Source organism: Gasterosteus aculeatus, chromosome 12 (genome assembly GCF_964276395.1).
Source record: "Gasterosteus aculeatus chromosome 12, fGasAcu3.hap1.1, whole genome shotgun sequence".
Classification (NCBI taxonomy): Eukaryota; Metazoa; Chordata; class Actinopteri; order Perciformes; family Gasterosteidae; genus Gasterosteus; species Gasterosteus aculeatus.
The window spans coordinates 19,427,094-19,488,804 of NC_135700.1; the positions used below are offsets into that span (position 1 = coordinate 19,427,094).

Below are 61,711 nucleotides of genomic sequence, written 5' to 3' on the forward strand. Positions count from 1 at the left end.
GTGTTTAATGACAGCGGACCGGCTGGTTCCGGAGCCGTGTTAAGAGTTTCTAATCAAGCGTTCTGCTCCATCAATAATGCAACGCCTTGGATCCCACGGAGGGCTTAATTGTGGGTGTTGGGCTGATAGGGAGAGCCTTGGCCAGGGGTGTCTCGTTGCACTCTTTAATTAGAGACCCCCGTCATGTCCAGAGCAGGAGTCCTGGGTGTTTACTAGGCACTAACCCGGGCCCAGCGATACTTTGGCGAGATCCCCGAGCCTGCCATCATCTGCAGCTCATGGCCGGCTCTGCTCGGTGGAAAGGACGAGTGGGCGGGTAGTAGAAAGACGGGAGAGGATGAAGGGAGGCGACACATTTCTTCTTGTTCGAGCTAGTTGGGGGATTTTTTATTGGTGAGGCGGTGGAGTTTGTACTAAAATGTAGTTTATAATGAAGCTGTGCATTTGTATCGCGTTAATGGTATAAAATGTAGCCGCACAAAATCAAGTGGGTTTTTGTTGGGTAAAAAACTGAAACTTAACACAGGAAGCAGCAAGTATTACAGTGGTTATAGGATTTACCAAATAGTCATCAGGACATTTAGTTTCACTAAGTCAAAGTTATTTACTGTCAAACTAGCACTGAGAATAAAATCATGAAAGTAATCTGTTCAATTCTTATTTCTCTTATTTGTCCGATCCTCGACAAAGGGAAATATTGTAAAAACCTTCATAAAACCAGGAAAATATTCTCACTTCTCACTTCTTGTTTAATGCACAATAATGACCCATACACATACAATTTGAGCGATATTATTAGTTAAGATACTTGTATGACTATTATAATGTTTATATTGGTAAAAGTATACGTTGTATAATGTCCTTAAAAGTAAAACAGTTCATTAATTCAAATGTTTAGTGTTTTTATTAATATTATTTGGAAGCAAATTCCAAATCTGAAAGTCGAAGCTGCATTAATAGAATTTGAGAAGTGTGGTTAAAAATAGCAAAAATTAAAATGATGTTTCCAGTGAAAAGTGACTATCGTGGTTGTTCATAACGTATTCTTGCTCAGTGTCTTTGAACAGTCGGCAATTAATACACATTGGTAAACCGAAAAAAATAGGTGTGAAAACAAATTCTGGGTGTAGATAACAATATGAAAACCAAAATGTTCCACAACGTAATTTGGGTTTGGATATCTCTCCCTCTGAGGGTGTCAGTCCCTGCTGTGTTTCTTTTATCCTGTCAGTCATGGTTATTAGAGCAATTATCGATAAGAGGCAAATATTCCACTTCTGGAGTCTCAGCTTCATGTTTCTATAAAATCAATATGCCCCTTGGCCCCTGTCTTCCATCCAAAATAAAAATGACGGAACACATTTGGTGTATAATGGATGATGGTGCCTTTATGTGCCTCATGTAATGGAGCTGATGATAAGGAGTTGAGAGGACTTGCAATTAGGAAGCTTCTCCTATAGCGGCTATGGATTAGTGTGTTGTTTGAAATGGTGACCATGGGGGGGCAGCGGGTTCAGTCCGTCTTTTTTTAAATATGTCCGACACTCGAATGTGACCTGACTTAACTATGAAGTTAAGTTTACCTTAAGTGCCGGTCAAACGCAGGGACGTACGCCTGAGAAAAATAATCATTCATCAAATCCTCTCACAACGTGCCCGTTGGCTTCAGACGCCGCGATCCGTCTTAATGTTTGCGAGCTGTTAAAGTGGTCAGGATGGAGAGCCGCAGAAGAAGATATCTTTCAGTGTCCAATCATTCTATCAAACCACCACGTGCATTGTGTTTGTGGGGTGTCGGAGGTGGAGGGAGACCCCGGACCGACCGTCAGGTGTCACGCTCGCCGCCAATGAATGGACAATGGCCATCCATCAATCTTCCATGCCAGCTTGTCTCGCGGCCTGAAACCAACTACAATGTCCGTCTCGGAGCAATTGTACGCCTCCAGTTGACTCATTCATCAGCCCGACCTCATTTGCAATCCAGACTGGTGACCTGAAGAGAGGGGAGTCGGATTCAAAAGAGAGGATAGCTTCAAAATATGGAATTTAAAGTTGTCTAAAATGTAGCTCGGAGCGCGGCGGGTGAGCAATGGTCTTTATCTCAGTACCGCGGTGGCTCATTTATTTTCCTCGATGGATTGTTTATCAGTCAGCCCAAAACAGACACGTATTTGAGTAGCCGGAGGGGAGTTTAAAGGTTTTTTTATTTTTTTATTCAGCGGCGCTTTATAGCACCACCATGTACATCGCCTTCAGCCAGCTGACCTCGTCGGGTCATCAGGACTTAAGTAAGAGTGAAAGTCGCTTTAAATGGAGCGAGGCTCCCAGGGACCCGGCCTCAGCTGAGCAGCTGCTGCCGGCCGTTGACTATTACTTTTCCAGGGGCTGACTTTGATGTTTTAACAATCCATACATATTGATTCAGACTGATAATAAACAATTTGATTAGCCTCTTTCTATAGGCTGTCATTTCAATCACTTTCAGAGCTCCGGCGGAGTGGAAGTGAGGGACTGCGGACGGAGGGAGGGATGAGGGGTGGGTTCAACATGGGGATGGAGGGACGGAGACAGAAGCCAAAGCTGAAAGAGAAGGGGCGAGGGCTGCAGCCCCCTCCTCAGACAGAAAGAGGAATCCAGCCCTGATTAGGCCTCTGCCTTTGGTGAATTGGACAAGACAGCTGAGCTGCCAGGTTATTAACTCCCTCAGAAAATTCTCAGCCCTCTCTCAGGCCGGCCTGAATACCGCGATCTGGATCGATAAGCAATCTCCGGTGTGTACCAAATGCCTGCTGGATTCATTTGTCTCCCAGCACCCTCTCCCTCCGCTGGACAATACACCTGCACAACTGAGCCCCCTCCCCTCCTCCCCTCCCGACTCTCCTCTTCCCTCCCTTCTTTCCTGAGTGCTGTTCTCCCTCTCTCTGCTCTCCCTCTTTTGTCCCCCCCCCCCCCCCCCCCCCACCTCCCTCCCTCCTTCCTCACCTCTCTTTCCTGTTCGTTCGCTCACTGGAGTCTCTGTCACTTTTTAAATAATGACCGTGGGGCTGAAGGAACAACTGCCCACCTCTATTTCATCATGGTGAGACCCTCTCCTGCAGGCCTTGGTGACCAAGCTGTCTGGGGGGGGGGGGAGAGAAAGTGTGTGGGGTGGGAGGAGGTTGGGGACAGATAGACTGAAAGAGAGAGAGAGACGAAGGGATGGGGGGGGGAGGGGGTTGCCCACAGCAATGGGGAAGGTGGGGGCCACAGCAGCAGCATCATGACTGACAGCACAGATGTCCCCATCAGAGCACAATCTAAGCATATAAATGACCAGCCCGTGGCAACTTTATGGTGGACATGAAGACATACAAAGAAGCTGCTGTGGTGGTTGGTATCATACAGACGGGATAAACATCTGGCAGGTGCTGGTTGTGTGAGGCCGTGCACCGACAATCGGCCCAGCTTCCTGTCCATTTGTCTTATTATTGAGCTGTTTCGTGCCGCCATTGTGGGAGTTTGTTGATTCCGGTGAGAACACGTCGCTCCTCTGAGGGAACTGTTACGCGTTAACGCGCTGAGGTTCCGTGTTGCCGATGTCGTCCATTTCTATCGCGCATTTGGTTCTCGGAGAAAGGAGGCCTGAGACTGAGCTCATCGCAGAGCTCTCCTACACTCCAAGCAAGCCGGACTTTGCGGAGGGGGAAAAGATGGATTTACATAGTGATTGTGTTTGCTGATTTGGCAAGGCTTCAGCTGATAACTTTTAGTGATTAGCTGCGGCATTGATCCCCCACATGGATTTATTGATGGGGGTGGGTGTCTGAAGGTGGGGGTTGAGCTGGTGGGAGAGGTGATGTGAGGAGAAAACAGTAGTAAGTCCAAAAGCGAGGTGGACGGCGGATGCCTTCACTTGCTGGCCGATGTCCACCCCCCCCCCCCCCCCCCCCCCCAAAGGAGTTGAAAAGCCGTACTGTTATTTCTCATAGCTCATTTCTGCAGTTTGGCTTTCTATTGTTCCTGTGTGGCGGCAGAGTTGCAACCCTAGAGGGGATTGTCTGTCAGCATACAATAAAAGCAAAGCCTGCGACCGAGGACTCCATTCCTCATGGCTAATAATCAGAGACAATGCGAGCCACTAAAAAAAAAAAAAAAAAAAAAAAACGCAGCCTGTGAAGGATAAACCTGGCGGATGTTTAGATTTTCTTATCACTGTAATCTCTCAGCAAAATCAAACTGGAGCTGCAGAGATGCTCGTAGGCAGAGCGACAGAAAAAACAGCGGGGAAATGCACTTATTAAAAGGAGCTCTGTAAATATTTGAGAAGACTTTACTGTGGCAGAGGGAGAAAAACACTCATCACACAGCGTGCTGTGAGTAAGCAGGGATGTGAGATAGACCAAACAGGAAGGCCCACAAAAAAATTGGGAGATTTTAATTAGTCAAAGATGGCTCACTCACCGGGGGTTGGTTGTAATGGAACCGTTTTTGTTTCATAATGGGGGTTTTTCTCCCCCCCTTGGAAAGATCACAGGCTGTGAGATCATCAAAGAAAATTAGCAGTTAAGAAATTCTTTTGACAACGTGATCTCTTGATTGTTATGATTACAGTCGCACAGCATTCTCCCTGCCATGTGACGAGTGGGATTCCCAAGTAAGCGCCGTCACCTAATATCGTTCTGAAATGTAAGCCGGGTGCTGTGAGTGAATACAACCAGCTTTGTACCTTTATCGGACATTTTAGACTATCTTAACCTCCTCTGTGACGCCGTCCCAGCAAGCAAGCTTTTTTTCATTAGCGTCCGCCCCCCCCCCCCTCCTTTCTTTTCAAGGTCGTGTGTAATGTGGAATCTATAAAATTCTCAATGAAGAAAGTTATTTGAATTCTTAGATTTTAATGGCTGGGCTTAAAAATTCCCATTCGAGACCTGCAGTTTTAAAATGGTCCTACAATGTGTATGTCAGCAGATGGAATTACTGGAGGTAATGGCTTTCACGCCATGCACCTCTCCCTCCGCCCGTCCCCGCCTCACACGCGCTGGCAGCATGCACGCACGCTTCACACGCTCTCTCGGCCACATTTTCCGGAAAATGTATTTATTGCCAATGATCATCATCATCATCATCTTCTCGGTGCTTCTTTGAAAGTTTGTTGTTTGATTCTTTGGAGCAGTTGGAATTGATCATGTTTCTCATTCTGTATCTAAAAAAAGGCGGTGAAACGTGTTCCAATGAGGGAATTATTGACAAAAATTAAATGGATATTATCGTAAAAATGTATTAGAGCCAAAACGTATAAGCAAACGCCGCAATTCCCTTTCATTTCTTGTGCTCTCCTGATCCTTTGCGGCTGCGTCGGATGAGGAGAACTCCCGCATTGTCCCCTCCTGACAGTGACGGTAATGTGTGAGAAGGTGAGCCGCCCCCCCGGGGGGGCCCCGCGCATCCACGTCCACCTCAATATAAATCAGCACTTGTCATCGCAGGCTCATATCACACGCACTGATCCCACGTCCCCTCCACCAAGCGCGCACAACCCTCCTTGTCGTTCGATACCATCCGAGACGCCAGTGGCCAAAGCGTCAAACCTGTCCTGTCTCACCGGCAGTGTCTCCCTCTCTGCGTCGCCTTGTTTTCCTCCCTCCTAGACCTGTAGGTGCTCCGGCACGGTGAAGTTAAACAGATGTGACTGCGTTAGATTCAGGCCGGACAGCAGCACACCTCTGCTGCCCCGAATGCATTCTATAATTATCCGCCACACCTTGTAGCAGGAAGTCAGCTCATGTCAAAAGTGCAAGCGAGAGCTCGGGTCACTGTCAGGAAAATGAGTCTGATGGTGACAAGAGCCAAAGCAGCAGCGGAGGAGTGAGATAGGATTCAAATAGCGCTGCTGGAAGTATGCAGTGTGACTGCAGCAGTAGCTTCATTTCAGCCACCAAATGAAGCTTTTTTTTTTACTGTAAATGTCTGGATTTCACTAGATCAGATCGGTACGAGTGATTCGTGGCGTTGTTATCATTCATCACTGTTTATTTACCCGGGTCAGGAACGGGAAATCAATCAATAATGTGAACATTAAGATCCTGTTCTTTGGGATATGATTCAATGACTGTTTCAGTACACGCTAGAGCGTTGGACAACCATTGATAATAATGATATTCCCTTATTGATTGCCATCCCTTCCAGATTGCGTTTAAACCATATCTAACAAAGTCTGTTCATCATGGTTGATCGGTCAGATTCCCTCGGACTGAAAACCAAACGTCCTCCGGTGAGAAGCACAGAGCTGCGCTCTATGGGTTAAGTTGATTTGAAGAAAGTTTATTTCAGAATAAAAACCCCACACATAAAATAAATTCTAGCCGGTTGTATGGAACACAAGTGCTGTATTTACTATTATATCACCAAGAATTAGAATTCAATTGATGCCTCAGAGATTATTCGATGGAGAAGGAGCAGCTGCCTTGGCCTGCATTCATCCTGAATCCTCTGATTGTGGCCACTGATTGGTTTTTAAGTTAGAAAGAGACAATCAGTAAATACCATCCAATCGGGCCAAGAACTAAAACCAGATTAAACAATTTGAAGTAATCAATGAAAATATTCTCTGATTTGTAGGCATTCAATTACGAGCCTATATCAGGCATCATGATACGCAAGTTACTCCACAAAAAAAACAAGGGACCAGCGACAGGCAAACTATGAGCGCTGAATTAAGGTCCACGGGAGGAAGTGCCCACTGGCGTGGTAATGAAAGACTTGCAGGCCTTAGATTCCGGTCTGCTTCCCTTGCAGGAGCTGTCAACAACTAATGGGCTGCGGCGAGAGCTGCTATCCGTCATCCTGCTTCCTGTCCACATATTTACTCTCTAATTTATCGCCTTGATGCTTTACAATGATTTTTAATGTGAGATGCCCCTCCGGTCCCAACACACACACACGCACACTCCGGACAGGATATGGGTAAAGCCTGGACCTTTGTTTGCATTGCAAAAGCCAATCTCAGATTCTGGAACTTTGTCTTGATGAACATCTGTAACAAATTGGGTGACTTCTATTTTGGTTTCGGGCAAGGTGAAAGTTTTTTTTAAGAGAGTTGCGTCCGGCATTGAGACGTAAGCGAGCTGTGTGGGTCTGTGGCTACTTCATGGAGGACGTTCCCACTGGATCTTGGCAGGGAGTCGACGTCCCCGTGCTCACCCTTAATGAACTGACTAGACAGATGATCGCGGCGGCGACCCGTGCGAGTGCTTTTGATTCCATGTCCGCCGCGAGGTCGGGCTGCTTTATCAGAGGAATTACCTAAAGTGCCTCTTATTTCATCATCCACAATGTCAACGAGACGGCATTCTTTTAATTTACACACAACCCCAAAAGAACCACAGCTTCATACGTCACACGAGTGCCTCTGAGAAATCACCGTCGGGAGCCCAGGCCAGGTGCAGAGTCATTAACCTGCGCCTTGGTTTGAGAGCGAGGTCAGCCGGGAAAGCTGCGGCCACGTTTGTCTGAGAGCGGCTTTTGTTACTTTGCCGTCTTCTTTATAACAACATTAGCATTATCTGCAAAGACAGAACCATGCATCAATAAGCTCATTTCCTCCTCCGCTGCGCAGATACAAAGAGCCAGAGGAATGTCTTTTTCAAACTATAACCCACCGCTGTTCAGTAACACACCTCTTAATAGTTAACTAAATTATAAACTAAATCATCTCATGGTGATCATGCCAAAGCCATTTCCACATTCCACATGTTGAGGGTTTCTTCCTTGAGAGGCTGCGGTATGAGACAGGAACTATATTATCTTCAAATAAGTACTTTCTGTTGTCTGTGGTAATTGTGGTAATTGTTGTCTGTGATAATATCCCCGTCTAGCTTTAATATTCAGGCTTAAAATAATCGTAAAATTAATTTATAAAATTGATCTTGCAGAACAAAAAGTGTAAGAATAATGGACTTAATCAAATCCCACGTGAGACCCTCAGTGTTTTTTTGTCGAGGGAAGCAGCGCGACGCTACCACGACCTACAAAACACACTGAACATGTCATCCCTTCAGCACTCGATGCTCCTGCAGCTTGCGATTACAACCCTTCCCACACTTTATCCCGGCTCCACCCGATTTTAGCCCCCGAAGACTTTTTCCCAGACTGAGTCTTGATCCAATGAGCGTATCCGCTGCTTCGCTCGAGTGACAAGTTAACGTTACACGGCAATTGTGCTTTACAAAGTCAGCAAAGCGATTTCGAGTGGGCTTTACCTCAGCACAGTGATGGGCAAAGGGGGAGCAGAATGTCTACGTGGGCTCTTTTGTAAAACTACATTTACATCTGAGGTGGAGAATTGCTTCTCATCTGAGTTGAATTACTTAAAAAAATAAATAAAAAAAAAAATAGAATGAGTTTGCTTATGACTTAATACATGTTGTTTTCAAGGATGACATTGAAAAGCTATACTGACAGATATACTAAAGACAAAGACCTCACATGTAGTCCAGACGCAGAGTGCAAAAAACCCTGTGACATGTGAATTAATCGTGTGTGGGGGGGGGGGGGAACTGCTTGTTACAGTACTGACTCCTCTGACTTTGCTTACCCTTGGAAAGCTTTCGGCGCCCTATGATCCAACATCTGAGGAGCTGATAAAAACCCTTCAGTTGCCTCAAAGCAGCTGCGAGGCTTAACATTGTCAAAAAGGGGTTTTTATTTCCCTACCGTTTCGACCTCCTGTGTATATTTTATTGAGCTGTTCTCATCCCACGGCGGCGCGTCGGCAGCCGAGCTGCCGCAAAATGTATTTGGAAGCTCATTAACACAGGATGTGCATGCTTGGAACATGTAGCATCTCTTTTTTTTTCTTTTCAGAGACACTTGTGAAAGAGTGCGAAGGCGATGGCGAGGAGCTCAGGAATCCTTGTTTTTGATATTCAGTGAGCTTTTCATCTTTCTTTTTTTTGCTGCTGCAACACCACATGAGAGGATTAGGGAAGTTAATGAATTACCCTCACAGGGGCCTAAGACAGTATGTGCGAGCTATCACTATCCCACGTCTCATAACATCGGGGCCGTTTGAATTTATTGAACTGAGGGCTGAGGTTTCCCACACTGATCTGACCCAGTTCCAGTTTACACCCAGTCCCTTTTCTAACGTCTTTGGGATCTTTGTAAGTCAAAAAAACATCATTGAACTTCTCTGAAAGTGAACGTCGCCGGCGTCCACAGTGGCCTCGCAACTTACTCTACAATTTGCTAGATGGAGCAGGTTCTGTGATCAAATCAGGGCCTGAAAGTGTGCGTCCTTGTGTGTGCGTCGGTTGCGGACGGGCAGCTAACGCCGGAGGTGGTAAGCTCCTGAACTTCTGTTAAGTGAAAACAGTCCACAAAAGTGGAATACCACTTTAAGACGTCGCCTCCCGCCGGCGGCGTCTGTTTGCTCTGCTCCCAGAGGCGTTGCGGTATCAAATGCACCAGCACAAATGATAATAACACAGCAGGACCTTTCTATTTTTCCAAATTAAGGTTGCGGCTCAGATCAGCGCCCCCGAGGCCGGCGCGAAGGGCTCTGATTCCTCCCTGAAGATTTTTCCCTTCAGCTTTCTATCATATAAAGCAAATATCAAAAATGTGATTTGAATCCGGGGAAAAATTAACGCTGAAGGACGCCAGAAGGAGGAACGCTCGCGGGCGAGAACACACAAGCTCGCTCGGCTTTCTTTCACGTGCAACAACCGAGTGTGTTTAACCGTCGGATGGCTTCACCGCGGGGCGAACCCCGGAGAGGCCCGCGGGCCAGCGGGCAGCGCGCTGCCCCGCGGGTTAATTGAGGTTCCTCAAGTGACTCAAGTGCCGCCTCTTATTAATGCCTCAACCCATAAAATGTGGGATTTCAGAGCAGAATCTGAGAAAAATGTTTCCTCTTATGGGCCTTTTCTTGTCGTCGTTCCTGTGCTTGAGAGGAGGGCTCGGATGTGGCCCGGACTTGAAAAACACTTGAATCCCAACTTGAATGGAAGGAAAAACTCTTGAGCGGGGTTAGCCTAATAATAATAATATGTCAGTGTTGTGTTTCCTGGGGTTTCTTTTTGTTTCCACAAGTGGATGGTGCTCACTTAAAGGTTGGAGCCGAGTATTTTCACCATTTAGTTATTTCTTTGTTCGCGCTCTTAAATTAGTCGGCACGTGATTAGTGTGAAAGACTGAAGCTCTTCTAATGTTGCTAAGCTAGAAAAACTACCCTGCCTCTGTCCGAAGTTTAAAAGTAGTTTACCAGCATCTCTAAAGCTTCCAAATTGAATCGAACTCGATTCGTTCGTTCACAAACACAAATGTAAAAACACCAGCAGGTTTTAAGAATAATGTTGTGCTCTTAGTGTTTCTTTACCCACAATGAGGGCCTTCTTGTGTCTGGGATCCCAATGCGGTTGCCAAACAATTACTAATATCGACTTCATGGAGGTGGCGCTTTCTTTTGTTTGCTCCATTTCTGGTTTTGGTGCTTTTGACATGTTATCAGGTTTTTAAAAAAGGATCATCTTTTAGTTAACGGCGTTTACCAGCTCAACTAAGTTAGCTTTGTTGATCCTTGATGCTTTTATAAAGAAGTATTTCTCGGGCACCGATGTAACTCATCAATACTCTGATATCAAGTTATTAACATAATACAAACAAAAAAATACTGAAAAATGAATTTTAGTTTTCCTAAATATAGATGAATCTTAATCAACTTTCACCCAAATATGTAATTTTTACATTTTCTCATATGTCTCACATGTATATCATAATAATTCATGTATTTATCTCATGACAGAACATCAAGTCTTTGATCCTGATGTTAATTCAGCCTTCTGTTATTACACATAAAGAAGCATCAATGCAAACTGACCAGTCACAATGAATATTACAATACAACTGTAACATGAGCAGCTGATCCTCTTTTCCTCTTTTATTGCACTGCTATATAAATAGCAGCGTATGTTTGTAAAACTGCTGCAGAAGAATGTTTAGTAATTTCTTCCAGCTCTGCCGGGGCTTCGTGCTGCACCTTACGTTGTAAACTGTAACTTCCGACCACCAGCTGTGTTTTCCCTTGCATCCATTTTCTTCTTTTTTTTTAATAGCCAACTGAACTAATCACCTCTTCACTCGATCTCTATGAAGGGATGAACACACGGACACAAAAATGGTACCAGTATTCTCATCTGACATCGAGAAAGGAAGGAAAAGATTATGATTCCACGAGCCGGGAAAGTACGCACAGATCAATTATTGTGAAGAAAGTGTTACAAAAAAACCCATCACATAACTAAGGTTAAAAAACATACAGCAGGAAAAGAAATGCGAGGTAGATTCTGTTCAATAACGAAGCCTAGCTTTGCACCGTCGACACATTTTAGCGAGCTCCACCATCTATCACTTTCAATCAACGGTGATTCCCCTTGCTACATTGAATCAGAGGTATCTTCAAATGAAATCTTTAAACATCTTAAATCTTTAAAAACTAATTTGCTTAATGTCTTACCATTCCAGATTAAAAGCTCTGTCTGCAATTATATTAGGCCACTGATTACCAAGTTCCATGATTTACTCTGTAGTGAGAGTGTGCGTCTGTTTGTGTTTATGTGTATCTATTATGGGCCGTTTCACGCGAGTTATGCATTAAAGGGAAAGTCTGCGTGTGTGCGTGTTTGGGAAGGTTTTAGTGGGAAAAAATAAGATGGTCAGAGGTGATTTTATTGGTCGTGCATTCAGAATGCTTTCCTTGCATCCCTGTCATTTGTCGAAAGATAATGTTGCCATCGATCCGTAAAAAATGCTTGAAAATGAAATGAGAGTCTCTCTTCCCACTTAATCAAGAGAGCATATTGATCAGGTTCCTAATGAAGGATCATGCAGATAGGCTGGAGATGAATAGGCCCGCGTATCATATCATGTCAAGGAGTAATAGGATGTCTTTATCTGAAGATTCCCGGATATCAGTAGAAGCGAACCTTCTATATCTTCATAATGGAAACCTGCTCCGCTGTCTCATTCGCTAATGTTCTCTGCTGAAAGGGATATTCCAAATATAATACACAATCCACAACCTCTGTATACTTTTGATAAATTACAGTTCCTATTTCGATCTTGAAATCGATAGCGGTGGTTTTAGCATTTTTTTTATATCATGTTAAAACATCCGAAATCAGTAAGATGGAAAGTATATGTTACCTTTCTACTATTCCCTGTAAGAATACAGCTCAGAAACAGGACTTTTGTACCACTCTTCTTGTCTTCTTCATTTATCGGGGTCAAAAGCCAGCAGTCATGAACCCTGAGCAGAAAAGTTTACCTCAACAAGAGCAAAACAACATATCTTCATCCTCAAGTACAAAGCCTTCAGCGGCGATGGGATGACACACAGGAAAGGGACAACTCAGGTGAGATTGAAGACCATTAGGATGAGGTGTGATGAATGGATGAACGAAGCTTTAACCCCCAGCACGGACAATGCACTATTTTCACTGTTTTTAAACATCATCCTACCGTCATCCTGAAGAGACACGAGCACTGAGGGAAGTGAGTGACGCTCGTCTGACTAAAGACTGTTTTCTAAAAGCCTCTCACGTGTCCTTGCATCCTCGCAGTTAGCACTCTCACGCAAAGTTTAAATCCCACTGCACTTCCCGCAAAGGCCGAAAGAGTCATTCACACCTAATGGCGGCGTGTTAAAACCCGGTGAGCGCGGCCTCCAGGGGTCCATATATCCTACACAGAGTGCATTGAGCCCTGTGACTGCATCCAGAAGGGCACTGTGTTGAGATCAAAAGACAGGCAGCGGGGATGGGAGACCAGTATCAGCTCTCATTATGGCTGCGAGACATCCATTTGAGCATTTTTAATATGAGGTGTCCTATTAGGCAGTTTAAGTGCTTTTTGATAATTGTGCTTTGTACTTTTACGGCACTTCGGTCTATTCCCAGTTCAATTTGCTCTTTTATCGGACGTTTGAAATATTGATCTTTGACAGATAAAAGCAAACAGCATAATCTCACTGGGGTGAGCTGGTGAGCGAGTGAGAGCGCAGCGCGAGGGGAATGCACCAGGGGGGGAGAGGGGGGGGCGGGGGGGGGGGGCAGCTCGCCCCGCCTACCCCACTCTCTGTTTTATTACCTTTATTCGTCAACGGAATTTGCTTACCGCTGTGGGATGTTTATGTAAAGCGCCTGCACACTGATGGGCGGTTGATATGACCACCTCTCCCAGTGCCTCCCCCGGCCCACCCGTCCCCTTCCCCTTTCATCCAACCCCGCATGGCATTTTGCAAAAAACGCAGCGCAGGGGCTCCCGAGGTGCTTCTGATGATTGCCGCCGCTTAAACTGCTGTCAGTGCTGTCGGGATAACAGTGATTTATCTCCATAGCACTTTATGGAAGTTAGTGTTTTCTGTTAACCTGAGCACTGAAATGCAGCTTGGTGCAGGCCTGCAGTCACATTAACCTGAATCAATCACGTCTTGATTTTTCCATAAAAGAAACCACCCCCCCCCCCCCCCCCCCCCTCTGTAAATAACACTTGAGCGATCGGCGCGTTGAATACACTAAGCCCAATAGCGGCCCTGCAGAGCTCTGTTTGATGCGCGGATATCATTGTTACCTGTTTCCAATATCCTCACGCCGACGTGGGGATCTGGTGCTTTGAAATTGTGCCCATACATTTTTTTTCCCAACGAGGCAGCTCTTAATATTGTCAAGAGAAAACACACTGAACCCACGCTGTGAGGTAACCACAAGGAAAGAAAGTTTGGAATCACAGCCCTGCCGAGGTGAAACAATAATGCGCTCTGATTGTGTATGAAGCAGTGTATTCTTTGGTCTGAATCTGCTCAGTTCTAGATGGCAGGTGCCTCTTGAGATAATAGAGAGGGCTGTTTTGATGTTTAAAGCATTGCTAATCTCCCAAAGCCTCGGGGTACTCATCCTGCTGCATATTTGCAGGCATGTCAGTTTGAGTGGGGAGATGCGAGAGGATGGTCCTCCCAGCAAATGCATTTCTTTACTTTGGCCTGTTTTTTTTTTTGTTTGTTTTTTAGCTTTGCAGACACTATTTGAGATTTACTGCAAACATTTGACCACCGGCCTGGTGTATTGACTGCGTTTGACAAGCGTAATCCTTTTCTTCTTTCCAGTCACTTCCATTCTGCGATCAATCAGAGCATCAATGCCCCGCAGACTGCTATGAAGTGCAGACGCAGTGTTCGATCATGAGCCAGGCACCTTGTGGACTTTCACTATAATATAGTGATTGATTCATCTTCAAAGATATCTTAAGTGGTTGGCTGGGCACGGTATATAATGCCTTTTGTTGACTGCAGCCTTTCCCTTTACCCAGCTTGCAATCCTTTAAAACAGCAACACAAGCACACACATCAAAACTTAACGCAAAGACAAATACACAGCGTTTTGATGTGAGCCATTGCGGCTCAACCCTTGAATTTGTCTTGTGGAGCAGAACTTTGTTTTGAAAAATGATGAATTCTGAAGTAGGTTATAAAAAGATGTTCTTTGAATCTCTTTGTATTTTACCATTACTTTCCTGAGAAAATGGAAAATTTGAAACTGAATTGCCATTGAAAATTGTTCCAGATTAACCTGGCAGTAGCCCTGTATTTTAAGGGAAAGTTTCTGAGACCTATACTTTGGAAAAACACAGAATAATGTCAAATAATAGACATTGAAGTTTCGCTGCTGACCAGGCCAAACCCATAGGTCTGCAATAGCTTTTATTTTCATTTGAGGTACAGGGTGTGTTCAGGTTGGTTTACCTATTTCAGCTGATACTCCTAATCAGCACCATAAACTGAGGTGTAATGCCACATGCATTTCACCCGAAAAAGCAAACTGGTGCTTTCATCATGTACCCTTTACAGTTAAAGTCAGCCGAGTGAGAAATTAAGAATATTCTTTCGAGCATCATCCAGTGGGTGAAGGTTCACAAACCTTCCCTTTTGTCGTCTAATATCAACACGATCATTACATTGAAAAGCTCAGGCGAGTGGACACAGCGGTGAGCTCGCACAATGCAGCTGTAACAGTCAACACTTGTTCTCTTGCTGATACGTTCGTGTTCGTCTGGAAGCCGGTGCGTCGGGGCGGCGATGTGGGTGGGAGGACCGTTGCAGAAGTATTAAAGGAAGTGTAGTAATTACAGCAGAGGCAGTGTCAGTGACCTCTAGATTGCACTATCTTGTCTCCTTTGTGCCTGCCTTTGCAGCCCGCCTCATTGAGTGAAATTGTATCTTTTCACTTTGGCTCCCTTAAAAAATGTGCATGGTATTGGGAATCAGTGAGGCGTGATTTTGTTTTTTTTTTTTTCCTCCCTCCAGTCTCCCCCAGCTGCCCCTCGCCTCCATCCCCACTGTGTTACTGGGAGGTATTTCATGAACAGCTGGGTCCCGGGAGAGGAGAGGTTAGTGACAGAGGCGCGCTGTGTATAATTCAATGATTATCAGGTGTGTGTGTGTGTGTGTGTGTGTGTGTGGCCCTCCCCCTCTATTGGCAGGTGTCAGGTGACGGGAAGGCCATGTCACTGGCTGTCAGCTGGCTTTCTATTGGAGCAGTCACACTGTTCACAACATTACCATAAGCTGATGAGGAACGCTCAAGCCCGTCTCGGCACACACACTCGGATCTGGAGCTCACCAGACCTCGTCCATGTCACCCAATTTAGCAGATATTGCCATCGTATTGCGGCATGAAAACATACAAATGCTATCGGGGCAGCTGCAAAACTACACAATATTTTGCCAACGCAGCTGCACATTTTCAGCTTTGTTTTGCGACAAATATGCCTACTTTTACTTTCATGGCGGAGAGCACAAAGGTGCCAAAGCCGTGAGTGCAGTTGTCTTATTTGGGCCTCAGAATAAACCTGGGAGAACAATTAGTTGATTAATTGACATGAAACCACACATTATCATCAAGGGGTTATTGTCGAGTGATTTTAGAATGATTAAAACATACTTCTTTAAGAGAATATTCCATTTTGGCCAATAGATCCCCCTGCAATCTTCTTTGAATGAATAGTAAATAGATTAAAGACAAACATTTATTTTGAAAATGTTGTTAATGAAATAAAAAGTTCAAACTGTCTCCAATTCTGTACATTACACATGCCCTTAATGTGGCTTTGTGTGATTTCAGTTCTTTCCTTACTGACACTTTGACCCCCAGTTTAACACAACTTGTCTTCCAATAGTCCACATGCTCGACCATCCTGTGTAAACACCGAGCCAATCCGCCTTTCACCAAGGCCGGTAATAAGCAGATTGGATGCTCTCGCATTAGTGCTACCTTTAGCATGCTAATTGCTATTCTCCTCGGTGGGGATCCTGTTTGAGATGGAGGGGACACGTGAACTGCGCTCGATCCCTATCTGCTTTACTGTCAACATGCCCGGCCTGTAGGGGAAGAGAGGAGAGCCGACCCCAAAACCAGTCATGGATCTGAAAACACAACTCCTTACTTTACTTTTACCCGTCTCCCGCAAAGATGTTATCTTAGCTGCTACATTGGTCAGAGAGCTGCTGAAATAACATCCAATGACAAGATAATATTACAAAAATGCAACCTGATATTTCAAATGAAATATGAACCTGCTGACCTTTTGTACTGATTGTATATGTAATGGTTTGTGTGTCTTTCATAAGATTCATAGGATGAGTTGCAATCTCTATATTGTGATAAAAATATACAAAATTGCCGTATGCAGGATATCATGTCAACAAAATGTTACATTATTTAAATGCAGAAAAAGCAGACGTAGCCTATCAAAGCCTTCTGGTAACATCCACCTGGTGTGTTTGTAACAGGAGCACAATCTATCTCCAAGGGTGATTAATGGCTCTAAAAGGACATTGGACCCTTTCGAGACTAAATGGCACACACAAAAAATAATTTGTTGAAGTTTTAAAGGGGGCATGGCCAGTGGCAGCTCTGATCGATTGCATTAGCTGTGACAAAATACATAAAAAAGAGGATCAATGCTAATAAAGTGAGCTCAGTCGTGCAAGAAAGCCTCTTCCTCCTCCATTCACCTCTAGATCCCTTGTCTTCCTTGTTCAGTCATACGGGAACAACGGGTTGACTATCAGTGACACAAAGTCCAGGTCAGGGATCACATCTATTAACTATTATTAATGGCCAGGTTCCGAGAAGAGCAAATAGAAGGGAACATATAAATATATGAGCCGTGAATGTAAACTTTTCTTAATATTCTACAATAACTAGTATGTTTACTACAAAAGCGCTGCGCTTCAATAATCTTTTTTTTGTTTTTTAACCCGGTGCGACGTCTCACTTTAAAAGGCGACAATTTAATTGCACGGCGTTTGAAGTAGACTCCACGGGTTAAATCTTGCGCAAAGGGATGAACATGTTCCATCTGCTTGTCGTAATGTTTTTCCGAGGTGGGACTCCACGTAGCTGTGCTTAATGTCCACACTGTCTCCCTCTCGGCAAGTTAAGCTCAAAAAGTCAAGAAATGGAAGCTTTTGTACTAAATAGATGTGGATACAAGTAATGTGATATTACTGTAAAGGTAATAAATATTGAAAGTCGTACGTAACCTCGTGTGCGTAATGCAAGCTAACCTGCATCTGCACATAGAGGTCAAGTTACACAAAGCTTTTTTGATTTAATCTACATTCATGGAATACAAATTCATGGAAATTAGATGAACTCTTTTTCGGTTACACTCGAGCTTGTGACTTTGTTTAACCCAAGACCTAATTCATGTTATAAGACACAAACATGCATTAGCTAGTAAACCTTGTGGTACCTTCAGCTTCATTGTGCATCAATGTGGATCCATCTTTTCAAGTAAGTGAAACATATAAAACAATTTGCAAAAGTGTATCAAAATTGATCCAAAAAGTTATTGAATTTCTTACACTTTCAAATTGAAATGTTTTATGGTAACAACACAATGTATTCTAGTTTAGTCAAAACCAACAACAACTCGTTCCACTCATGAGCATATTCATAAGTTGATCCTTAGCCCACAAAAACAACACACATATATATATATATATATATATATATATATATATATATATATATATATATATATATATATATATATATATAAATACACTACATTTGTTTGTGTAATTCATGTGCGCTGTGATCCCAGTCTGAGATCCAGAGCACAGCGCCCCACAGTGGAGAAGCCTGGGAAAGCCTCTGCTCTGAGCTGGACGCAACATTTACATAAAGGTGCGACCCTTTTGACGCCTGGCATCATCGACACTGTTTATCGTTTGATCAGCTATGATTGATGCTCTGTTAACACAAAGTTATCCTAGCGTATTTTCCATGCCAAGGGACCCATGAAGAGGTTCATTTGCAGAGCAATCTCATTAATTTGAGAGCTTGTTCCAGAGAGGACAACAGCCTTTTTTCTTTTTTTTCCCTTGAAATTCTGGAATGCAGATGTGTAAGGGACATAATTAGTAGATAAGAGTCCTAATTGGATCCTGCTGTGTGGCTGCAGAGGGTGTAGCCCTCGCTATGTTTCACAAGTTCCACCGTGTGGAAGAACACTTTTTTTATAACCTGCTCGCACACACGCACCATCCGTCACAATGTGGGAGGGGAGTCCTCGCTGCCTCTCGTTGTTTGCAACGACTGCTGTTAGAGGTCCGTAGAGTTCAGTTAAACGAGTAAAGGACCCGGCAGTACAGAGGCACAGAGAGCGCGGGGTAAAAACATCAAGATGCCCTGCTGTCGCAACGCTCCTCATGAGTCTCTCCTTGCCCGTGTAAAATGTCTGGGAGGTGGAGCGAGTCCACAGGCATATCAAAAGGCCGACCCCCTCTCCCCCCCCCTCCTGGTCCAGGCACAAACAGCCGGCTTCATTGCCCTTGTTTGATGGCCGAGTCATTAATGTGAAGCCTGTCTCTCGGCCTCCGCAGAGGAACCTTAGCCAACGCAAAGCAGCCTCCCTTTTCTTGGGGCCGATACGGGTGTGACGGTACTCATCCCGGTGGTCCACCCACCTCGGGTTAGCCTACTCCCACATTCACCTCCCCTTCTGCAAGGAGTGCCCAGGCCCAGTAGTGGCACAGCAGCTGGGTGCGGATGGGGAGGGAGGAGAGGTGGGGGGGTAGCGGGGGTCCAACCCCGGCTCCGGGTTTTCAGATCTCCCCCAGCTGTGCCCATCTGAGGGGAAAAGCGGCCCGAGAGGAAGCTCCATTAGTTCCAGCGCCGGCCCGGGCCCAAAGTGGCCGTTGGCCACAGCGGAGCAGAAACACGCTCTCCTCCAGCGTCGGCGGCCCTCCACACTCAATTACTTCTGTGGGAGACGGGTCTACGGACAGTGAACACGGGCCGCGGACCACTGATTTATACTTAACACCAGTTTCGTCTTGTTCTCGGTGACAAAAGCTTTTGGAATACAGCGCATTGGAATGGTACCCGCGCCGAGGCCTTGAGAGCTATTTACTGCTGGTTGCTCTTTGATGTCGGCCGCCGACTGTGAAGTGTGTCACGCTGGTACTTTGTCCAAGTACTGTATCGCTGAAAAAGCAATCAGCCGAGGAAGTCTTACCATATGTCATTTTCTACACAACAGAGAGTGGAAGCTGAAACGAAAGTATCTGATGACTTTGTCTGTCTGTCTTCTGCACTGAAACACCTGTGTAATGAAGCGGATCCAGTGTCCAGCATAAATTAAGTGCGAAACGGAATATTATTTTGTCTGAGCATTTGGGCTGGTGGAGAGCAAAAGTACTTTTATAGAGAAGGATCGTGATCTCAGGAGCTCCTCCCCACCCTGAGTGCTTCACCAGAGGTTGATTCATTCGCATCGGGGTGTTTCTTTAGCCAAAATGAATCAGAAATGTCCATATTATGGTGCACGAGACAACTCCTTTTACCCGCTTTCCGAACAACGAGGGAGGAACAAGAAAAACAGAAAGGGGCCGATTGGAGAACGAGGCCTGGGTTGACTGCTCAGTTACAAACGTAGTTTATCGCTCACACCCCCGTCGTTACAGTGAGTCCACTTCCATCTTTAAAATGGACAAGGACGCACATTTGTGTCAGCTTTTGTCTCACTTCTATCTTTTCACCCCGGCGATGTTGTCGCAATATCGTACGCGCGACGCCGTCATACCTGAACACGGTTTCTTCATACTACATATCATATGTTCTCTGCACCTCTTAAAGCCTGATGATTTATTCCTGTTTTCTTCACAGGAGAAACACTAGAAGTTTGCGTGTGTGCGTGTGTGTGTGTGTGTGTGTACAGGAGGATGTGATTGTACTTCACATGCATCCAACCTAATGTCCGTGTGATAAACATCTTTATGTTCTGGATCTTCATCCTTTGACTGTGGAACATTTTAGCCGTCTCCCCCCCCCCCATCTTCTTGGTTTTATTTGTCTGTTACTCCTCTTTTCCTTGTGCGATTGCTGCCAGCCTCTTTGTGCTTTGTGTCCTGTGTCTCCAGGCTAACTCGGGTCTGTGTGTGTGTTTCTTTATGTGTCTCGTAAGTCTTGGCCAGGCCGTCTTGGCCTGGGTGCCTGCTGGGCTGTCTGTCATTCTTGCGGCCATTGACATTCAAACTGAGCAGCTGTGCGTCTTCATGTTTTTCAATTAGACATAACTTCAACCCCCTCTGTTTGGAATTCAAAGGGCTCACTTTCCTGCTTTTCACCCTGGCAGCATAGCAAATAAAAACCCGCAGAGTGAAGTTTGTTCGTTTTTTGATGTGCATACATCCATTTGTATCTTGTACTTGTGAGCTTGTGTACAAAAGCACGTGGATTTGACGGCAGATAATCAGGGAAGATGAAACTCGTCTCAACAGGTGTTCCCTGTAAAGGTGCTTGTTGCCCCCCCCCCGAACTGGGACTAAATACCCCAAAACACTCGCATTTTTCCAATCACAACGAAGGTGTCATTTGCGTGACCCGGACCCAGACGGAGCCCCGAGGAGACGCGCTATTGATCGGCTCGGCCAAGAAAGCCAGCTGCCATTAAAGCCATGACAGTGGAACTGTACGACATCGATCGGCAGCGCCGGGACCCCACCGTATTATTTATAGAGGAGCATCCACTCCTCTACTCTTACGCCTGATAATTGATGGCAAGTGGGGCCTTGCTTCCTACCTTGACCCCGACCACCTGAAGGCCAGATGGATTACATCTAACACAATTATGATTGATGTTATCGTGTTATGCCATGTGCCGGGAAGGCGTGCTGGGCGGGCCGGGCTGAGGGAGTCACTCTTTCGGCTCGTCTCACTTAACTCCTCCTGTTTAATGTCTGTGGGGAGGAGGCGAAGGTGCACGTAGTTGTGTGCAATAGTGTAGAGATAAGTGATGAGTTAGTGCACGTGCTGAAGGTCCCAATGAGCGAAATAAAGCCCAGGAATATATCCTCATCAGTTTTTAAATGTAAGAATGGAAGTCCTAGAATATTCAATAATCCCATATCCACGAGGCTTGAGAGATTTGTGTTTCTACCGCCTGGTTTGAAGGCCTCAAGGTACTGAATCTTCCACGGCGGCAGGAGGTGTGAATATATCCTCACAGTTCACGCTGCTTCACTCACGTTAATTATAGTTTTGCCTTAATCTATGTTGGTACATTCCATTATTGATTTATTTCCACCACATTTATTTTAACTCACCTGGCGTAATGATTGGATTTAGCACACCATATTGTCTTCCGCCTCAATGCATTAACATTGTTTTATTGTTTTGTAGTTTACTTTTTCTTAAGGAAATGACGTCAAATATTGAGCTCAAAAGCATTTTGATCTGTTATACAATTTCTTGCATAATGGTTTCTCCGCTTTGCAAATTTAAATACATTCAGGACTCAGTTAAGGTTAAAGCGAACTTGTCTCATTCTCCTGGCGGTGAAACGTCTAATGTTGGAAGGACAGGCTCAAAATGGCACTTTGGCTGCACAGACCTCTCCTGTCCCATCAATGACCAGCGTACTGCTCTCAATCCATTTCTTTATATGTTATTATTATGTGATTTACATGCATTTTTCCTCTAACCCAGTTACTCCGGATGAGTATAATGCAATTAAGACATGCTTTATTATTCAATTAAAGGACATTTCTCTCTCCCGCAAACATTCAATGCTTGCCCTTAAAGCCCCTCTTCATGGTTCAGAAGTTTCTGCGTTCTCATCGTGATCGGGGATTGAATTAACGTGACAGAAAGGGTTGCTCACTACGAGGCTTAAATTGTTACGACAAGCTAGTTAAAATGAATTTTCCACTCTGATTGGATTTAATGTTATCATCATTGCTTCACAGATATGTCCGTTCTTCATTCATATTGGGGAGAGAGAAAAGAAACATAAATCTCACAAATTGGTTCCTGTCTGTTCTGGTTAAAGTGATGTAGATTCATGGCTTCGGCCCCGAAGTCTCGACTGCTTCCCCTGTCCTTACCAACAACCAACTGCGTGAAAATACCAACAACGTTGTTTCATCCTCCAACAGTCACCGCAATTGCACCAAATTGAATTAAATCTGTGTCTGTCTGCTGATGATTTTTATGTCCAATTCATTAGCAAAACCAACATTCTCATTAGACACTGAGAGGGGATGTGTTACACAGTGCAACGCATGACTAAATGCCTGCTGGGTGTTTTAATAAGAAATATGTTTGATACGATAATGAGCCCTTGGCCTCCCACTTATGGACTCATTGGTTGTGTGTCTTTTTTGTAATTATGCATCCGTAATTCAACAATGAGGAGCTAGTTCAGATGGCAGAGTGAGTGGGCCGGCGTTTACATCGGGGCTAACAGAAGCAGGCATATGGTGAGTGTGACGTAATGTGATAAATAATATCCTCACCTAAATGTATGCTGTTGTGTAGTTAATCAAACGTGATGTTTTGAGCATGAATATTTGCAGACGAGGTGTGAAATGCTTCTAAGAGGCAGGAGACGGCTGTGAGTGTGAAGAAGTGGAGGAGGTGAGCAGGAGCACTCTCCTGCTGGTCTCGTTGCTGAGCCAAGTGTGTTTTAACACCAGGAGTTCTGGCTGGGACCCGCTCCCTGCACCACACCATAAGGACTCGTTGAACAGAGGCAATTCACCTGATGAAAAAGAGAAGGGGGGGGACTTGAGATATTGAGTGTCAGCCAAACACAAAAATGCACCGTTCGAAGGCTGGTGTGTATAACACTACACAGTTTGTCCCCATCATCTTAATTTAATGGCCTCTCCTCATTTGTGATATTTGATTTCATTTTTCACTTCAGCAAAGAGAGGAGCTCCTATATGTATGGTCAACATATGGCACATATCAGTTTACTCATATGTGTTTTGTTTTGGCAGTATCATCTTTCTCAACCAATAGCTTCATCCAGCTATTGAATTCTGTCTGGTATCTGATTGCAGCTATTAAAGTAGTTAATGGCATAAAGGATCCTTAAGCTCTGAGCAACTAACAGGTGTGCTTTAATATATTTAAACAAATATAAATGATGCTGAAGGTGCTATGTACACGGGGGCTAGCTGCAAACACAGTAATGTATCGCTTATGAGCAATCAGGCATAGTGCTTTGCTTAAGAGCACTTCAACGGTAGTTGTTGAAGACAGAAATTGCAGATTTCCAACCAGTTTCCCTCATTTTTTGTATGAGTTAACAGCCTCTATTGCAGATGCAGTTATGAGATGCTGTCGGAGTGAGAATTTTCCCCTAATAACATTTTTTTTCTTAGCTACGAACACTACAGTTCCCGACCTGTCAAATCAGTTAATCCGACATGCAATCAGTTGGCAATATAACATATAAATACAATGTCCAAATTCACACTCAAATCACTGTAATAAATAAAGAAGAAATTCTTCACACATCAGATTGGTCTATAAATCCTTTTTTAAGCATGTTTTTGAACAACCACAGTAAAAGACGCTTACTGTGCAGAAGCTATTCTTACTTATATTCTAATCAGGATAATAAAATAAATAAATAAAATAAAATTGTCATGCAATGTCAAAAAGCAATAGCACAGGACGTCCAGAAAGTGATTAAAAAGCACTGATTAAGTACATTTTTTAAAAGTCATCAAGATGTGCATCTCATGAAAGTACTTAAAATGTTATAATAAAGTAATAGTTATTTCATTAATATGTCTTTAAAGTCATGGACGTGTCATAGAATTGTACTGTGGGTACATCATAAAAAATTCACTTCATAGTTTTTCTAAAAAAAACGTTTCGAAACGTTCAGAAAAAGTCATGTGACGACAGTCTGTGATTAAATATTCTAATTGAAAATTACAGCCACAGTTTTTAAAGGCCATCCAACACATATTAAAAAAAAGTCATGTTGAAGCATTCATTTAATCCAGAAAAAGGAAAAGCATAGTAAATCCATAAAAATGTGTCGTGAAAAACAATGATAAGCAAGTTATGGAATGGTGTCTCTAATAATGTTCAAAGTATGGTATGTCAAATATATAAACTCTTAACTGACTGTGAAATGATTTGTATCTCATTGAAAGTTATACAATAGTATAGACCATTTGTACAGTATGTCAGAGAGAATATAGTGTGTAGTGTAGTATGTCTTCAAAAAAAAATGTCATAGCCAAATCTGTACATAACTTGGCAATAATTGTAGTATAGTAGTGTAACATTACATAATCTAAACTTCAGCTTACTGTTACTGAAGTTTTTATGACTGAACTAAGATTTTCTTCATTAAAAAATAATGAAAAGGTCATGATTTAATTAGTTTAATGGCTTAAAATGTAATTAAGAATAAGTCATTAAAACAATCTATAAAGTAATTAAAAATGATGTAATACATTTATGTAGTGTGTCATATATACTCAATTAAAAATCATCAAGTCTCTCGTAAACCTTTCTTTCTACTTCATCATTAGGCGTATGACCCAACTGACATTTACGAACCAGTGACATTGTGGCAGCAGACTGCAACTCTCTCTGTCACGGTGCGATGAAGCAGACACCCAGAGCCCTGCAAACACTGGCAAACGCTTTGCTGAGGGGAGAAAAGTGACATCATCCGGGACACCACCGGACGCCACCAGCTTCCTGTTATTTTTCCCCCCCTCACAAAACATAATGGCAGTTGATCTCTCGCGCGGCGGCCGGTCTTTGTATCTCTCCTCAGGAACCGTAAAGCCGCGCCGAAGGCAAATGATGATGGCAGGGAAAACCCGTTGCACTACACATTGCTCAGGTTGACCAGCACGCAACGATAGAAAGAACTCAATGGTTTGTTTTTGAAAGGATACTACAGGGAACTTTAATTCTGTGTAGTCCTGAGGACAAAAGCTCATGGTTCTGGTTCTGGTTCTCCCCGACCAGAGCTCGGACTGCAGATTGAAGGTGGAATCGCCAACCCTAGCGGCGGGCGGGCTGGTTTCGGGTCGCCCGCTGGAGTCTGAGCTGATGGAGTTTCTTGGTGATGCTGCATGATTTGGTCAGATTTTACCACAATATCCAATTTTGCACTAAATCCAACTCGGTGGCACCGTGCATTTTTTGTCATGGTCCTAGAATTAAACTGGGACTCTTATCATGATCAATCAAAGTTCCTCACTATCACTTTGAATAATATTTTGTTAGAATGTGAATTAGCATTCATACTTGAGTGAGAAATAACAATGTTGTTGAGATGAGATTTATTTTCTTTGTTGCCTCCTGAATGAATCATCAATTGTATCATGTCTCTGTCTTTATCTAAATTGTATTATAAAGTCAAAACGCAGCACAATGCATCTTCAGCACAGCTATCACTGCAAGTAATTGAACATATCAGTTCACAGAAGCTAATAAGACCAGTTTTGTAATGTTGCAATTGTACATTGACAAACGGATTGCATTTATTTCTTCCCACCCTGCTTATTATCAGTAAATTCTAATATAAATATGCAAATCTGCTGCTTGAACTTTACAATCCTTCTTTGAGGCTATTCATCTCCTTTTAAGTGTTCATTTACATGTGGAGAGCCCCCATGCATCAAGCCGTGTCATTTTGAAAGCAAATATTAATCAATTTTGCATTGTGGATTGCCCTGCAGCCGTTTGTAATACATGCGCTGCCGTCGCCGGGATGGATGGATGCAGACGCTCCTCCGCTCTAACTTCTGATGATAAGTGTGGAGAGGTTGAGGCCTTCATCACAAGGCGTTTATCATATTAGGTGCACACGTGACCCGCAGTGGGGCCTTTTCTTTATATCGGTGCTTACTGAGAAGGCCGTTTTTGCTCTTAAGTGAATTTGTTTATCCCATTAAAATGCACCTATCCAATGCTTATTGCGGATTCCCAGAGGACAATTTAGTCTTTCTGCTTGCTTTAGAAAGGCATTGTCGAAATACTCTAAAGTTATAGGTGTGACTTTTCTAATGGATGATTACAAAGAATGTTCAGAGCCAGCAGGTGAGTTGGCTTGCTAGCCTGTGAGGTTGCACATGTGTTAACTGAGACTGTGTAGTTGGTTTTACCTACCGGGCCACTTATGATAATCTTTCATAAACAGGCTGAAGTTTGTCTGAGTCATGTAAACGGTCTGTTTCTGCCGGCACGGTCTGTTAACGTTAATGCCAGTCAGGAATCATTAACCTCCCCTCACGGGGGCTCACGTGTCTGTTCACCTTCACAGGATGCTGCTGCTGCTGCTCAGTGTAATAACACTGTGATTTGTAGCCCATGTCATTTGCTTCTCAGCATCATAATGTTGCCATAATGATATGATAGTATCACAAAAACTACAATCCAATGATCTTTACTTTACAAATATTGGCATCGTGGGCTGTGCACACAGCAGGTTAGCATGCTACCTTGCTAAACCAAGACGGTGAACAGTACACTTGCTGTACTTCTGTATGCTGGCCGGTTAAGTGTGAGCGTGTCAGCAAAACGACGTTAGAAATGAAAGCTTCAAAATGCAACGGTACAGCCTCACCGAGCTACTTGCATGCTGACTTGTTAAACAACAGAACATTTAACTTTGGGGTAGTGGCCTACTCCGGAAAGAATATAATCAAAGGGAAAAAGGTAAGATTGAGATGTAAGCGCTGTTCCTACAGTACAAAGCAAACCAATCCAAGTCCTACACGACAGTTGCGCTGTATCTTTGGCCAATGAAAGTAAATCATGATTTAAATGCAGCCAGGTCTCACACAGCCCCCCCCCCCCCCCCCCCTTTGACAAGCCATCATACTGACTATTACCACATGAGACCAGGATGCTGTTTTTTCGGGAGACGTGTAACAAACCTTCCCGAGCAGCTTGACAGGCTGGAACAACAATCCTGATAAAGTCAAGCCAGCAACTAAATAAAAACAGAGCATACAGCAAATACAGCAACCCCCCCCCCCATTTCCCTAAGGGCTCCCTCCTACTCAATAGCGTCAGACACGACAGACAAATGATGATAAAGTGATCCTGTCATGCCTCTGACGGGCACGACAGACAGCGGCAGCCGGGCTGGCCCGTGCAATAACGCCAGTCAACCCGGCTGAGGTTTCATCTGCAACATCGCAGTCAGAGCAAACGCCCACGCTCACCGTCACGCTCCTAATTATTGCCAACAGCTTGTTAATAAATAAAGGCATATTGCTGCTGTCAGATCAGCGTCACAGGCTCCTCTTTTTGTTGTTGTAGATTTCAGATACACAAGCGTGCGTTGCTAGACAGCAGAATGGGTTTTTGATGGGGGTTTTAAAGGAAATCAGGGTTGTAAATTTTCTTGTTTAAATTTAGAAAAACTGAAAATCAAGTTTAAGTAAAATTAATGATTTATTCTCATTTGTCTTGAATAGAAGAACGAGACAAATCTCTGGGTTTAGATGCATGAATGAGACCATTTTAAACTAATGTCAGTTGAGGATGTCTTACCTCTTTTATTTTGGAGCTGTTTTAAATGACAACTATTCAGGTATAATAAAAGAGTATGCCTGTTTTGTCTCGTGCATTATTCCCTTCTCTTTGCCGATGTGAGAGTCCCGGTAGAGAGGATGTCGCTAGTGTACATATTTTAAAGCCCTCTTAAGCTTTAAAGGGGATCTTGATCTTGGTTTGTACAACATTGCTAAATGATACGTAATAATAAAATGATTTAGTGAATTTCCCTTTCATTGGTCTTTCACCTCATACATCATACCGTGGTGCCGCTGGGAAGCCAACCACCACAGACCAAACCAAAGAGTTCCGCACGATGGAAATACGTTTGAAAATAGCTCAAAGTGAAATACAAGAAATGAAATTGGGGGGTTTCGGTTTGTTCCTATACGGCTCCAACCACCGGCTTCCTTGGTCTGCACCAGAACGTTTGATTTGAAGAAGATCAGGAAATTCAACAAGGCCACCGGGAGATTGTTAGAGCCAAAAGGTCGAGCATGTAATATCAAGGAGACAGCACACTTGTCTCCAGTGCACAATAGCCATTTCAGCATCCCCTGTTAATTATAGTCATATATGCTGCATTGAAGTTCCTTAACATATTCTTTGTTTTGAGCCCTTTTTGTCTCAGGTAATGGAATGTCAGCTGGCTGTGATTCCCGTGTTGCAGAGCTCTGATCAAAGTGACCTCTGCACCCCTCTGCTCTTGCAAATCAATACACAAAGTCAACGGGAGCTGACAGAGGCAGGCACAACATATAATAAATGACAAATCACCATCACAATGGCAAGAGCATATCTGACAACCACAGCTCATGGCAGTCATTTTCATGCGACGCCAAGCTGTTATGTTCAAAGTGGGATTCATTTGCCAGGACTGTCTCACAGAGATGCTGATATTACAAAGCTGACTTGTAAGCACCTCATCCCCCAGTCATATGTTCCTACTGAAGCTGTCCCATTCAAGTGCCGACTGAGGCAATGGCATTACAGTTGTACCTCTTTTTCTATTGTTGTTGTCTGTCAAAGGGAGCTTATATTGAAAGCAATCTTCCTCTTAAGGGAGCAAATTGTTCAAAGAAAATTGTAACTGCCATCGCTTGGAGATGATTGGCTGCATCTTCTGGCGTTGGCAGCCAATAATGGAAGGATTTCATATGCGAGGTGGGAGGAGAAGGGAGGTGGGGGGGGGATAAAGGAGCAGTGCAATTCAAAAGATGTGTTGTGAAAAATTGAGTGTGAAATTTCACATTGGCTGCTGTTTTGCCAGGTGGAGGGGAGATGGACGTGCACACAGGTAGATACATGGTGTTGTGGGGTTGGGAGACGCAGGTGTTATTACACTCTACACTGTGGGCCTATTAGAAAAACTGAGACTGGTCATCTACCTCCATGTTTTACAGCTTTGTCGGGATCAAGAGGCTTCGCTGCCGCTGCCAGCTTGCCCGTCACCTGAAGCCGCCTGCTGAAGAAAAACGACTTCAGTGTTGTGGCCTCGTCGACCCCAGCTGATGCCAAATGCTAGTTGAGCTTAAAAACAATTAGAGAAATGTTACATGGAAAGCTCTGACGGGTGTTCCACGCACCCTTTTCAGTAATCTTGCCCAGAGTTTTCCCCTAAGTGTTGCAGAATGTTCTTACCTGTCAAATAGTCTGTAAGATTAACGGCGTAATCGCTCATTTGTCGAGCGATTGGTAATAGCTACATCATTCTGTTGACTTGTATTGGAATCACTCTACAGTGCATGCCGCTGGGATGTCACGCAGCATGCCTATTGTTTGCGAGCACGTGCAAAAACTGTTGTTAAAAAGCGAAAACGATAGGTTGTCCGATCGGCGCCAGCGTTCCTGCACTCTCTCACTATCTCCCAGTCAGCAGCCCCCTCCTGCACCGATAACCAGCAAGTCCCTGCAGCTGCCGCTAATTGCCCAGATCCTGACATTTCTCTCACTATGGACATAATGAATTATGAAAGCGTCAGACAAAGCCCACCCTCCTCAGGCACGGACACGTAAACATACATACACACACTATCCCACACCTTGTTTTGGGGCTGGCTTTGCCCCATCCATTAGTTGTTATTGTTTTCTCTAAACATGACATTGATTCAATTTACCACCGATCAATTTCGAACGGTTCTGACATTCAGATATGACCTTAAAGCCAGGCGGTCCAAGAACTATGATTAGAATTAAACTTTTGTTAATGAGGTGATTTCTCTTCACACGGAGGCATGTGACATGATTCCAACAGGAGTGGTCAGTAAAAATTAGATCAATTATTGAGAACGAAAACGCTTTAACTCGATTACCCTATCCACCCTCTGGTTTGTGTAATTAATAACCCCCTCTCAGCTGCAGAGAGCAGTTTATTAATAACGGTCTATATCTGTTCTCCTTAATGAAATGGCAAGGACCAGGCCATCCGTTCTGCAGGTAATGTCATAATCAATGGTGCCCAACACATGTTAATTACCATAGTTATTAATTGTTACAGTTGGATTTGAATGCTACATGCTGTCAGCCCCTTTGTCCTGCTATGTATGGCAATCAGCGGATTGAAAATGGCAAATCTAATTAGCCATTCAGCGAGCAGGCTGGGAATCCAAATGAGACGATATCAGCCCTGACAGCTGGCAACCGAGGCGCCGTTCACACTGGGCCCCGAACAAAACCGGCATTATCCGCTACCCCGGGAACAACAGGAAAAGGCATGTATCGCAAACTAATAAATACATTCGCAGCAGCGGCCTGCCATATAGCACAATGGTCTAATGAAATGCCTGCTTGATGCCTTTGTTTGGGTACAAGGAGTGTTTATGCATCTCTCTGTGCACGGTGCACATCGCCCATCCAGCAGGCAGCAGTCACCTTTGAGAGAGACTCTGCACCAAGTGGTTCTTCTGCTAGATTTATTCAGTGATGTAACGACATGGTGATGTTGGAAAAGGTCAAATGTTTTCTATCTATTTACATGAACTTATTTCCTGAATAATTACCAGATATGCATTAAAACGTTTAACCATTGGATCCAATTGTTATGGAATTATTATACAGTATAATGTGAATGAATTATGTCCCCATGCCAACAAAAAGGATATTTTCAAAACCCAATTTCTTTCTATAAAATGTTAATTTATGCTTTCCAAGAATACTTCTTGAGGTAAATTAAATAGACAAATAATAATATACTATCTTTCAGATGAATCATTAAATTGGCTTTTGATCCTCACGTGATTATTTGCTTCCTTTTTGAGTCCTTTAGAATAAATCCGTTCAATCTGAGCATAGTTGCTTAGTTTGTGAGAGATCGTGTAGGAGATTATAACAGGACATACTGTACTAAGGCAAACATAGTAATTGTATGCCCATTACAGTGCTAAGAGAACATTGTTTAGTGTCTGTGGTCTCTTTGTGCTGTACTTATTTCATCTGGAACTGGTATTTCTGTGGATAATTTCTCTTAAACTATAGAGGAAATTACAGTATGCAGTAATTTGGGATCCTTCAGATGACATGGGTCTTACAGCATTAAGGACATGCGAGTGGGAGCCAGTCTCACTGGTAGATGGTCACAGATCCACTTCTTTGTGCTCTGCTGAAGACAACAGTTTGAATCTGCAATCGCTTTTGGACAAACCTAAATGCTCCTGTATCTTCACCGATTGGGTTCCAACTGTGGTGGGTTGACTTTTTTGTGCTGATCAAGTAGCATACAGTGGGTTTTAAGACGTTTTTAAAAGCAAAGAACGGCTTTCTGCAGCCAAGAATGACACTAGAAGAGCAGAAGTATTAATCTGTGTAAGCTTTCTTGACCTCATCAAGCTAATCTGATGACGACTATGATTAATATGAGCACAGATGGTAAGTTGTCCACTATGAAGAAAATGATTAATTGTTCTTAAGAGTAATGGAATAGAACTTAAATGTACTAGTGGACACTTTGATTCACAGCAACTGTTATTGTCCACACTGATACACTAAATAAGTGGTGATGCGAAAAAAAAAAAAAAAAAAGACTTTTGGAGTTTCCTGTCGACAGCCACGCAAACTCAGCAGTTTCAGCAAGTTCAGAGCGGTCTCCAAAAAACTGAGTTTGTGTTGGTGATTCTTCCAGATATCCCCCACCGGGCTTCCAATTTTGATCACGTTTCTCAGGATGGAAGCTCAACCCGCACACACACACACACACACACACACACACACACACACACACACACACACACACACACACACACACACACACACACACACACACACACACACACACACACACACACACACACACACACACACACACACACACACACACACACACACACGATGATCCATATTGAAAGCAGACAGCAGCTTGTGTCTCCATCCAGAGAGCACCTGTAAATAATGCAGTGTTAAAGGTGGCAGCCAGGAGAGAATTAGAGGACGAACAGGTGGATGAACCCCCACCACGCGCACACACACACACACACACCAACCCCGTCACGACGCACCGTCACGCCGAGTCTCGCCGTCAGCCTCGCCATCCGCAGTCTTAACACCACAGGTGCTGAGCTCCAGCATGGCGGGCCCGGGGGGCCGGGAGGGGGGGGGGCGCAGGCCTTTCCTCTCGCCACACTCAAAGCAGTGATGGGCAATAAAAACACTTCACACCTTAAGTGAAAGATACGACTTTAAATATTTTACACACATTCTGCATATGCAATTTATCCACACCTGGCTGTTAGGAGCAACAACATCTGGTAGTTGTTGCTTTAGAGGCAATTAATTCTTCATCCAAGCGGCCAGGGTCCTGTCTCAAAAATAAAGGAGAAGGACTTGTGACTGGTAAGGGTGTAAAGATGACAGCGTAGTTTAAGAACAGTGATACTCGCTGGTGGAACGGGTTTTAAACGCTTTGGGCATTAATTCTAATGTTCAAACACATCAGAAATAATCTGAATTTCAATTCTATTCTTTAAATGATATATGTTTTTTGTATTATGTATATATTTTTTTAATCTAAATGTTTTCTTTACATTTCAAGGATGAAACAAAGAGAAGGACCATCCGGGTCTAATATATAAATGGCAATGTCTCACAAAAACACAAAGTAATATCATAGAAAATTATTGCTTGATATGAATTACTATTTAAAACAATAGTATATATTTTTAACATGGTTTTGGATCTGCTAAACCATATGGATGCCTGCGCTTTGAAAAACGACCATGACAACTGTTTTTTTTAAGCTGTTTTTTTGTGTCCTGACCAGATACAAGCCACAGGCTCTCGTGTCCCTCCACTGATGAATTGAATAGATGGATAAATGTCCGGCTGAGTGTAATTCTAGAGAGGCATGTGTCCACGGAAATAAAACTGATCAAGGTAACGATGAAAAACAACTGTCGGGTGAAGCCTGAAGATAAACTAAAATTAAAATTTGAAGGTGTCTTACAATGACTGAGTAACTGCAGAGTTGATACTGTTGGCCATAAACATTTGGGTTGATTACACTACTTTGACTTCATCAGAAAGTGACCTTTGAAGACAGTAAATAAAAGCGGTTGTCATGATGGGAGTTAAAACAACACCTAAGTGGTATATTGAATCAGGACTGATTGGCTCAAAGCCGCTCGTCTCATCTCTAGTGCCGGATATCACTGCTTTCCTGTTGTCTTAATGGCCCGAGACATTTACCTTCATTCTGCACTGATAGGATTCCTTTGTTTATTGCCATCTTTTCCCATGGGAATGAACGTGGATGTGGAGTTCAGTGTTTAATGAGAACTGTGCTGCATTCTGGTGAACTGCATAACCACAAAGGACACAGTTACTATCGGACGATGTCCAGGCCCTGCATGTGAGAACCGCGCCAATGGAATCCCAACAAGGCTATAAAAGAACAGCGGGAAAGAAAAAGGGGAGCCAGACAGGGAAGTATCTATGGTTTGAGACTATTTTGAAGTTTAAGGTAAATAATGATTATTATTCGAATTATAATAATATATAATAATAATTGAAAATCTCCACAGAATTGTTTAAGACCTGATGTACTTGGGGTCTTCTATTTGTTTGCGAGAGCAGAAACCCGCAGTGCAGGTGGGGTTAAACTACCGTAATCCCGTTTCCTGTTGGATTGTTTGGTGGGCGGGGCTAAGGTGTTAGGTGGACACTGGTTGTGCTGGCTGTTTATCATAAACACAGCCTAGCCCAGAGAGGTCCATCTGCTTTGATTTTATTTAGTGATTCCCCCCAGGGGCCCTGAGCTGGAGCGAGAATAACAATACTTGAGCCCATCTGTTCCCGTAGAAGCAGCCCCGGCTAAATTACCACACGCTACGAGCGGCTGGCATATGCTGTGGCATAAAGCTACAAGAGGGCATTGTGTGCCAGCTGTTCTGTTGACAAATACTTATCTGGCACTTCTGAAGTCAGCTTGCTAAGCTGGTTTCAAGTTTGACTAAAAAATAAACGAGGTAAGGTGTGGAACAGGGTTCCTGCGGGGGAGATGCATGTATAAAACATGGCGATTTATCTCGGGGTATCGTTTTGTCAGAGGTTGTCTGGGGAATTGGGTCACCGAATGCAGACTTAATCTGAACATATAGGCCAGATAGAAGACTAAAGCCAAAAGCAAGTGATCCAAGCGGACTATACTTAATGTAATCTTTCAGCATAACAGGCTGTGATCATATTGTTGTCGTGTGTTTACAAGTCAGCGATGATGATCACAGTGTCAGAAGGCTAAATTGAGCTTAATCGTGGTAATCCTATCAGTAAAGAATCAGATTGTTGAAGGACGGGATAAGACGCACCTCAAACATTGAAAAATCCACCTAGGGGCCAAATCTTAAAATGATGTACATCTTAAGCCTCCAGAAACTGCACAATATATATTAATAATAACAGTAATGAGCAAAGGACCTCTTAGAAATATAAAGATACGGTTTCAATATGCTGCTCTGCCACTCAGCAGAAAGCACTCGTGAGGCCAGATACAGCCTTCAATCCATTGTCTGCTGTTCCTGCCACCGCTGTCAGTAATTTAGCAGCGTTGCAGCTGGAAGCCGACACAACGCATGTGCCAGTCAAACAAACAGCACAAAGAAGATGTTCATGAAAACAAATATTATTCAGGAGTTGCTTTGAAAAAGTAACTTGCTCACACGTAATAATTGAGGCCACGGTTCAAAATCAGCATTAGCGTTAGCTTGCTATTCCAAACGACAATCCCCATGAGTCTTTCACTTTGTGTGCTGCTGATTGTATCCCGCACACCCACTTGAAGAGAAACAACACTTTCTCAACTTCCCTGACGAAAGTTTCTGTGACAAGGAGACGGAAATCCAAAAAAACCTCAAATCCAGTTCCACCTCTGACCCAAAGCTGCAGGCAGGATCTAGCATGACACCACTGAGAACATGTCGTGTACCCTTAAAAATGGGCTTTATTTTGTTAACATTTACAGGAACATCACTGACATTAATTTTCCACCCGTTACATATGTATATACTGTACAGATGCCACTGAAAATACAAAGAACAAAAAAAAAGAAAAACTGGTTCCCTCCGTTCTGAGATTCTCTCATAGAGAACAAGGCTCCAGTCAGTGACACGCTTCAGCAGTGCAGAAAAAAGTTCACACAGGAAATCCCCCCGTCAGGGTCCCTGGGACAGTGGAAACGACCACGGAGTTGTCAAAGTTGTCAGCCGGAACCAAATTTATAAGAAAAAAACGAGAAAAAACACACAATTATTCTCACAACTAAGTCAATATTTAAGTTGTGATTTAGGAAAATATATATATATATACTGTTTATATATAATGCTGATGCCAACATGTGCAGTTCCTCTCTTCAATTCACTTTCTTGTGATATATAAAAACAAACTACTTTATGCTTTAGGTACTCTTTGAAATTGGAATACGATGCAATCAAGGATTTTTTTTTTTTTAAATAATTCATTTAAACGGTTTTCTTTAAATACGTATATATGGTGCCCCGAGGTTTCCAGCCCGGTGCCTCATTCATCACCCACCCTTTGTTAACTCTACACTGTTCAACGTGTCACTATTAACATTCAGTAGTTGCTATGAGACGGCGTAAACTGCAATGACTCACTCCAGTATACTGAGAAAGAGGAGGAGTCCTCGCACCAGTATCGTCAACCCGGTTTCATTTTCTCAACGATGTAGGAGTTTGAAAACTTGATTAGAATACAATAAATACGATTTCATCACAATTGTTGTGTTATCTGGTGCATGGCTGCAAACATTGCATGTCACATCTTCATGGAAGGCAGCGAGAGTCAATACTTGCAATGACGGGCAGAGAAGAGGCTTCGTAAACATAAAATATCGTTTAGATCAAGTTATCAACACGATGGGTCTAAGACTTCAAAAACACTGCATGTCAAGTTATACACATCATACTCGCTGACTTTTAAAGATAACAGACAGACTTTCCCAGTATTTCACCTTGCTGACCCTGTGAATGCAAGCGAGTGCTCCACCAACAAGCTTTACAACAGGAGCCATTGTACGAGTCTCCTTCCATAAATTTATCTGGCATCTACCCCGCATTAGCAATGCAGAGCTCTCTTTACTGCTACAGAGGAGAAGCACATTTGTATTCTGTAACACAAAACTCTGATGTCTCCCAACCAACAAATTAGCACTCACCGTGACTTCCACAGAGGGAAAGAAAGAAAAAAAAAAAAGAGCAAAACCTAAATGTTTCCTGATAGGTCCACTTGGGGATGGAGCAAAAGTGCAGCGTTGCTTGAGCAAGTATGCAGTAAAACGTGAGACTGTTACAATGGCTACATCTGTTTCTGCAAAACATGTACTGTAAAGAAATGTACACAGAGTGATGGGGGTTTATGCAAACCGCTTCACAGAATGAGCAGAACGCTCTGGTCCGAATGCGACTGCACGGGAGGATGACGTCTATGCCGTTGATGTGACTACCTGGAGAAGTCTATGCTACTAAGAGAGTTTACACAGTACATAGAGGTTGGATGAGGATTTGCACACTGCATTGCCTCCTTAATGTAGCATTAGGGAAAGCGCCCGTCTTTTACAGTGATTAAGAATAGCAGGACTCCTCTTTTCTTAAGGTAAATGAGGTGCTCCCACTAGCTCAGCTTGTTTTTGGCGGCCGCGGCGGTGCGAGCAAGCCCTCCCGTCTGTCCGTCTTCTCCCACTTCCTCCCTGAACGGGGAGTGAATCTCCGTTAGGCCCACCTTCGCTTCATCGTCATCCACCACCATCCACACAGGGAAGCTACGCAGGCCTACATGAAGAACACACCAATGCACAGTGCAAATAGGCTTACCCCCCCCCCCCCCCGACCCCCCACCTCTTCCATCTCCCTGACCCCCAGGCAGGCATTAAGGAGCGGTGGGATGGAGAGGATTAACTATGGACAGCACCCCTGCTGGCAGGCAGCCTTTCTTCTTCAGTTTGTTTTTTCATTTTTTGGTCTTTTCTAGGAATCTCCTGCCCTCGAGGAGGGAGGGAGGGGGTTGTGGCTGAGGGACAAGGGTGGAGGGGCAGGGTGGAGGTTTCTACTTGTACAGGCTCATGGTCGAGCTCTGGTACATGCACATGTACGCGTCACACAGCAGGCGTCGGGCCTGGCCCTGGATGCTCTTGGGATCCAACGTGTGCAGCTCCTCTGGGGTCATTTTCAGGTAGGTCTCCACCTCCGGACAGGGAGACACCTGGGGGATGTTGAAGCCGTTCTGCCCGCCTGCAAAGACACATGATCAGGAGGTGATCATTTAAAACAGCAAGGCCATGGTCACATCATATTGCCTCAACTGTCTTTGGGTTTGGAAAACCATTTCACTAGTACTTGAGTCATTTGGTCACATCAGACAGTGACAGTAATCAAGAGAAATTCTTTTAAATAAATAAAATATTTACAGGACCAGAAATAAAACAGCAATCAGGGGAACAACTATGAATATTAATATTCTCCCAGGATTATGACTAATTGTGTCTGTTTATTTGTATTCTTCTGTGGTCGGGTGTATGTTTTTTTATGCTACTCTTTAGTTTTATGCCTACCGTCACGATCGGCCATGCTGTCAAAGAAGAGCCAGGCGGAGTCTGCGCTGCCGTACTTCACGAAGGCCACGTAGTGGCTGGTTTCGATGCACAGCACGGCGAACAGCTCCATCCTCTGGCGGGGGAAACTGCCCTGCCGCCCCGTACCGTCTTGCAGCTCCTTGGGGACGGACAGCTTGCCGTGCCGGTGGGTTTTCCTCCTCGGGTGGAGGTGAACCTAAGAGCGATGTCACAGAGACGGTTTGTTACTGTGGCCTGTGAAAACGTAACACGATACATTCAACGTTAAACGAGATCACAGGAAATAAAAGCGTTGAAGCACTTAGATTTTTCTAAGAAGATTTTTCATACTGCCTGGTGAGCAACTTATAGATGTAAACGCGACGATATTTCGGTAAATGCGCTGTGAGGGGTGGAAAGTGAAATGGCGAACCGTGTGTTACGATCTACTGAAGAAGCCTTCTGCAACATAACTTGGAACTGCACCGAGGCAGGTTGATTCCCTTGGATTTGGCGCCACCAAACGGCCGACACTGGCCCACACTCCACTTTTTGTTGAATTGGTGATGCAATGACGCCCTCTGTTGTTTACCTGCGTATTGCACTTTTCACAGAACTGTTTAATCTTGCCCGCCGTGATATCCCCGTCCTCATAACAGTCTCGGCACTCGTAGAGAGCCAGGCCTCCGCAGATCCGACATTCCCGTGGAGCTGGATGATAATAATAAGCACATTGACACACTGCCCAAAGCCAGTTTGGAAACAAGAAAACAAACTTTCAAAAATCTGAAAAATGACGAGCTACAACTCACTGTCTTCAAGAAGGTCTGTGATGTCCAACTCTAGCGAGGGGAAGATCTTGTTGAACATCTTGAAGTCCTTTCCAAAGCGGGGCATCTGGATGATAAGGCAGGAGGGAGCCTGGCGTTGAGGAAAAACAGAGAAAGAGAAAACATATGTGGTCATCGGCAAAGATCAGTGTACACAGGAAGTGAGATCGGGACTCGTGTGTAGAAGAGTCTATTACTGACGGTAGCATGTGTGTCTGTAACGTGAACAGAGGTAACAATCACGTTTTTGCTTGTAAAGGATGTAAAAGAAAATCGTAAGGGAAAGTATTTCTATACCATCCCTTTAGTTAACTTTCTTCAGCTAATAAGTTCAAACAAATAAGAAATTCACCTCTGCGAACTTTAGGTCGCTGTTGATGAACGACCACTCGAGGAGCTGCTGGATGGTGGGAACTCCCACCTTGTCCTTCTTGTCCATGAAGATCTGGTAGAAGTAACAGTCCTGGACCTTCTGTCCTGCTGACCTGGAAAGCAAATCTTATTTATCTTCCCCATTTTGGAGACAGAAATAACAGGGCAAGTGTAATCTTTTCAGATAGTAAAAGAACTTCACAAAGTACTTATAAGAGATATTTATCTCAGAAAAAGAAAATATCAAGGTTTAGTATTACATTACGAAACGCTTTATAAATAACTTTTAATAGTAACATTTAACTGCTTGACGTTTGAGAAACACATCTTCAGTATCATGAGCCTGATAAATGGTGAAGAGAGACATCATTTAGTTTCCAATCCAGACTACTAATGAATCAAACTTTACAGTAGACCGAAATCTCTTCATCTGACTTGCAAAGAAAATAAAACGTGAATATAAATAGTTCTCATCAACCAAAGAAAACAGCCAGTGAAACCACTTTCCCCACAATGTCTGCTGTTCAATCTGTGAACTGTACTCTCACAGACATCATTTGTGTGTGTAGTAACATGCATCACTTTGGTAAATCATATGCCTCTTTTTGGCCTTTATGCTCTGCAAGAACCCCAAAGGTAGGTAGAATTTTCAAAAAGCAACAAACACGTACCTTAGTTTCAGCAACGGATCCACCCTGAGTATGTGATGGAAAAGGATATTAAGGAACTCCTCCGGATCTGCAATACAATACGTGCATGAATGAAATGTGAGGCAACACTCCTGTGTAATAAATGCTGCTAGAAAGCGCTGACACGGTAGAAACTGAGAAGTCAATGACATGAATGTGAACAATTACTTAAGTTTCTTCTTGCAGCAGTATAATATATTATAATTAAAGTTTTTTTTTTTCCCTTAAAGTTTTTAATATGTGTGACCACTAGCCATGTCTGAGTGGAAGAGGTTTGAGAAATTGTTGAAAGACCAATTATCGATGTATCTGTCCCATTCCTCCCTACCTTTTTCTTCAGACGTAAACCCAGAGGCAGCTTCTACATTCTCCAGGATCCTCCTCAGCTTCATCACTTTAGTAGCACACACATAACCATGTCTGCAGGACAAAGAAGTTACAAGCTCTAACATGGGAACAGTGGCATTAGATCTGTTAACATTCACAGGCGATGAAGTAAATAACGCAAGTGTTTATTGATTTTCTTATCTGAATCATGCTCAAGCATTCTTCTTTCGCTCACCTTTAGCTTGGTGTGAATAAATTAAGTAAACTCAAGTGCTGAGAACTCTGGGTGAAAACCTACAATGTGAATCACGAGTGCGTATGCGACAAACCCCTCGGACATACATGCGCAGCGGGTTGACTATCTCTGTGCGTAGAAGCTCTTGGGTCTCTCTGTAATACTCCACATCTGTCTTTGATCGTGGTCTCAGCAGAACCGTGTCCAGTACCGAGCTGAAGGAGAACAGACTGCAGAGCAGAGGACACAGGACAGACCGATGTAACAATAATCAATATCCATGTTTCTTTTATCATGCCTGTATAAGATTTCACATGAACTTTGACTGACATTGAAAAAAATGTATTTGGCGGCTATAATGACGTTGGATTATTTAGATTTTTATTTATTGTTTAGCTGATAAAAAAAATACTTCCTATTGATTAAAAGATTCCCCATACCAACTACGTGGAAATGTTTTAAAATAATTTCTGGTAAAATGGTCACATTTAGAGCTCAAATTTGAATCTCCCAATTGGACGATGGGCCATAAAAACCTGGGATCCCCGTAGTTTAGGGAAGAAGTTTGGGTTCACCGCTTTGTTCAATGGCCCTTCGGCAGTTTGGCATAAACAGCACAGGAGACAGTATCCACCGACCTGCTCGCAGCAGGGATACGCCCTCCTGTCGGAGCCGGTGGGCAAAGTCAAAACAGTTTACTAATAAGCTTTGGCCTGTGGGCAGACAGCACCGCAGGCAGAGGAAGCACTAGATAGTCAATCAATAGGACTGTCCAGAGACGGCGATATGACATGGCATAAACCGCAGCCGATTAAGTCATTACTGTTCGGCTAAAAGAGTTACTGACCAGAAGAGGGTTGAATCCAGGTAGCAGGAGTTGTAGTGGCCTTGGATGCCTTTCTTTTTTCCTACCATGACATCCAGACCGTCGTTCTCTGTGCGGGGAGGCGTGTTCTCATGTACCACCTCACTTAGGTACCCTCCAAATGCTGCACAAACACACGGTACCAAGTGTAAAGCTCTCAGAGATTTCAGTTCATCTGCAGGCATCGTCTCAATCATCTCAATTCCACCGACTCACCGATGGAGTTGCACCGTTCGATGGGGTTGGAGGAGTGATGCAGGGACGGGAAGCGGGAGTCGGGCCGGCAGCACTTGAGCTTAACGAACAGTGCCTTTTTGGGGGGGCAGGTGAAGTAGCGCGTACCTTTGAAGGTGCCGTCAGTGCAGCCGGGGCACTCTTCTTCCTGGAGGAGAGGATCGACACCACGGAGTCCAATCAATTAATGACAGGTAATGGAGTAAAGATTTGTTTTGGAGGAATTACTGAAACATCATCAACACGTTCTAAAATAAGTCTAAAAATGTCCTTCCCGGCTCATCCACCTGGGACATGCGATACACGTGTGGATGATCAAAACAAGCTCAAGTATTCAAGTTAGAGGTCATCAGTGGCGTCATAACATTCCGTTAATATTCAAAGTATAAACTTTCCATTGGAATGAATGGAAATGTAATGTGAATTCATAAGAAGACTAAACTGGATGGCTTTACATGGAAGAAAACAGTCACCGCATCATGAGACATGATGACAATGTATTGATTAGACAGATAAATCCATTCATACTGACTACTAAAAGAAAAGGCGTATAAATTAAGGCTAGATGGGTGAGCAAAGCTTTTATTCAGCTGATCGAATTGTTCCTGAGAAAAGAGCAGGAGAAATGTGTTCATGCAACGTATCTAAAAGGAAAATCATCACTGACCAGCTCCAGCCCGGCCAAAGGCTCCAGCAGGCCAGGAGGAAGGCCCACCCAGCGGATGACACCACACAGAGGGGGGTTCTCCTTGACCTCCACCAGAGAGCCCACCTCCAGACCCGGCTGTCCTCGGGGCGGCGTCGAAGGACGCGGTGAGGGAGGGGCGGCCGGTGACGGCGGCTCAGGCTGCTCTCCCATCACCGACTGGACAGAAAGCGACAGAGGCCCATGGTTCATGTTGTCAATGGGCCCGGTCTTCCTGTTCAGGCTGAAGGGCAGCGAGTGGAACTTGCTGTCGCTGGACAGTGAGGTCGAGGGCGGGGCCCTGGAGGGCGGGGAGGACTGGTTGAAGTCAGGCGGTGTCTCGGTAAGGGACTTGGCGGGGTCCTCCCCAACTGCAGGGTAGAAACCAGAACCGTGTGGAACAATTAACAGTGATAGTGGAGACAACCTCTTTAAAGAGTAACCGAGATGAGGCTGAAAATCCCACTTCAACCACTGGGTGGCGGCAAAGATGAGATTCTCAGACGGTGTCCCGCTTTAAGAAGCCAAGGGGGGGGGAAGCACACTGCCAATGGAGATGTACAGTAGGTCTCCACAAAAATCACAGTTTTTCATAAATTTCCACAGTAACGATCTTTTACTGATATTTTGTACATAAACTATCTCAGTGTACCTGAAAATGTTCATGCAACTTATATCCCTTAACAATGAACGGCCCGTTTGAATGCAAAGTCCAAGAGAAATTATTTGTCATATTTGCATGCTGATAAATATCCTTGGATAGTAAAGATTTTCATGTTGAAAAACCGTTGATGATTGGGGACAATCCACAGGTGTTTGGGTTAAGTTTAAAAACGCCTTCGACCTGATGTCTGGTGTGCAGACTCCTCTTCCCAACTGATGGCGTTCTGCAGCGTGCTTCACCTTGCTTCACACTCACATTAAACTGTTCAAATAAATGCATGTGTGAAGGACAGTGTCACTTTATCTAAGAATTTCCAAAAGAAGAATGCCGAGCATACCTACCATTGCAGTGGAGTCAATTCAGATTTCATAATATCCACACCTGAATTATTCCACCACCGAGAGAATCAAACGAGTTTGTGGTCTGATCGTTTTGTGACAGTAATGGAAGCACAATAACCACAAAGAAAAATATCCCAAAAGTGACCCAAACGGACAAGGTGACAAATTCACAGGATGAGCTGGCAGTTGTGAAAATGGCTTGTCAGCCATTTCTGTCATTACTGATTTACGCATTAGTATTAAAACACTCATGCGGACACTAAAGTAATCCTTTTGCCTGGAGAAGAGGCAACGCCAGTTAGTTTGTGGTCGTCATTTTGACGTTGCGAATTCAGAATTGCAGAGCTTGCGTGTGCGAGCCTTTGAGAGGGTGCTGAGGTCAGCATCTGGTTTTCGCTTCTACTTTTTTGTTGATTTGATCATGACAAGAATGGCATCTGGAATTTGACGAGAAACCGCTTATCTAGTTGATATTCAGAATAACGTGCGTCATTGATCTCCCTCCACCATCTTGATGATTTCATCTTCAGACAACTCATCAAATTTTTCACAACTGACGCGCGAGGGTGATGACACGAGCAATGCGATCGTAACTTGTGTCCCCAAACAGTGTGCTCAATCACTGACACTAGAAATAAAGTATTTTACTAATGCTTCGGCTGGCAAATAGCACGACAACGAAATGTTCGTCTTTTATTTAAAAAAAGGGCATTTTGCAGCCCACCACAGTGGCCAGTTAAGGAGTTATTTGCAGCATTAGGCATTATTAAAAGCCTTAGGGCGACACAAATTACTGGTGCAGGTGGAACATCACATTGAAATGGTAATGAAGGACAAAACTAGTGGAAAGGTTGTCATAGCAAGCTACTGCAACAAACTACTCATTGTTGTATTCCCTCAAATCATGTTTGGGGTGTTCATTTCAATAGATACTTTAACTACCAGTAAATAACCTATATGTGAATGATGGGAATATATTGGGTATGGAACTGCATTTCCCCAACCTGTTTTTTTTTTTTTTAGACGAATAAATATATATTTTTTCCTGTTATATATATATATATATATATATATATATTATATATATATATATTTCTAGTGATTGTGGAGGTGCAATGCCAGAACTATTAAACTGATCCAAGTATTTTAGTCATCTAAACTAAATCTATCTTAATTTCTTGCATTATCTGCCTCGTGTACTTCTGTTGGCTATAGTGACTGTAAAAATGTATATTTAATTTTGTTGTACAACAGAAAATAATTTCCCAAACTGACTACATCAAAAACAAGGATTATGTGCAGCACATTTTCATCAGGCAGCAGGTTGGAGAAGTAAGTTCACATAAATGAGATTACCAATTGCTGAAACATTCTACGATCTGTGGTTTGTTACTTTGAAGGACACTTCTGATTTTTTCATCCCACAGTACCAGAATATCCAATCATCTTAGTACAGTGGAGACCCAGTAGGAATGGAGCCCCTGATTCTGCCAATGTTAGTGAATAAAAAGTAGATTAAGGAGTGTCTCGGTGAAACAGATCAGTGTGTAGCTTGTTGTAGACAGGAGCTTGCCGGTGCGATGGTTGACACCCCTCGAGTCCCCCGTGTTTTACCTTCGTCAATGTACCATGTGCTTTTGGATTTGGACTGGGCGGGGGGATCAACAGAGCTGCCATTTAAAGTATAGTAAAATTCAGACTTGCTTCTACTTCCACAATGATGACCTAATCCTGTAAATAAGTACATGAAAGAAACACATAAGGGTGTGCGCGCGTGTGTGTGCGTGCGTGAGTGTGTTGGAAAACAGATCGAGTGACAATTAAAAAGGTAAAGAATCCTATGCGATTATTTCATTGAATAAGATGGATAATAATAATAATAATAATAACCGTTAACTAAAGATTTAGCAACTGCAATGAGTTTACTGCATAAAGGAAAAACTAAAAGAGACAAAAGTGATCACGGTAGAAACCGAAACCAAAATCAAAGCAGCTTTAACAGGAGTTTCTTATATTTTGTGAAAAGGGGAGTAAAGCATCTACTGTTATTTCTTTGAAGGAATTGAAGCGTTTTTTTTCTCTTGTTATTCTTAGCTCTGCTTGCCGTAAAATATAAAGTTTGATCAAAACTTTTTATTTTTAGAGATCTCTAAAACAAAGAAAAGACTTGTCTGCCTCCACAAACAAATATCCTCAGAGGGATAATTAGAACTGCCCAATCAAAATTTGCAACAAAAAAAAACGTTGCTTGCTTTTGAAGAATCCCAACCAACCAACCAACCAACCAACCAACCGATGGAACGCTCCTTCAAGAATGATCGCCACACCGAGCGGTCGGCACATCGGTTACGTTAGTGTCACAACAGCAGTGCAGTACCTTTGCTCTTTGGTTTGCTTTGGCCAGAGGACGACTTTTCACTGTTGGTGCCTCTGGGGGCAAAACTGTGCTTTTGCAGCCTTTGGTCCTGCATGGAATATTCTGCACAGCCCAAAAACACATCCACGTTAGTACAACATCCCCCTCAGCAAAGGTAAAACTACCATGCACCAAATCACACCCACAGCCGCCCGAATACACTTTATTATGTATGTTTTTACCTACATGCTTTTCAATTTGTCGCTGCAATTAGACAGATACAAGTGATTTAAATAACCACCTAGAAGTGTAAAGACTATATATACGCTTACTATAACTATGAGAAAATAGCTTTTAATGTATGATATTACAGAAGACTCTGGAAGATGTTGAATCTCACTAAAACTCTAACCAGATATATATATGTATATAGAGAGAAAGTAAAAAAAATACATATACATAAAAATAAAAAATACATATATATATATATATATATATATACATACATATATATATATATATATATATATATATTTTTTTTTTTACTTTCTCATTATCATGGTCTGCTAACGGCATCATGAAAAATAAGGAACAAATCATGTTGAGTGAATGTTTGAGTGAAGTATCTCTAAGTGAAAGAATATACTTCATGTAGCCGCTCCAGAGGGTGCAAAAAGAAAGGCTTTCAAAAGGCAAATGACAAATTTGCCAAATAGAGAAATCTTCCAGGACGCAAATCTGAACAGTGAGAGAGGCAGCAGCAACACATAAACAAATCAATATGCCAATGTGGGGAACAAAGAGCCCGAGTATCTCACTTGACGTTCCAAAACAAGTGAGACGTCAACACAAAAGGCTCTCTGTTCCCGCTGCAAGCAAAACACAAACTCACATCGCTCGGGGGCAGCTCAGAGTCGCGCCAAGACAGGCACAGCCCAATGTTCTCAGGAAGGGTTCTGGCGTACACACACATATCCAAAGCCTGGGACCAACACGAGGTGACTCACCTGGCATTACGTCGCAGATGGGGACGAGTCGCGTGTGCTCCAAACTTGCAAAATTACACAGCAACTTCCCACCAAACAAACCGTCCCAGTCTCCGATAGGATTGTCCTGAAAGAGTTGGAGACATGAGAAAGTTGCGACTCTGCCGGGCGTTCTTCCTCTCTGCGAAGCGGACCGGCTGCCACACGTTTCTTTCCCTGCTATCTTCTTGGAGATTAAAGAGGTCTACTGTCTTACCGCTCTAAAAACAATGCTCAATCTTGATCCTCTGTATCGTTATGATCCAAACTGCTCATCTCATTTTCTCCCTGCTAAAAAAAACACGACAACCTGCCAACTGGACGCTCTGCTTTGTCTACAAGCTCAACCGCGCTATTCCCCTTCTGCACTCTGGCTTCCGGGACTCTGTTCCAGCGGCGTGATCTACGATCAGGCGTGAGGTCCAGTGCCACTAGCTAGAGAAGGCAGGGCGAGGCTGGACGCAGAGCGAGGCAGAGCAGTGGGCTCTCCCCTCGGCTGCCTGCTGGCCCTTTGCCATGCTGTTGGGTCATACAGCACTAAGGCTTTACCTCACTCCCCGCGTGACTGCCTTGCCTTTGTGTGGGTGGCTCAGATGCACTGAGTGGGCCACTGCTGCTGCTGCTGCTGCTGCTGCTAACGATCAGCAGTCAGATGCCTCAGTTATGTGTTTCGATCTCTCGCTGACTACAATACCTCACCCGCCTGACAACCGTAGCCATAGATACCAGCTGCTGGGATCGCGGGGAAGAAGACACGTTGCCTGAACGTGCAGAGAAACGCTCGTGAGAGAAAAACAAAAACAAAAAACACAGCGAGGGCATGACTTAATTCATTCATGTTCACAAGTTCACTCTGAAGCATCCGGTTGTGATTGTAACATAATCTCACTTTATCATAAACGGCTACTTAAATGTAACACTGACCAGGTTTGGAAGATTTTGACAGCAACACTAAGCAAGCAGGAAATTAGGGCTGGAAAGAAAATATTACATATAATGGTTTGTGAAACTGCATAAAGTCTCAAACACTGTTTCAATGTTTAATTTATAGTTTACATGCAAAGGACAACCCTCTTAATAAGAATGTTTCACATTACAGGAGTAACTTTCCTTTTTCGGTGTGACAGTTCTGGATTAAACAAACTGAATTGTCAGTCAGGGAAGTGAAGTGAGACCTGAAGCAGTACCACCGGTGGAGCATAGCCTACATCAAGACATTTGTATGAAAGAGAGATGCAAAGTACATTCAACTTGTGTTGTGATTGCAGAGAATACCGGCACTGAAACAATGTAATCCAGTAACCCTTCTTTAGTTTGTTATTTAATCACGCCTTATAGGCATTCATTCCCAAGCTGCTGCACTGATAACATAAGGATTTTATAAACTCACCATGTTGGCATTTAAAATAAACGGTCAAAGGGAAGTTTGCAGAAAATTGTCGTCTTTTTAAATGTGCTGCCTGACTGCAAGCAGAACCTCACTGGCTGCTATTGTTTAGCAAAAGTTTAATTTACACAAAGCTTACATTCTAAAAGTTACAGGTTCTGGAAGCAGTTTTGACCACATCTGCTTTAGTCTGGACGGTGGCTGGCTTCGGGGAGAAAGAATTTTTTGAAATCTTTCTATTTATTTCACAGAAATGGCAATAATTTAAGATTGTGCATATTACCCTAGTATTCTTTCTCGTTAACCAGCATATTATTTGCAGACATTAGTAGACACAATAACTATTTAGAGAGAGCTTTGCTTACCATGTCAACTCCCACATAGAAGCCCAGGCTCTCGTTGCCCGGCAACAGGTCGCAAAAAATGATGGTGCCTCTCTCCGGCCCGTCCCTGGTCTGCACCAGGACCCTGGAGTTGATCTCCAATGGGGGGAAGTCCTGGTCCTCTTCCACCAGATTGATGTGGTCCACCTCCAGCTCGCCAAAGTCTTCCACGTCATCATCCTCCCACAGTTCGAGCTTGTCCAGGGCCACGAACACGCCGCACTCATCCTCGCAGCGGAAAAGTTGTCGGCCCTGGTAGGAGCCCTCCGTGAAGCCCTGGCCCCGGCCCTCCTCCTAGGAGACCGAAGTGAGGGAAGGATGATGAGACGGAACAGGGGCTACTAAAAATATCTAGGCTGGAAGCGAGGCTGCTCAGCATCTTTCAGTGAAGGGAAGTCAACATCACAGAGCTGTGATTAAATAAGATCGATCACTGCAGCAGGAACACAAGTAGAACTGCTGCAATGAGAAATGCATTCAAAAAGTTCACGCACAGCTGCTGGATGCGGTCGCACAGCAGACTCTGACATAGTGCGACTCTTTTATGCATGCTGATTAGATATGAATTAGAGTCATCTCTGTTTGGTGGGGTCAATAAATCAGAATTGGATCTGAAGCATTTATGCAAACTGAGGCCTGAGCTACGGTAGGAAAGTTTGAGCTCCATCAGCCCACCACAAGAAGACGCCATCTGGATGAATAACAACAACATTGTGCTGCAATAAGTAACCCTTTGTATTGTGTAGTTCTGCTGTACATACGGTACAGAATGAACATCGTGACCATCAAGTATTCCGTTTTAGTGATGAGATTAAAAGGAATAGTTCACACAAACTTCGGCCTTTGTGTCAGTAGAAATTACTGCTTCTTTGGTTCAAATTTCTTTAAAACAACGTTTTATTATATGTAGCCGGTGTCTATATTTAAAGCTTCAGAAAGGAGAGAAATAGAGACTAATAAAGACTCCATAAAAATAGAATTTTGAGATGTGACGGTCCAAAATGTACACCGTTTAATCCATCAAGGCAAAACTAATGTGATGCACAGAGTGTCGAGAAGAGACATTGTCATAGCGGATGTCACAGAACCCAAATGTAATCTTACATTTACATTTGGGTGCACAATTTAGATGATAAACCTGGTCTATGCTTTGCATTGCTTCTCCAGCTGAGTGTGTGAAAGTAAAGTCTGTTGACCTTAAAATAGCAGACTCACACTACAGCGTACGAATGGTGTGACTCACAAAATCACATAATTCATGTATCTTCTTCAGAACATGAGCAAAAACTCATCATCATCATTGCGTTGCCTCACTAATGAAAGTCATGTGTGGTGGAAATGCATTGTCCGTGTCTTCTAAATCAATGAAGACAGTGGGAGTGTTTTAATTTGCCGTACTACAGAAAGAAAGTCAGCTGATGTCAAAGGCCGTTTATTTTGTATTGGATTGAAACCTGAAAAGCAATGATAACATGTTTCCTTTTGACAGCACATTTTGATGATATTCTTAATCATAATGGATGCACAGTTACGCGGTGTTTGGTTGCAACTCTGCTTTTGTTTTCGGATCTGCATATATTGTTTTCAAGCTGCAGTTCCAGTGCAAGTTGAAACTGACTTCTTTGTTTTATCTTGACGAGATGTCTCATCAAGAAAAAAACACTGAAATGAATTGATTATTTTAATGTCTGGCACAATAATTAAAGAGTAAACCCACATCATGTATGAAAACAAAAGACAAACAAGTTCTCACCAGCAGCTCTACTCCAAACCAGATTCCAGCGAGCGCTCTGTCGGGGAGCAGCGAGCCCTTGAAGCGAACCACGCCGGGCACGGGTTCATCGCCCGAGCGCAGCTGGACGCGCACCTTCGATCCGCAGTCAATGTCACGGACGCGCTCCAGCCGCGACTCGTTGCAGAGGAGGGCGTAGCGCTCCTCGCAGTTGGTGATGGGGAACAGCAGCTCGGCCAGCTTCTCATCCAGCTCCAGGACGTCCCGCTCGTCCAGACTCAGCACCACATTGGTCTGGTCCAGGACGCGGAGACTTTTTTTGCCCTTGCACGGGGGCAGAGTTCTGCCGAGGCTGTTGCGCTCCTGGCAGGCCTGGCCAAGACTGCCCCGGGGGATCCTCAGGGTCTTCTGGGGAGGCTTCTCCACCGTACACTCCTTTATGACAATGTAGAAGCGCCAGTCCTCCCTGAAGCCCCCACTGGGCTTCTCCTGGCTCCACAGGGCCGAGCTCATGGCTGCATGCTAGGCGGGAGGTCCAACATCAAGGCAAGCTTGACCTGTAGGAAGGAATAACTAATGAATTAACTAATAAATTAAATATATAGGGTGTATGTATATACATACACATTACATACATGTATTTCTTATTTATTTCATTCACAGAGTTGAAATATACAAATTTTAATTGATTAACTAAAATACAATATTCCATAGAAAAACATTTGGTAACAATCTGAATTGCTTTACGGTCATACATGAACGTGAAAACATAGAACAATAAATGGTGTTGCCTGCTGGTGCCTGCTCATGAATTAAAAGACACGTATAAAGAAATAAATAATGATGTGTACTATCTCTGTCATCCCTGTGCGGTACTGCTGTTATTTTAAAAAATCCTCGCGTGACTCTGCTCATTCTCACTGATTTGAATAGTCTTAAAAAAAAATTAAAAAAACACTGAGCAGATGGTTGACTTATTCAAACAGCAAAGGGCAAGACTCCGAACTGGATTTCCCCTGATGACACCTCAGAAATGTGTTAGAAGCACACTTGCTTCATGCGTGACAGTATCGCTAACACAGTGATGCTATCGTTGTTTTCACTAAAACATGTAATGTCATAGTAACAACACGTTAGCCATAACAATATTACCGTGAATGGTAACAATCACGCTAATACTGTTATGGCGAATAGCAAGAAGCAGGTAGAGAACTGAAAGTGAGATACACCTGCCGTTGACCCGTTTTGACATTTCATTTGAGCCCGCTGGCCGACGTGACGACCACAAAGACGGTTACGGGTGTTTAGTCGAGTCTCGGCGCCACTGACACTCGAACGATGACTCGGTTTTGTGAACATTTTCCCTGATAACCAGAGCATCGGGGTGTCATCACCTGTCAGTCACAGGCCCTTTAAGAGGGGGAAGTAGCTAACGTACCGCACAGCCAAAAAGCCCCAAATGGTAATTCACATTCAAAACTAAGAAAGGCGGACACCTACCTTTTGATACGCGTCGGTCCAGTTAGAGAATGCAGGTGACTGTCATTTCAAACGTCCATCTCATTTAGATACAGGCCTCTGGAAACAAGCTAGATTCCTCCCGTAATAACCTCTGATTAGCTGGCTAGCTAAACCAGCTAGGAAGTATTATGCTAAAGTTAGCCTAGTGGGCTGAGCGATAGCACGCGGGCTGGCAGGGGACTGCCAACCTCGACAGTATCAGCATTTACGTCTGCTCTCCATATGAAAATACGAGAAATAATAGCGTATCTCTACGGCTATGCGATATATTATTTACAGAAGACGACCTCACGAAACTTAATGTATGACATCATGCACTCCCTCACATCCATTGGTCCGTCGTTTCGTTTCCAAGCGCTGATTGGCTGTCCATTATGTCTGTAACCAAGCGCCACTGTGGGGTTTTCCCATGAATGGCAGAACACATAGTTAGGTTGAAGTGTAGCTCTCGGGCAGATGATGCTGTCCCCGGCCAGGCAGTGGTGGAAGTATTTACTTAAAATAAGAAACGTAACATTAATCAAGAAATAATTTGAAATGTAATCATCACATGTATTGATAAATAAAATGGAATGGGCTCAATATGCAGAAAGTATTTCTTTAAGAGATGTATACATATAATATGCGTATATTATATTATTGTATTCTGGTTAGTAGTGCATTCGTGTATAATAGTGTTTAAATTTAGCAATTGCTTAATATACTATTGGGAGGTTATATGTCATATCTGTGTCATGTTTTATTAAATGATCATAGGTTTTGGATAAAAAATGTTAGTATGAAACTACTAACTATAGCAGGAAATCTATACATCTATATATGCAATAAAAAAAAAGATATATTTTTTTCATCTAATATGTAATGATGAATGAAATTAAATCAAAAAAGTGCCCCTTACACTGTACTTGCTTTCTACTACTGACTGCAGGAGACTTATTTTCAGTCGACACAAACTGCTTGTTTCAAGAAGAAAATCCTTGAACAAGCTTCAATATTATCCTGTCCAGCTATATTGATAATAGTGCAAGTGGTGTGGTTTTATATGAACAACCTACACCCACAAAAGAAACCCAAGACAAAGGTGGATATGGCTTCTGTGCTTGGATAAACCCTGAAAAGGTATCATTTTATTCCTTTCAGTAGAAGACCAACATTTAAGCAAACACACCCTTATATAAATATTTCATATAATAAATAGAAAAACTTCTATGTGCAGTCCTTGGCCAGCTTTACACAAAATTAGAAAGTCAGTCTTGATTCTCGTTGTCTCAGATCCTCCACCTCCTCCAAAGTGAGGTCGTTGTTTATCACCCTGTAATGGGAAGGGAAGGAAGGGACAATATTAATGAATGAAAATTCCAGTTTTAAAACGAAAACAAAAGTTAAAGTTTCCCGTTGAGCAAAATAGGATGCAGTGTTTTTTTAGTTCTAAAAAGAGAAGTGAGGCCCTTAATTTAACCCAAATCCAGGATGTAGGCAGCCATCAAGAATACACCCTAAAGAGAAAACAGAACTTTACTCACCATACTGATTTCATGCGCGTATTCTCCTTCAGGGCTTGAACCAGACATTCCACCCCTGACCTGGTTATGCAGTTCTCAGTCAACCTTTTACAGAACACAAGCGGGTGAGGAGAAAGTGGAGCAAGTGAAGCACTGTCGTCCTGGGAGTTCCCAAAAGTCAGCCACTCCTGTCCACAGCAGTTGGTTTGATTGCCAGGACCAGAAAAACGTGTTGCTAACCCTTACCAGAGCTCTTCTAGTGACGTGCTGTTCCTGATAACGTTGGCGAGGGCACCTGCTCCTGCATTCCCCACACCATTGCCTACCAGACTGTGAACATACATTTAGAATTATATTCAGGTAAATTATTCCATAGCTGTTGAAATATATACACAAATGTGGTCATTGTGCAGCTAATTAGAATTCAGACATGTCTGAATATGTTCACATGTCTGATGCCTTTTCAACTTAAATATACCAACGGTTTCAAAATTTAAAGCAAATATTACCTAAGCCACACCAGCGATGTGCTGCTCTGCAGAGCACTGGCGAGGGCCACTGCTCCTGCATCTCCTATCTTGTTGCCCCAAAGCCTGGGAATACAACTAATTATTAGGCGGGGGGTTCAACCTTAAATCAAACACATGAGTCCATATAACAAAGCAACAAAGGCAAATACAACAAAACTAGTTTAGAACAGAAATTCGTCAACAAGAAAACATTGGCGTGGAGACTTTTACCCTAAATACTTTAGTGAACGGTTGGATTTCAGTCCCTCTGCCAGCTGCTTGGCTCCTTCTTCTGTGATGTTATTGTTGCCAAGCCTGAGAGGAAATAGAGTTTACGTTAATTTGCTATTAATGACAAGCGGCACAGATGTTGAGAGTATCATCATAGTTCCATTTTAGTGTCACATCTGATGAGTGCTCCTGAAAATACTGAAAGAGCTGACCTGATGGAAAGGAAATCCTGCCTGCTCTTCAGAAGATGAGAGAAGTGCTGTGTGCAAGCATCAGTTAGCTTGTTGTTGAAAAGCCTAGAGACAAACAAATCGATTAGGAAAAGGAACAAACGTAATTTGGGACATGTGAAAGCATCATTAATCCTTTTGACAACACTTACGCAATTTTCCGGAAGCTGTCACAATGGATACCTGTAGCAAGTAGTTTGCGAATTCCCTCATCGGTAATGCTATTATTCCTGAGGCTGGAAATGTAAGAACGTAGCAAACATGAGCATAACGTTTCTTTTTGAGATAGAAGGAATGATTCTGTTTTGTTTTTTTTGTACTCACTACAGGGAATGGCAATTGTGCATGCAGGGAAGAAGCTGCTCCACTCCGACATCGCCTACGGAGTTGTTGTCAAGCTGCAGGCCGACGGGATTCCTCAAATGCTGGAGCACGTAGGCTAGAGCCGTGCACTCTACAGGGCCGATGTTACAGTAGGTCAGTTTCAGGTGGTCCACCTCCAGCTTACTCACGGCATCCTTAGCGACCCTGCTGTCCTGCATCTCGTAGATGCATTTGATGAGCCAGACGAAGCCGGGCATCGCGTGCATGCTCTTTTTCTCCCCGTCTACGGGTGGCGGGATGGACTTAAAGTGTTTGTGCATGCCTTTGGACAGGCATCTCACCACCTGTCTGACCCGCTTCTCGGTCACTGCACTGGGGCAGCAGTGGAGCCACAGGCTCCGATGGCGCTGGGACAGCAGTCCAGACACAAAGGTGGCTGTGATTTTCAGATTTGGTGTTTCCGCTGATGCAGCTTCCCCGTTCAACGCCTGCCCTTGTTTCCCAGCGGAAGACGAGCAGGCGCCGAAGCACGAGCTGCTCCCGAGACCCGTCGCTCTCATGTTCTGCGGCTCAAAGAGGTTCGAGATAATTGAACGGTCAGCGTTATTTGACGAAACAATGTACAGAGCAGCAAAGAAGCACTGCATCATCAAGTGAAGAAATTCAAAGCATTTACTGCGGGTGGGGGACATATCTTTGCTTTGTACGAGGAAGCCCATGCAGATGTCCTTCTCAGTTACGCCACATGTCTCAAGGTCTGCGGGTGAGAAGATGAAACAGCTTGTTCCTATTCCCTCAAAGGCAAGCTGCCCAAGGTGCAAGACTGTGTCTAGGTGCTCCTGAAGCCAACTCGTCCCCGTGGTGCTCTTAGGGGAGCTTCGGTGCTGGAAAAAGTGCTGCAAGATCATGAGGTAAACATCTGTGATTGTCCGTGGGCTGCCTTCGCCACAACCCAGCAGCTCCTTGTGGCAATGTGAGACAATCCAGCAGAGGACTGGGCTGTGGCACAGTCCAAGGAGAGCGTTTTTTGTCCGCAGGGACGCCAAAACCTTAGAGGCCACAGCGGGGTCACTGTGATGTTTCCGCACGAAGCACTCAATCCCACTCGGGGTGAAGCCCTGCAGGAGGACCTCTTTGCGAAGGTGTTTTTTCAACACAGGGCCCACTGCCTCCGGGCGACTAGTCACCACTTTCCGCACGCCCTTCATCAGGGAGCCCTGGATCAGGTTGAACAACAGTATTTGAACAGGCGCTCGCTGAGTGGGGCAGCAGAGCCTGTGCTCATCTGAAAAGCCATGCTTGAGCTCATCGAGGCCGTCGAAGGTGAAGAGGATGAGATGCGGATGGTCCAGGATGAACTGGAAAATCTCCTCCTGCTCCCTGTCCGGCCAGCAGCAGTGGTCAAAGAGCAATTCCTTGACAGACAGGTCCTGCCGCTCTGAGTTCAACCTGCGACAGCTGAACGGAAACAGAAGGAGGAATTCCCGAAGGAGCGTCCCGCGAGCCCAAAGCAAGTGCAGCCTCTGGAGTAAGGTGCTCTTCCCCCCGCCCGCATCCCCGGACACCAGCACCGTGTCGGCCTCCTTGTTCACCGTGCCCACTGCGCCGACTACGTCCTCCAGGCCCAGAGGTCCATGGACGTCACCGCAGTAATGAGCCAGTTCCAGCTGGCCCTCGGTGTAGATGTCATCCAGAGCCATGTGGCTGGTTCCTCCATAAGTGCTGAGGAAGCAGGACTGAGCAGACACAGAACTGCTGAGCTTCTTCTGATACTTTAGGACCACTGGGACAAAAAGTATACCGCATATCAGATACACTGCAGTAAAGTGTAAAACGACACATACTATTCAACTCATACTACAAACTCAGTCTTTTTTTTTGTATTTTTGAAATCAGCGTTTTTTCAACTGTGTTCTATTTTTGAGCACCACCATTTCCATGTTTGAAAGGAAATAAAAGGAGATATTTTAAAATAGCTTGGCAACAAACAGAAACCCCCATGTGCACATACGGTCTGCATGTGGTTTTCTGTGTTTGGGGTTGAAGTATGGTCCAAGGAAGAACCAGGTAAATGTTGGATACTTTCCAGCATGATTGAAATGATGGCGCACCTTTGGGAGGAGTCCAATTCTCCTGGTTTAGCGATGATCCAGATCCCTGTTTCTGCTGAACGTACCGAAGTACAACCTTCGCCGCTGATTCTCCTTTTGCTCTGACATGATCAAGCAAACGTCTTGCCTGACATAGAAGGGGCAAGAGATTAACAATTAAAACTCATTTACATACAACAACCAGCAGCAGCTTAAATTAAACATTCCAAGTTGCCTATTTAAAGGGATCCAAAAACTAACTTTTAAAAACAAGAAAAACAAGAATTTTTCAAACCACAGTTTAACAGTGTGAATGACAGGTGCGCCAATCCCAGTACCTGCTGAGAGGGAGTGTACACAGGCAGCCGCACGTCGTTGCAGTCTGCTGAGGTAAAGTGCCCTGTTATAACGAGAGCGTGCAGTGCATCTTCAACGCAGCCTTGCAGCTCGCTGACCAGGCTCGGCCGTTGGGCCAGAAGCGTCCGAGTAGATGTGCTCGGGTGATCCTCTTTTTCTTCTTCATTGGAACCGATTCCTGGAAATGAGAAACCAGCTCCTTGCCCTTCAGGCAGCACCTGTTTGAGGGCGGCATAGAAGAGCACGCAGGTGTCCACACCCTTGGCATGTACCAGGTCGAGCAACTGTCTGGTCTTGGTGTACAGCGACCGGCCCGGGACCTGGATGTTCTGGTAGTCCTCCGGCACCAGCTCCCCTTGGGACAGCAGAATGTCCAGAACTTGATCCAGGTGTTCAGCTGACCCGCTGCTGCACAGCGCGTGCAGGATCTCTGTCCGTTGTCTCAGCACCAGCTCCTGGGCTGACATGCTCGTTGCATGTCAGCGGCCACACTGAGGGACACCCATCGTGTAATTAGGCTGCTCCCACTTTCACACGCTGGCACAATGAGCAGCCGGCATGTCATCGTGCTATTGGTCCTCATTCGTTTCACTCAGGTAGCCAACACTGGGATAAGTATCCGTTGCATTGAAAACAATAGAATTGTTACACACCCGAAAGAAAATAACAAAATAAACCTGACTCAAAACGTTTTACAGAAACACCAGAAGCAAGGGGCCCCTAAAGGACCACAGGCAATCGTAAGGTTATCACTCACGGCAAAGTCTCCGTAATAAACAGCTTGCTTGCTTTGCCGCTTGTCAAGTGAAGACGGCAATACTTCAGACTGGCTTCTTCCTCATTCCACAGTTGAAAAGAGAACTCGCTCTGCTAAGTCCCCCTTTGTGAGACGGAAACTAAAAATATTCTTTACTTCCACATTATTTACAATGTCTGTAAAACGTTAATTCACTTCCCTGTTTTTTTTCTTTTCTAACAAAAAAAAAGTTTAACAACTTTAACGGTTTCCACATGCAAACAGCGACTGTTTTAATGGGGCACTTTGTTGTGATCCCGCTGGATATCCTCCTGCCGATGGGGGCCAGGGTGAGTGCAACCCATTTAGAAGGACCCTAAAGAGGAATTATTGTTTTTATGAGAAAAAAAAAGGCAAAAGCTCGGACACTTTTGAATAGAAACAGTTCATTTGCAAGAAAAGCCAGCAGAGATATAGTGAAGGGGTTAACTGCAAGTCTGTGTTTGTGGTTCCTCAACGGCTGCAGTTTGCTCATGAAACCACTTGATGGAACTATCGCATAAATACAGAAACCTGGTTTGCTCAAGAGGCTGGCAACTTCTTTTACCTGTTTACCTGTTCATTTCTGTATGGAGAAGGAAAATGACCCGATCCATGGCCTCGCTTTGTGCCAATCATTTAATTGGTTTGATTGGATTCAGTAGAATGGGGTACGAGTGATCAATGGTTTGTTGTAATAAAAAACAATTGTATGATAATCTCTGCCTGGTAACCATTATAATAATGATAATAATAATAATACTGTGGCAACTGGGAACATGCAGCCTAGCCAGCATGCCGTGTATCTGATGTACAATTCAAAAAAGAGGATATAAAACAATACCCAGGAAACGGCGCATGTTGAGATGGTATCGTACCCCCCCTCCCCCTTTGCTTTCTCTGATGTCAGGATGAAAGAAGCGCAAAAATGACTTTTTGGAGGGTCCGATGAGCTGTCATTGGTGTTATTATAGCCCCCTCCTGGGTGCCATGATTATTTTGTTGTGTTTCTTTGGTGAAATCCTCAAACACACAACGGCACGAGTAATAAAAGTCAGTATTGGAAGAAAACTTTCTGAAGTGAGTTCCTGTTTTCAATTTTTCTTCTTACTCTTGTCTGAGAAAGAAGCGACTCCACCAGCGGGAGTGTAACGCAGAGTGCTCCCTGTCAGGTATCCTGCGACGAGCCCTAGCATGGAATGTTTTACCATCCAATCCACAGCAGGGGGTCCAGACGGGTTTGGCTGGATGAGAAGGAAGGCAAGAAATTGTCAATAAAGAGAATAGGGACATATTCCCCAGAGACATCGCTGAGTATCTCCATCCTCGGTTTCAACATACATCTCTTTGTGCAAAGGAAATATGTTCTGTGGCTCCAACTTCAGTCATTTGGATTATATAAGCTTCTGGTATATGAATGAAGAGACATTCATGAAGAAACACAATATTCATATATAAGAGTTAAGGAAAAAAAGTTTGAATGAGACGGGTTGAGCAGGGGTCAGACCATATGTCACTCATCCGGGGGCCTTTTGTTTAAGGAGCAAAAGAATGCGTATGCATTGTAACAACAAAGGGTCAAAGGTCAGAGCCTGCAGAGCTGGATCGATGTGCGCTCAAAATCTAAAGTTATGTTTAGGGTTTATTCTCAAGACAAAAAATAATAATTTAACCATAGACACGACGATTGGTTGACTTAAACTTGGCTTGGAAGATCCACTCCTCAGCCTGCAAACTGAGCTTTGTCTCACTGAATATGAAGTCAGCTCAGCTAAATAACCTTGTTGGCCAAAGTCAGTTTCAAACTGTATGTCAATGAATGAATATGTTCATTGCTGGATCCAACCGTGCTTTGGCTGCAGCCGTTCCATCGCAGAGGATTCTCTCTGTGGAGAGATCCAAAACACGTGTGCTGAACTCAGCGCGAGGCCAGGTGGGCTGACAGCATCTGCATCGATTTGTTTGGAACACTAACAAATTGTAGCACTTAAATTGCACTTGTAATGGCTCATATCTACGGCGAGTGGTAAACTGGTTTATTTGATGAAATTGCACTTTTCGTGTTTCTTGTTCTTTTGAGTTTGTAAGTCAGCTAAGTAACATGTAATGTAATGTAATGTAAGAAGCAGCTCAGCACGTTGCATCCTGTATGAACTCTGACGTATCCTCATGCTCAGAAATGATTTATTTGTGGGTGACTGTGGGTGAGTGGGGAAGCACGGTCGTCCTCCAATCAGAGGGTTGTCGGTTCGATCCCAGGCCCGGCTAACCCGCATGTCGTTGTGTCCTTGGGCAAGACACTTAACCCAACATTGGTTCTCCTGTCATCAGTGTATGAATGGGTGAATGATGTCATGTAGTGTTAAAGCGCTTTGAGTGGTCAGAAGACTAGAAAAGCGCTATACAAGCACAGGCCATTTACTACCATTACCATTTATCAAACCATCCAAAATGAAATTGTAATTTTGCCTCTAAGCAAAATGAAAATGGCGAACAACAACAGACAGAAAACAGAAAATACACTCAACAGCCATGCAAACAAACCCCTGTATGTGTGCTTGTGTCAATATCTTATGAAATGTGTTGATTCAAGCCGGTTTCATCACTACAGTTTTTATAAAATAAACTTCCGTCTTCGTTCGGTTTAATGAAAGATTGTTGTTCGTGTTTAGTCAAGTCAACGTTCTTTCTGGACAGGTATTGTAGAGTAAAGTGGGAACTCTGTACTAATAATAATACCCATTAATTCTAGGAAACAGGTTAGATATGAGAGATGCATGTCAATGAGTTGAAATTGCGATTGACAGTGTTTGCCTTTAAGTTACTCCAATGGCAAACTTGTTTGACTTGAATAATTCTATGGTATTCTATGGTGTAATTATTCTATGGTGTTATATAATGTGATAACAAAGACAATGTCAACCCCTTTAGGTTTCAGGTCACAAGGCTGAGTTATGTGCCTATAATCTAACATTCCTCTGAGAAAGAGGAGGGCCAATAAAAAGGTGGATTGCCTCTTTTCTTTAAGAGAAAGAGGATCACCGCGTGCAGAAATGAAGTCATTCAACGGCAAATATTGAAATACTCACTTCTCCTGGATTCATTCACACATTGGAACGATTAGTGTATAATTAGAAAAAAGGAATTCAACAGAGGAAGTGGATGGCATCACGCACACACGCGCGTGCGTGTCATTCTGGATTTAATTGACGGGAAGATTAAAGCCAACATCTGAGAGACCCCCCTCCCTTCCTCCCTTTTTTTTTTTTTTCAAGGGCGGCCAAGTTGAAGGAGTCTGGTCTCCAGCGTCTGCCCGGGGTTTGGGGTGCTGCGCTCAAGGTTAGCGCAGCACCCCCACCCCCTGCCCCCCCCCCCCCCCCCCTGCTGAGCCCGCCGCCGCCTGAGATGGGTCCTACTTGTTGGACATTCATTATCAAACTCTGTTAGCTCCTTTCATCTGCAGCTCTCTGCGGCACTCAACGTAAACTACAGAGGCACCTTGCAGCTTGACATCCCTCCATTCACTCTGTACCTTAAACAGCATGCTGCCACATCAAAGCGCTGCGGCTGCCTTTGATGTTGCAAAAAGAAAGAGCTCCAATGATCTGCTAAAAACCAGTGCAACTTTCTGGAGCCTTGTTTTAGTCTTTGGCTATCTCTAGAAGCCTGGAGTCGGGCTCCAGAAGTCCACGGAGCTGAATGGGAATCTGGAAAAGATGAACTGTGCTTTTTGCAAAAATGAGGTGAATGAACAACCGGAGAGAAATAGTTTACTTTGGTTTGTTAGCATTTCCACCCCCCGGTGGTACGTGCCATTTGTCATTAAGTGTCAGGTCAGAGCGAATGTTCAATGACAAACATCCATCACTGTCGACTAAAGCGATTTATTAGACAATGGGTCAACGTGCAGCCCTTCGGCCTTTCATATTCGCAGATTGAAACTCATGAATGGTTATTCCTGGGTTTTTTATGTCCTACTGTATATCAAAAAGATTAAAAACGTGACTAACAACTCTTAGTGTGCAAGTTTTTGTATAAATTTCAGCATTCAGTGCATAATGATACAACATCTTCACAATGAAAATGGATGGTGTCGCTCTTTATGTTTTCTAATTTCATAGAAG

At 43.8% G+C, this 61,711-nt stretch overlaps 2 protein-coding genes across 4 annotated transcripts; both read right to left on the bottom strand.

Annotated features, from left to right (window-relative positions):
* Positions 1-35,280: 35,280 nt before the first annotated feature.
* On the bottom strand, positions 35,281-51,910 carry cyld (cylindromatosis (turban tumor syndrome)). 2 transcript variants are annotated; one of them, XM_040202432.2, is made up of 17 exons: positions 51,549-51,910; positions 50,070-50,605; positions 48,299-48,610; positions 46,529-46,634; positions 45,543-45,644; positions 44,780-44,896; positions 42,143-42,531; positions 41,458-41,623; positions 41,224-41,365; positions 40,484-40,606; positions 40,143-40,234; positions 39,797-39,863; positions 39,106-39,238; positions 38,736-38,844; positions 38,516-38,634; positions 37,924-38,140; positions 35,281-37,603 (listed from the first exon to the last, which is right to left on the bottom strand). In XM_040202432.2, exons 2-17 carry the CDS (start codon positions 50,559-50,561, stop codon positions 37,419-37,421), a joined length of 2,871 nt encoding a protein of 956 aa, XP_040058366.1. In that variant the 5' UTR covers positions 50,562-50,605; positions 51,549-51,910; the 3' UTR covers positions 35,281-37,418. The 2 variants fall into 2 exon arrangements, with proteins under 2 accessions (XP_040058366.1, XP_040058375.1); XM_040202441.2 differs by lacking the exon at positions 44,780-44,896.
* Positions 51,911-52,655: 745 nt separating this feature from the next.
* Positions 52,656-57,659, bottom strand: nod2 (nucleotide-binding oligomerization domain containing 2). 2 transcript variants are annotated; one of them, XR_013451595.1, is made up of 10 exons: positions 56,794-57,640; positions 56,477-56,603; positions 54,366-56,148; positions 54,194-54,277; positions 54,024-54,107; positions 53,812-53,895; positions 53,581-53,701; positions 53,318-53,401; positions 53,093-53,176; positions 52,656-52,881 (listed from the first exon to the last, which is right to left on the bottom strand). XR_013451595.1 is itself a non-coding variant. In XM_040169108.2 (10 exons), the coding sequence occupies exons 1-10, from the start codon at positions 57,277-57,279 to the stop codon at positions 52,809-52,811; spliced, it is 2,973 nt and encodes a 990-aa protein (XP_040025042.2). In that variant the 5' UTR covers positions 57,280-57,659; the 3' UTR covers positions 52,656-52,808. The 2 variants fall into 2 exon arrangements, 1 of the variants encoding a protein (XP_040025042.2); XM_040169108.2 differs by having other exon boundaries at positions 53,581-53,664; positions 56,794-57,659.
* Positions 57,660-61,711: the final 4,052 nt, after the last annotated feature.

Excerpts from the sequence above, each read along its gene's own strand:
- cyld (XM_040202432.2), bottom strand. The coding sequence starts at position 50,561 with ATGAGCTCGGCCCTGTGGAGCCAGGAGAAGCCCAGTGGGGGCTTCAGG. Across the intron at positions 46,635-48,298 it reads TCTATGTGGGAGTTGACATG|GACAATCCTATCGGAGACTG; the intron begins GTAAGCAAAGCT and ends CAACTCTTTCAG. Across the intron at positions 42,532-44,779 it reads CACATGGTACATTGACGAAG|TTGGGGAGGACCCCGCCAAG; the intron begins GTAAAACACGGG and ends TCTACCCTGCAG.
- nod2 (XM_040169108.2), bottom strand. The coding sequence starts at position 57,279 with ATGTCAGCCCAGGAGCTGGTGCTGAGACAACGGACAGAGATCCTGCAC. Across the intron at positions 54,108-54,193 it reads GACAGCTTCCGGAAAATTGC|GCTTTTCAACAACAAGCTAA; the intron begins GTAAGTGTTGTC and ends GTTTGTCTCTAG. Across the intron at positions 53,177-53,317 it reads ACGTCACTAGAAGAGCTCTG|GTTGACTGAGAACTGCATAA; the intron begins GTAAGGGTTAGC and ends GTTCTGTAAAAG.